Source organism: Solea senegalensis, linkage group LG20 (assembly GCF_019176455.1).
Source record: "Solea senegalensis isolate Sse05_10M linkage group LG20, IFAPA_SoseM_1, whole genome shotgun sequence".
NCBI classification, from domain to species: domain Eukaryota; kingdom Metazoa; phylum Chordata; class Actinopteri; order Pleuronectiformes; family Soleidae; genus Solea; species Solea senegalensis.
Genome location: NC_058039.1, coordinates 1,800,998 through 1,871,774, shown reverse-complemented (window position 1 = coordinate 1,871,774; position 70,777 = coordinate 1,800,998). Strand labels below are relative to the sequence as shown.

Sequence of the window (70,777 nt, the reverse complement as noted above, 5' to 3'; positions counted from 1 at the left end):
ATTACAGTAAGTGAATGCAGGTGAGAGCAAATCAATCATCTATCTCCTATCAATCGGAGGCCCTAACCCTTGTTACATCAAAAGAATGATGATCTTTTTAAATTTCCTTTTATTATATTTTTTTGCTAATTAGTTTAATTTTGTATTTATTTGTGTCAAGTTATGTGCTGTTTTAGTGTGTATTTGTTGGCCACAGCTCTGCCCAAACTTGAAAAACGGCTGATCAACTGTTGAAGGACGACGATGGACAACTCAGTTCTGTTCAATCTTCAGTTTTTTATTTTGGGGCAGAATGGGATGAACAGGACCTAACAGAACAGGTTAATAACCTAGGATAAACAGAAAACAAAGCCATTAATAGCATATCATTTCAGTTCATAATTCTTAGTATAAATAATAAATGATAATAATAATGTTAATTTTACTTGATAAATGAAGACTTATTCAGATGAATGAACTCAAATCACTCCAAAAAGGTTAATTATTAAAGTAACAAAGCTACACCAAAGGTTATGATTAAAGTACCAGTAACAAAAGCACAAGTAACAAAGTACTTCAAATCAATATCTCTATCATCATAAATCATATAAAGAAGTTTCCAAATTACTCAACTTATATTAAACACTGCATCCACAAACACAGAATCAAAGGCACTTGGGAAGCATCGCCTCCACACTTAAAGTTCAACACTACTATACCAGTGGTGTCTTCAATTGTTGATCAGGAGCTATGGCTGTGAGGTGTCTCCAGGAGAAAGCAAGCTGACTGAACCAATTACAAACATTTCACACCATGCTTCCTGTATTTCTCAGGCACTTCCTTCCTGTTACCTGGGGCTCCACCACTGATGTGGTTGCCCCCTGCAGGTTTGGAGTGTCAGGGGTCTGTTAGTTGGTGGGATTGTGGCTCTTTGCTGAGTGAACCAGGTTTTGACACAACACCTCCCACTTGACCTCCTGGTTGTTCAACCCAAGGAGGTCACACCAGCTCTGTGATGCATTGGATTCAGTTGTTCCCTTGTTGCTGCTCTTCAACTGGAAGCAGGACGACTATCCGTCTGACATCTCTGTGAAGAACTGTTGCAGGTATTTTGGTTGATGGATTTCTCAACTTTTGAGTGGGCTTCACAGTTGAGACTGGGTAGCTGGGAAAGGTTCTGACATGCACATCCCTTACGATGCCAAATTGTCAGCATTGACATCAACGACTCTGGCAAGTCTGAACTGACCTCGCAGAGTGTTTTGGTCAGCAAGCCATCCCCCATGGCCACGTTCCTGTGTGCTGTGTGCTGTGTGCCACTTGGTCCTGACAAAGAGGTTTGGTCCTGCTAACTGGCTCCATTTCCTCCAGAACCGATCAACTTCTGTTTGGATAGCTCTTAATCTCTTGTAGCTGTAGCCTTCAAAGTTAAAGGTCCCTGGGTCTCCACTGGGTCCAGCTCTTCCAAGTAGAAGTGAATTTGGGCTGATGTACTCTACACAGTCCTCCCGGCTCTGAGTCTTGGCATCAATAGGTATTTCATTGGCGAGGTTGGAGGCCATATAAAGGAAGGTTTGAAACTCACCCCATGTGAAGACTCCATTTCCTCCCAGATTGTGCAAAGCCTGCTTCACGGTGCGGACAGCAGCTTCAGCGGCTTCAGCGGCTCTGTTCCGGTGAGGCGAATCTGCTGGATGGATTTTCCAGCTCCACTCTGTGCCATGTTTGGAGGCTTCATTTTCAAGCTTTGACTTTTCCAGCCCGTTCAAATACATGTAGAGTTCCTTGAGGCCAGGTCTGGCTCCGACAAAGTTTTTTCCAGGATCTGACCACAGTTTCCTCGGATGTCCTCTCAATGCTGTGAATCGTTGGTAAGCCAACAGGAAGCCTTCAGCTGAATGGTCACTGACAAGGTCAGTGTGCATAGCTCTGGACTCCATGCAGCAGAAGACAACTCCCCACACTTTGAGCTTCACTTTTTTCCTCACTTCATCCTTCACTTCAAAAGGTCCAAATAAGTCCACTGTTGTGTACTCAAATGGATTGGCTGGTGTTATGCGCTCTGACGGAAGGTCGCTCATGATCTGCTGGCATCTTCTGGCCTTGGCTTTTCTGCATGTCACACAGTTGTCGGCCATCTTCTGAGCTAGTTTCCGGCCTCTTACCACCCATGGTTTCCTTCTCATCCGGAGGAGTGTGCCTGTGATTTCTTCATGATTTGCTTTGTGAGCTTCTTGAGCTAGAAGAGTGGATACCCATGATGTGCAGGGCAAGATTGGTACTGCAGTTTTTTCATCATTAAAGATTTGGAATCTTCCTCCACAGAGCAAAAGTCCAGTGTTTTCATCTGACAATAGCAAGTATGCTGAGAGTGGTGTCTGGAAAAGTTACCTCCTCTTGAGCCTCCAGGAAGAGATCCCTGAGTGCATCTTCACACTCCCTGACGGTAAGTGTTGCTTCTTTGGCTCTAGATTTGATCTGAGCTGAAGAAGTTCTCTCCTTCTTTGGCTCCTTTGTAACTGAAGTTCAAGGATGCCTTGCTCGGTCTCCCACCTGAAGTACACAACAGCGCCATAGCTCTGGTCACATCCGTCAGAGAATGTTACTCCCCAGGGTCCTCCAATCCTTTCGACTGGTGTGAGGCTTCTGTGGATGGTGATTTGGTTGAGCCGTGTGTATTCCTCAAACAGGTGGATAGCTTCTTCTCTAAGTCTTCCAGACAGAGGTTTGCCCCATGTGTCTGGTGTTAGAGCTTTGCCTCCAGCTTCCTGAAAAGCTTTTCTGATGAGGATGGCTCCCTTTTGTTTGGTAGGTGTAGCAAGGCCATGGGATCATACAGGCTAGCCACTTGGCTAAGAAGTTGTCTTCTGGTCAGTGGGTTTGGAGTTTTTTCTCTTACCTCTTCTCCAAGAAGATTTTGGCTCTTTCTCATCTTCTTTTTTCTCTTTGAGAAAATGATTGAAGTCATGAGATACAGTTTGTCAGATTCGACCAGGTACCCAACTCCAAGGGCTCTGTTGTCTCCTTCTCTCCTTTGGTTGGGAAGAATGAAGACTTGATCTGACGATTCTGGATGTTCTGATGCATTTGTCTGCCTCCCACATTTGGCCTGACCGGACCCACGGCTTGAGGAAGAATCCGCCTGCTTTCAGGATTTCTTCGACTGTTTTGGTGGTTTTGTCTAGCTTGTCCAGGTCATTATGGGATCTCAGGATGTCATCCACATAGGCATCCTCTTCAATGATCCTACACTCCTCCTCCAGGAGAGTGAACATAGGTAGTTTTGCTGTCTCTCTCATGGCCAGTTGTGTGATGCACCCTGCTGGTCGATCACCAATGTTAACTCTGGTGATGGCATATTCCTCAATTTCTCCATCTTCACTCTCTCTTCAGAGAAATCTGTGGAGATGCATCTCCAGGTCTTCAAGCCACACAGAATTGTACATTTTCCTGATGTCACCTAGAGCAGCATGGACTCCTCTTCTGAATCTCAATAACACTGCTCGGAAGGGGTTGAGGACATCAGGCCCTTTCAGAAGGAGGTCGTTCATGCTGAGCCCTCCAAACTTCTGGCTGCTGTTCCATACCAGTCTCACAGGTGTTGTAATGGAGTGTGGGTTTGGCGCCACTAAGTGGCTGACATACCATACTGGGCCTTTCCAGTCAGCAATGGTTTCCTTGGTGAGTTTCTTTGCTGCTCTCCTCTCTACCATCTCATGGACTTGAGTTGTGTATGCCACCCGCCACTCTGGTTCTTTCTTGAGCTGTCTCTCTGTCCGTAGAAAAGTGGCCTCCACTGCATTTCTGTTCTTGGGCAGGGAACTTGGATCCTCAATCCAGGGGTATTTTGTGTCCCAGTGAGCCTCCTGACTGTGCGCATCCTTTTCCACATAGGTGAGGCCTTGTCTGATAATCTCTAGTTCTTTCTCCTCACTCAGAGTCATGTCTTTACCTCCCGGTTGACAGTTTCCACATCTGCATCCTCCACACATGGGTTCCAATGCTGTCCCATTTCCACCAGTCTAAGAACTCTTTGCCAGCGACTGTGCTTTTGATTTCAGCAATTTCCTGATACTTCACTGCCGTGGTCCTCATTGATCGTGCAAAGTGAGTCTCAGAGTTGTGTAGGGCCATGTCCCCTTCGAAGAGGTCTGGATGCACTCCGCCGGCTTCCTAAAGGGCTCTCCCAAAGGACAAGATCTCCTACTACCTTTACTCTTTGTGGGGCGAGTCTTCCTTCACGGTGGCTGATGAGAAGCTCTACTCACTCTGGTCTGTGAAGGTCTTCTAGACTGGTGTCAGGGAAAACTTCTTAAGTTGTTGCAGTTTGATGACTCTGTGCACTCTTGCAATTTCATCCAAGCCATAACAGATCAGCTCATGAGCTCTCTCCATGCCTCTAGGTGTCTTGACTCTTACCTTGAGTAAGTATCTTTTGGTCTTTACCTTCATGGCCATGCCTCCGACTCCATGGACAACAAGTGTGATGTTTTCACTTCGTAGTTCCAGTCTTCTGGCAGCTCTATGAGTGATGTAGTTGGTGTCTGATGCTAAGTCAATGAGTGTTCCAATCTTCTGCCCCGCATTGGTGGTTACCTAAAGAACCATAAGCATAAATGGTTAGGTTTTTTCCAGTGCAGTGTGATTTTGCAGCCATGTTGGTGAAAGCTTTCCTGAATTTTTCTGCCATGTCTGGGTGGAGCTCAGATATTAATTTCTCTTGCTCCTCTGTGAGTGTTTGCCTTCTGGTGCTGGGTTTTCCCACTTTTTCAGATTCTTTCCCCTTGAATCCTCCTTTCAGGCAGAGAAAGAAATGGTGGTCTGAAGAGCTTCCTCTCTTGCAGTCTCTGTTCCTGCACAGGTAAGTGTCTGTACATTCCTCATCCTCTTCATGACACATGAGGCATCTTCTGCATGCTCCTAGCTTTTCAACAGCATTTAGCTTTTCACCAGGCTTTAATTCTTTGAACTGCTTGCAAAAGAAAATCTTCTCACAGTGCCTTTCATCTCCACAGACAACACATCATCCTCTCCTTGTGGATTTTGTGGAGGCATACTTCTTCTCCAAGTAGGTAGGTTTCTTCTCCGGTCTTTCACTTACACCCAGTTGGTCTAGTTTCTCTAGAATGTCTTCCTGAGTCTTTAAGAATGTGAGAAGGCTATCAAAGTGATTGTCGGGGGTGACTCCATTTCTTGGATTGACCATGAATGACAGCCAGTCCCTCTTCATATTGTCAGGCAGTTAAGTCTCTATGGATCTGATCACCAGGGGATTCTTGATGGCTCCAGTGCTTTCAAGCTCAGTTAGGTCATTCAGGGCTTTTTCCACAGTTTGAATCAGTTTGGTCAATTACCTTCCTCGGCTGGTATGACTTCAGGAGAAGGATCCTCTCCAGGTCCTCAATTATTTCCAAGGCAATTGCTGGCTTGTTTCCATACCTGTTTTGAAGCACTCTGAATATGTCTTCAGCACTGTTGTATGTAGACAGCCACAGATCTAAGCATATCTTCTCGTCCACACTGTCAAGGAGTTGGAACTTCTTTACCTCCACTGAGCCAGTTGGCTCTCCCTGCTTTTGCAGGCTTTCCCAGTCTTTCCTCCATCTGTGGAAATTCCTCTTGAACCCAGAGAATTTCGGTAGACTGGTTGGCTTTATTCTCACCACTGCTTGTGGAACCGGCTGTGGAACTGCCATCAGTTGACCAGGCCATCTGCAGCTTTGCAAGTTAATATATGTAAGTAGACCTCCGTAACTAACATATATGTGACCATGAAAACAAGTTCATATATGTAAGTAGACCTCCGTAACTAACATATATGTGTGACCGTGAAAACAAGTTCATATATGTAAGTAGACCTCCATAACTAACATATATGTGTGACCATGAAAACAAGTTAATATATGTAAGTAGACCTCCATAACTAACATATATGTGTGACCATGAAAACAAGTTAATATATGTAAGTAGACCTCCATAACTAACATATATGTGACCGTGAAAACAAGTTAATATATGTAAGTAGACCTCCATAACTAACATATATATGTGACCATGAAAACAAGTTAATATATGTAAGTAGACCTCCATAACTAACATATATATGTGACCATGAAAACAAGTTAATATATGTAAGTAGACCTCCATAACTAACATATATGTGACCATGAAAACAAGTTAATATATGTAAGTAGCATAACTAACATATATATGTGACCATGAAAACAAGTTAATATATGTAAGTAGACCTCCATAACTAACATATATATGTGACCATGAAAACAAGTTAATATATGTAAGTAGACCTCCATAACTAACATATATGTGACCGTGAAAACAAGTTAATATATGTAAGTAGACCTCCATAACTAACATATATATGTGACCATGAAAACAAGTTAATATATGTAAGTAGACCTCCATAACTAACATATATATGTGACCATGAAAACAAGTTAATATATGTAAGTAGACCTCCATACTATCATATATATGTGACCATATATGTAAGTAGACCTCCAACATATGTGACCATGAAAACAAGTAAGTAGACCTCCATAACTAACATATATATGTGTGTGAAAAACAAGTTAATATATGTAAGTAGACCTCCATAACTAACATATATGTGACCATGAAAACAAGTTAATATATATATAGTAGCCTCATAACATATATGTGTAACAAGTTATATATGTAAGTAGACCTAACTAACATATATGTGACCATGAAAACAAGTTAATATATGTAAGTAGACTAACATATATGTGTGACCATGAAAACAATATATGTAAGTAGACCTCCATAACCATGAAAACAAGTTAATATATGTAAGTAGACCATAACTAACATATGTGTGACCATGAAAACAAGTTAATATATGTAAGTAGACTCCATAACTAACATATATGTGACCATGAAAACAAGTTAATATATGTAAGTAGACCTCCATAACTAACATATATATGTGACCATGAAAACAAGTTAATATATGTAAGTAGACCTCCAACTAACATATATGTGACCATGAAAACAAGTTAATATATGTAAGTAGACCTCCATAACTACATATATATGTGACCATGAAAACAAGTTATATATATGTAAGTAGACCTCCATAACTACATATATATGTGACCATGAAAACAAGTTAATATATGTAAGTAGTTATATGTGACCTGTATATGTAGACATAACTAACATATATGTGACCATGAAACAGTGATATGTGACCATGAAAACAAGTTAATATATGTAAGTAGACCTCCATAACTAACATATATGTGAGAAAACAAGTTAATATATGTAAGTAGACCTCCATAACTAACATATATATATATGACCATGAAAACAAGTTAATATATGTAAGTAGACCTCCATAACTAACATATATGTGACACTGAAAACAAGTTAATATATGTAAGTAGACCTCCATAACTAAATATATGTGACCGTGAAAACAAGTTAATATATGTAAGTAGACCTCCATAACTAACATATATGTGACCATGAAAACAAGTTAATATATGTAAGTAGACCTCATAACTAACATATATATGTGACCATGAAAACAAGTTAATATATGTAAGTAGACCTCCATAACTAACATATATGTGACCATGAAAACAAGTTAATATATGTAAGTAGACCTCATAACTAACATATATGTGACCATGAAAACAAGTCAATATATGTAAGTAGACCGTAACTAACATATATGTGACCATGAAAACAAGTTAATATATGTAAGTAGACCATAACTAACATATATATGTGACCATGAAAACAAGTTAATATATGTAAGTAGACCTCCATAACTAACATATATGTGACCGTGAAAACAAGTTAATATATGTAAGTAGACCTCCATAACTAACATATATGTGTGACCATGAAAACAAGTTAATATATGTAAGTAGACCTCCATAACTAACATATATGTGACCATGAAAACAAGTTAATATATGTAAGTAGACCTCCATAACTAACATATATGTGTGATACAAGCATTAGATGTCACCTTTAACTTCATTAATTTCATGACGACGTGAAACGAACGCATTTGTTTTGTTTTTTCTGGTTTTGACGATGACTTTACGACGTTTATGAGAAAACGCGTAAAAACGAGTTGGCGGAGAAGAAAACTTTTTCTCTGACGACGTGGAAAACGCTTAAGAATTCATCGCATTTTCATGATCAGAATTTTTAGCGTCTTTGAATAAGTTTTCCTCCCGATTATGACTTTTTCTGCCTTTGCTCTTTAAAATGTTCGTTTGTCTTTAAAGAAAAAACAGAAAAAAAACTGACAACATAAATGAAAGTGTAAAATCCTGACCCTCTGCTGGTCTTTGAACGCATCATCACTGTTGGAAACCAGGAGCACGAAAAAAAACAGCAAAATCTCAACATGAGAAAAAGTGAAACTCGAGCACAGAAGCATGAATTCATTCATTCACAAACTGTGACACTGGCATTTACAACCTCTGTTCTGCTGCGACATTTTATTGTTTTTTAACGTTGGAGTTAGTGAAAAAAGACGATTTATCGTCATTACAGTGCAGCCACGTTAAAGGGACAGTACAGGATTTTTTACTGAACTGAGACCAGGTTTTAGTCACTTCAACAAAAGCCTTGTGTCATAACATCTACGTCAGTTTAAGTCTCTGATATCACATGATGTCACATGATCACGTCTTTAACTCACTGTGAGACAGAAACTGACGTTTGTAAAGCACTCACTCTCCCACACACACACAGAGGAGCTGCTGCCTCCATCACTATGTTCAAATGTCTGATTTTAGTGATTTTCTTTTAAAATCCTTAGTTCAGATTAACCTCAGTGACACAAAGTGACCACACGAGGCAGCAGAGGAGCAGCAGCTAAAATCACTGATTTTCTCTCTGAGGTTTGGTGTCTCACAGTGAGATAAAGACGTGAACGCATTCTTAAAGTCATCGCAGACGTGAAGTGATGAAAATATTGTCCTTCTTTTCTGTTGAAAAATCCCGACTGTGTCTTTAAATGTCTCGTGTGCTCGACTCAAACATTCAGATCGTAAAAAAAAACCTTCACGAAGCAAAAATACATTCAATCATTCGGCAGAAATATAATCCGAACTTTTACACTTGCAAAAATAAAAGTTTCTGAAGCAGAAAACAGACTGTTGTTGTGTTGCTGCTGTGTTGTTGTGTGTTACTGTTGTGTTGCTGGGTTGCTGTTGTGTTGCTCTTGTGGTTGTTGTTGTGTTGTGATGTTGTTGTGTTGCTGTTGTGTTGCTGCTGTGTTGTTGTGTGTTACTGTTGTGTTGCTGTTGTTGTTTGCTGCTGTGTTGTTGTTGTGTTGCTGTTGTGATGTTGTTGTTGCTGTGTTGCTGCTGTGTTGTTGTTGTATTGCTGTTGTTTTGTTGCTGCTGTGTTTGTTGTTGTGTTGCTGTTGTATTGTTGTTATTTGTTGTATTGTTGTGTTGCTGTTGTGTTGTTGCTGTTGCTGTTGTTGCTGTGTTGCTGCTGTATTGTTGTTGTGTTGTTGTTGTTGTTGTTGTGTGTTGCTGTGTTGCTTGCTATTGCGTTGTAGTGTTGCTGTTGTGTTGTTGCTGCTGTATTGTTGCTGCGTTGTTGTGTTGCTGTTGTGTTGTTGTTGCTGTATTGTTGCTGCGTTGTTGTGTTGCTGCTGTATTGTTGCGCTTGTAGCGTTGCTGTTATTGTGTTGCTGTTGTGTTGTTGTTTGCTGTTGCCGCTGTTGTGTTGCTGTGTATTGTGTTGCTGCTGTATTGCTGTTGTTGTGTTGTTATTGTGTTGCTGCTGTATTGCTGTTGAGTTGTTGGTGTGTTGCTGTTGTATTGTTGCTGCGTTGTGGTGTTGTTGCTGTGTTGCTGTTGTATTGTTGCTGCGTTGTTGTGTTGCTGTTGTATTGTTGTTGTGTTGCTGCTGTATTACTGTTGTATTGTTGTTGTGTTGCTGCTGTGTTGCTGTTGTATTGTTGTTGTGTTGCTGCTGTATTGTTGTTGTGTTGCTGCTGTATTGTTGCTGCGTTGTTGTGTTGCTGTTGTGTTGTTGCTGCTGTATTGTTGCTGCGTTGTTGTGTTGCTGTTGTATTGTTGCTGCGTTGTTGTGTTGCCGTTATTGTGTTGCTGTTGTGTTGCTGTTGTATTGTTATTGTGTTGCTGCTGTATTGTTGTTGCTAGCGCTGTTGTATTGCTGTTGTTGTTGTGCTGTTGTTTGTGTTGTTGCTGTTGTATTGTTGCTGCGTTGTTGTGTTGCTGTTATTGTTGTTGCTGTATTGCTGTTGTTGTGTTGTTATTGCTGTTATTGCTGTTGGTTGTTGGTTGCTGTTGTATTGTTGCTGCGTTGTTGTGGTGTTGCTGCTGTGTTGCTGTTGTATTGTTGCTCGTTGTTGTGTTGCTGTTGTATTGTTGATGTTGCTGCTGTATTACTGTTGTATTGTTGTTGTGTTGCTGCTGTGTGCTGCTGTATTGTTGTTGTGTTGCTGCTGTATTGTTGCTGCGTTGTTGTGTTGCTGCTGTTGTGTTGTTGCTGCTGTATTGTTGCTGCGTTGTTGTGTTGCTGTTGTATTGTTGCTGCGTTGTTGTGTTGCGTTATTGTGTTGCTGTATTGTTATTGTGTTGCTGCTGTATTGTTGCTGCGTTGTAAGCGCTGCTGTTATTGTGTTGCTGTTGTGTTGTTGTTGCTGCTGCTGTATTTGTTGCTGGCTTGTTGCTTGTTGTGTTGTTGCTTGTGTTGCTGCTGTATTGCTGTTGTTGTGTTGTTATTGTGTTGCTGCTGTATTGCTGTTGAGTTGTTGGTGTGTTGCTGTTGTATTGTTGCTGCGTGTTGCTGCTGTGTTGCTGTTGTATTGTTGCTGCGTTGTTGTGTTGCTGTTGTATTGTTGATGTGTTGCTGCTGTATTACTGTTGTATTGTTGTTGTGTTGCTGCTGTGTTGCTGTTGTATTGTTGTTGTGTTGCTGCTGTATTGTTGTTGTTGCTGCTGTATTGTTGCTGCGCTGTTGTGTTGCTGTTGTGTTGTTGCTGCTGTATTGTTGCTGCGTTGTTGTGTTGCTGTTGTATTGTTGCTGCGTTGTTGTGTTGCCGTTATTGTGTTGCTGTTGTATTGTTATTGTGTTGCTGCTGTATTGTTGTATGCGTTGTAAGCGCTTTATTGTTATTGTGTTGTGTTGTGTTGTTGTTGCTGCTGTTGTATTGTTGCTGCGTTGTTGTGTTGCTGTTATTGTGTTGCTGCTGTATTGCTGTTGTTGTGTTGTTATTGTGTTGCTGCTGTATTGCTGTTGAGTTGTTGGTGTGTTGCTGTTGTATTGTTGCTGCGTTTTGGTGTTGCTGCTGTGTTGCTGTTGTATTGTTGCGCGTTGTTGTGTTGCTGTTGTATTGTTGATGTGTTGCTGCTGTATTACTGTTGTATTGTTGTTGTGTTGCTGCTGTGTTGCTGTTGTATTGTTGTTGTGTTGCTGCTGTGTTGTTGTTGTGATGTTGCAGACACACGTGCGTCACCTTCACTTCAACATTTACGCGACTCATTCAGTGGACGACGCTTCTGTGTGTGTGTGCGTGTGTGTGTGTGTGTACTTCAGATACAATGTTTTCTTGTTTTGTGTAAATGAGACCAGACGACGACGACAGCAGCAGAACAAAGACGAGAAGAAGCTTCTTGTTTTCTTTTGTTTTTGCTGGTTTCAGACTAAAGCTACAACATGTGTGTGTGTGTGTGTGTGTGTGTGTGTGTGTGTGTGTGTGTGTGTGCGTGCGTGACGGAGAAAAGAAAAACGACAGACGGAGAGAGAGTATGATTCTGCAAGTTTTTGTTTTGTCGGCGTTTTAAACACAAACATTCACAGACGCAGCGTCTTAAAGGGACAGTTCAGGTCGTTTAAAGTGACGACTCATTGCTGTGAGCGCCCCCTGCTGCTGAAGACCTGAGGAAAATAACACTTTAGCTGCTTAAACACAAGACTCACGTCATAAAATCTACGTTCTCTACGTCACATGCTCACGTCTTTATCTCACACACACACACACACACACACACACACCTGCGTGCTGCTGCTCCTCTGCTGCCTCGTGTGGTCACTTTGTGTCACTGAGGTCAATCTGAGGGAAGGATTTTAAAAACGCGATTAAAGTAATAAGACATTTGACTTTAGTGATGGAGGCAGCACTGTGTGTGTGTGTGTGTGTTCCCTCGTGTCTCAGCAGCAGGGGGCGCTCACAGCTGCGTATCACTTCACGTCACCTGAACTCGTCATTTTAAGTTTCTTCATTTTTTTTTGCTCAACAGAGCGGCTATGATCATCATCTTCATCATCATCTTCATCGTCATAATAATAGCACTTGACTTCACTTCAGCAGTAAAAAAAAGAGAGAAAAGGTCCAAAGGTGCTTTTTTTTATTTGCTTTTTAAATCTGATTTGATGTGAAGTGAAGTCTCCTCCTCCTCCTCCTCCTCCTCCTCCTCCTCTCAGCAGGGGGCAGTGAAGTCCAGCCCAGGTGAGATGAAGGAGAAGTGACTGAAGTGTTTTCTCTGATTCTGTTTCTGTAGTGGTTTCACTCAGGTTCAGCACAAGAGGAGAACGAGACGTGGAGGAAAGAAAGTGAGGTGTGGCCACACACACACACACACACACACACACACACACACACACACACACACGTGCACCTGTGTGTGTGTGTGTGTGTGTGCGGCTGGTATCGTTTGCAAAAACTCTGATGAGAAACAAAGAGGACGATAAAAAAAGAAAGAAAACTCCAGGAGGATTTCAGATGGACGATCTTCTCCCAGTTTACAAAATGTAAAATTTTACAAATCTGTAGCAGAACAGGAAAAACAAACAAACAAACAAATATATTCTATTTACAAGAAGAAGAAGAGAAGAACCCTTTTGTTTAAAGTGTCGTGAGAATGCAGCAGATCCAGCTTTGGCACTCGGCATTTGTCTTTATTTACGTTGTTGTTGTTGTTGTTGTTGTTTTGAATCCAGTCTGCTGCAGGCACACATTCAGTGCTGCGGTTCACCCTCCTCCTCCTCCTCCTCCTCCTCACGTCTCCGCACAACACAGGTCACACACACATCGTCCTCTTCATAAAGGGACAGTCGGGGTTTTCTGACGCACTGACGAGCGTTTCTGCGCACGCACGCACGCACGCCTTAAAAAAACCTGAACTGTCTCTTTAAAGAGTCCAAATCTGATAAATCAATAATCGATCAATATGTCATGTGATCAGTCCTGGTCATACGACCTGGGATTTTGTAACCGTTTTTTTTTTTTCCTTTTGACCCCCCGCCAAAATAAAAGCCCTCGTGAGTTTTTATTAAACTAGCGACGACGACGAAGATGACGACGTTGTGTAACCTGAGCTGCGACAAAAAAAATCTTCTGTTCCTTCTGCAGTTTTCCAGCAGCGACGGCGGAGAATCGTCCTCGCACCTGAGACAGAGAGACAGACAGAGAGAGAGAGAGACAGACAGAGAGAGAAACAAACATTTAGTTTCACATGAACTCAAAAACAAAGAGGATTAACGGAGACAACGACATTCCCGCTCACAACACCGGAATCTGGGACATCTCAGAGAGAGAGACATATAGTGAGAGAGAGAGACAGAGAGGGAGAGACAAAGAGAGATGGAGAGAGACACAGAGAGAGAGAGAGAGAGAGAGGGGGCCAAGAGGTGAGAGAGGGAGCAGTGAGACAGAGAGACAGAGAGTGGGACAGAGGGGCGAGGCGAGGGAGGTGGGGAGACACAGCCACAGAGAGAGACAGAGAGGGAGAGAGAGACAGAGGAGGGAGGTGGGGCAGCAGGAGAGAACAGAGAGCTCTCTCTCCACACACCTTGCTTGTCTGTAGCACTTTTTGCTCTCTCACTGCGCACACACTCTCTCACCTGCGGCACCTGCACTCCTCTCACCCACTTTCCCCACCCCACCCCACCCCTCCTCTCTCCACTACGCCCACACACACACACACACACTCTCTCTCTCTCTCTCACCTGCCTTACCCACACCCACACACTCTCTCTCCCACACCCCTTACCTACACACACACACCTCTCTGCACACACACACACCCCTCCTCTCTCCCCTGCCCTTACCACACACTCTCTCTCCCCACCCCCACCACACACCACCTCTCTCTCTCACCCCACCTCCTCTCTCACACACCCACCCACCACACATGCCTGCCCACCCACACTCTCTCTCTCACACCCACCTGCACTCTCTCCTCTCTCCCCACACCTGCCCTTGCCTTTTTACCCCACCTCACCTCTCACAGGACTCTCTCTCACACACACACCCTCCCTTTTTGCCTCTCTCTCTCCACACACACCACCCCACCCCCCACCTCTCTCTCTCCCTCACACACTGCCTTGCCTTGCACACTCCCTCTCCCGCACACCTCTCTCTCACACTCTCCTCTCCACACACACTCGCACCTCTCTCTCCTCACACACCCCACACCCACACTCTCCTCTCCCACACCTGCCTTGCCTTTTACACACACACTCTCTCTCACACACACACACACACACACTCTCTCTCCTCTCTCACCCACTTTGTGCCTTTTACACACACTCTCTCTCACACACACACCCACCACCTGCGCCTGCCTCTCTCTCACACACACACACACACACACACACAGATATGTGTGTGTGTGTGTGTGTGTGTGTGTGTGATGTCATCATTGTAACATGAATGTTGTGTTTTTGAGTTGCCGGGTAAATCAAAGAGCAGATTCTGTGCACATGAACTTTTTGGCTCAAACTAATGAAATGATTGAGGTTTTTTTTACTTGAGAAAAAAAACAAAAAACAAATGTGTCGTCAAAGTAAAAAAATTAATATTTTTTTTACTCTTCCAGCTGTTTTTATTTTTGATTTAAATGTGTGTGTGTGTGCAGGTATTTCTAATGTTGTGGGGACCTCACACACTCACATTATGGGGTCTTCCTTGTGTGGACAAAAATCGAGTCACTATAACGTAAATGACGACATTTTAAGGTGACGATATGTTTTAAGGTTAGGTTAAGGTGAGGATTAGGATTAGGATTAGGCCAGGCGTAATTGTGGTTAAGGGTGAGAGTAAGTCTCCAGGAAATGAATGTAAGTCAATGCAATGTCCCCTCAAGTCATGAATGTCCAACATGTGTGTGTGAGAGAGTGTGTGTGTGTGTGTGTGTGCGTGACAGTGAGATAAAGACGTGATCATGTGACACAGAATTGTCTGATATTTTTGTGCTACACAGAAGATAATAACTTTATAATAACGTTTGATTTCATTTGAAGTGAATGTTATTGTGTTGTTTGTGGTGAAAGTGTCACAGTTTTATTTAGAACATCATATTGATTATTGATTCTCTCTGTGTTTGATCTTTGTTTTTATACGATGACACGTGGAGACTCGTCTTCATCACAGCATGACGTCTTATTCTATTTCTGCTCCAATCTCTGATTCTTCACTGAATTTGACTGAAGTTAGTCTGAGTTTGTGAGTCAATACACACGCACGCGCACACACACACACACACAGAAACATACACACTAACACACACAGAAACATACACCATCGCCACACACACACAGAAACATACACGACACACACAGAAACATACACACGCACACACACACACACAGAAACATACGCACACACACAGAAACATACCGCTACACACATGCAGACACACGCACACACAGAACAAAACATACACACACACACACAAACATACACACACACATACATCGCCGCACACACACACATACACACATACACACACACAGAAACATACACACGCACACACACAGAAACATACACACACACATACACACACACACACACACACAGAAACATCACACCAGCACACACACAGAAACATACACACACATACACACGAAACACACACACACAAACATACGCCGCACACACACAGAAACATACACACACGCCATACACACACACAGAAACATACACACACACAGAACACATACAGAACACACAGAAACATACACGCTACACACACACACACAGAAACATACACACACACAGAAACATACACCTTACACACACACACACACAGAAACATACACACAGCATACTACACACACAGCACACACACACACAAAACATACACACGACAGCGCACACACACACACAAACATACACACACACACACACAGAAACATACACACTACACAGAAACATACATGCACACACACACACACAGAAACATACACACTGCATACACACACACAAACACACACACACAGAAACACATACTGAAATATACACAAAACACACACAATACACATGCACACAGAAACATACACACAGCACACACACACAGAAACATACACACACACCACATACACACACAGAAACATACACACACATACACACACACACACAGAAACACACACACACACACAGAAACACACACACTACACACACACACACACACACACACGAAACATACACACCATACACACACAGAAACACACAAACACACACACAAACACACACACACAGAAACATACACACAGCACACACACACAGAAACACACACACACAGAAACATACACACACAGCATACACACACACAGAAACACACACACACACACACGAAACACACACACACGCACACACACACACATACAACCACACACACACACAGAAACACACACACACACACACACATATACGCACACACAGAAACACACGCACACACACACACAGAAACATACACCGCACACAACACACACACACACACACACAGAAACATACCCTGTAGTAAAATGATGTTGATGGGGGGAGGAGGGGGAGGAGGGGGAGGAGGAGTAGACTCCCTGAAGTACTGTGTCGTTATCGCTGGTGCTTCACCAGTGAACCTTTGTAGCGTTGTTAGCAGCTAATGTAGCGTCATTAGCAGCTAAAGCAGCGTCGTCATGGCGATCATGTTGGTGTTTCCTGTATAAACCTGTTACACTCACCGTCTTATCCAGTCAGTCTCCCAGACGCGTCCTCCACCATCGTCCTCTCTCTGTCCAGCAGCAGCTCCGGTCCTGTCCTCGAGCGTCCGTCCTCCAGCCAGCTACCAAACACGTCCCGTGCTGCTCCTCCTCCTCCTCTCCTCCTCCTCCCCTCCTCCCCCGCCGTTCTTCAGCTCCACCACACTCTGCTGCCTCAGCCTGGAGGAAAAATATGTCCGTCAGATTCAGTCTGTGAAATCATGATCGATCACACACACACACACACACACACACACACTGCTGCCTCCATCACTGAGTTCAAATGTCTGATTATTTAAATTCAGTATTAAAAATCATCTGCTCAGATTTACGTCAGTGACACAAAGTGACCACACGAGGCAGCAGAGGAGCAGCAGCTAAAATCACTCATTTTCTCTGTGGGCTTTGGTGTGAGAGAGTGAGTGCTTTACAGACATGTGTCTCACAGTGAGACAAAGACGTGGACACTTTCTTAAAGACATCATAGACTTACACTGAGTGGAGTGTTTTTTCTGGCGACCTCTGAAAAGTCACTTTAAAGTGCTTCAATCTTCTCAGATAAAGAAACGACACTAACCTGCAGCACAAGGACAAATGATTTGAATGTGTGTATTCGTGCAGTGAAGAAGGAGCTGTCAGTCACTGTGATGTTGACGTGAGTGAGACGCGGTGATGGTGATGGTTGGCGTCTGTGAGCTGTTCTATTTGTCGTGTTTACGGCGTTCGCTGCAGCGCGAGCCTGAACCTCTCATCTGACTCGTGGGGAAAATAAAGCTCCGGCCCAAATTATAGCAGAGATATTGGTTTCCGAACTAACGGCTCTGTTATCGGACCAAAGGTGTCCCGAGTGTGGTTCATTTATTTATTTATTTCTTCTGAATCAGGTTAATGTCCTGAAAAAAGAAAGTTAGCGTAGCAACAAGAAAACAACACGGCGATTCCACTGAGACGTCGCAGAAACTGCTTTAGTGAAAGATCCCTGGATTTATCAAACTGACTCCACACCTTCATGTACGACAATAACACAACAGCGATTTGTTGCTTGCCAAATAGTGAGCCCATGTGTGTGTAGGTGTGCTGTAGACCCTCACACCCTAACCCTAACCACACTTTGATCTTGTTTTTTGTCACATGTAAACTGTCCTACCTCCTTAGATTTATGTGTAAACAGAGGATTTTTGGAAATAGTGAGACTGTGTGTATTAATGTGTGAAAACTGTGTTTGATCATTTGTGTTTTAAACTTTATATTCATAATTATTTCATAGTAACTGTGCTACGCAAAACAAATACCGTCAATTTCGGCCTATTGAGCACACCTGACTGCAAGCTGCTCCAGCAAAATTTAAAAAATCACTTAAAGTAAAATAAATGTAAATAGTCAGTAAGATTCGTACCTTCCGACAAAGCGGTCATGGACATCATCGTACGGTTGATTGTTGTTGACGCTCTGCTCCATCAGCCAGCCTGACTCCACCTCCAGCACTTTACTGCTGCTGCTGTTTGTTATGGCTCCTTCCTGACAGCACTGGATGATGCTGGAGGGAGTGTTTTCAGGGGAGCCCACCGGCGCCCCCTGTCCTCCATTTATTCCGTTACTGTTAAATAGTTCTGTCAGCTCCATGCTGTCGCTCTGCAGCCGACTGTCTGTGAACCAGCGGGCGAGGTCGGTGCGGGCCAGTCCGATCCGACCCTCCAGCTGGATGAGCTCCTCAGGGGAAGGCCACCGCGTTTGAGCAAAATCGTCCTTGAAGAGCACCAGCGATCGGGCGTCTGGAGGCACTGAGCAGGAGTTGGGGACGGGGGGTGTGATAGTGGGGCTTTTGAGGTTCCCCACGATGCTTGGTTTGTGTATCCCATTCAGCTTAACAGTCTGGTGCTGTTGTAGTTGTTTCTCGGTGACACCAGTGCGCTTGGTGCCCATGGAGTTGAGGAGTGCTTGTTCCAGGTTGTCTCGTAGAGCTCGGCGCTCCACAAACCAGCTGTTGATTTCCTGGTGAGACAGGCGGGTGATGGCGGAGAGACTGTCCACTTCGCTGTGTGTCGGGAAGCTGTTCCTCAGGAAGTTCTCCTCCAAAACCTTCAGCTGCTCCGCCGTCTTTCCCTTCATCCTCTCCAGAAGGGGGAACTGGGTCAGCACCGAGGACTTCTGCTGGAAATCTGGTTTTAGTCCACCACTGCCATCACTGCCATCCAAATGCAGAACTCTGTTGTTGTGAACAGCGGAGACCTGATTGTGGGACCATTTACCGTTGGCCTCAGCCAGAGGAGTCATGACCTTGTCTCCTCTGGGGTAACAGGCTTTCAGATCCACTCCATGCTGCTCCTTTGCTTTTTTGCAATCCACAGGGAATCCCAGAATCTGGGTTGGGGCTTTAGCTGGAGCGCGGATGGACTGGATGATCGGTGGCCTCCTGATCTGTGGGGTAATGAGCGGAGGGGAATTTGGCAGCTTTGAATCAGATGCTGGCAAATTGAGGGCGTTGGGATGCTTTTCTTTGGGCGAAAGGCGAGGAACAAGTATTGAGTTTTTGAACGGAGGAGCAAAGATGGGTGGTGGAGCGATCATTGGCCTTGTTAGGGATTCTGGAAAGACTATGGAAGGAAGTGACACCACTGGTTTTGTTTTGGGGCTTCCTAATGTCAAAAGAGTCTTTCCTTTGGACAACAAAGATGGAGACGATGATGACGGTGGTGGCAGCATTAAAGGCACAGCCGCAGAAGACCTCCTCATATCTGCAGGGACCAGTGTAACTGCTACAGGTCTCTTCATCTCCATGGGAACAGGAAGTAGGGCCTTTGTGAAGCGGTCTTTCTGAGGTGGAGGTGGTGGGGGAGGAGCCATTAGAATCTTATCTTTAGGCTCGCCAGAATGAGGAGCGACTGCCATGACGGGTCGCTTGGACTCCGGGCAAAATGCTGCCATTATGTGAGCTGGTAATGATCGTTTAAGGTTGTGGGTGGAGCCAACGGCTGCTTCAGCTGGAGAGACTGCGGTGGGCAAGGTCGTCCGGACGTGGCCGGGATGCTCGACTGTGGTGTGAACGACAGGCTGCTGGGAGGCTTTGGCAGACGGCGTGGAGACCAGACTGGTGGGCTGGCTGGTGAACATGTGATGGGTGGGAGGGATGGAACCATTGAACATTTTCTTTCTGGCCTCCTCCACCTCCTCCGGGGACCAGGTGATGCCTTGCTTCAGCCTCTGTGTGGTGAACCAGACTTTGATCTGTTCCTCCGGATGCTTGGAGGCTGCCGTGAGCCACGACAGCTCAGCATGCGTCGGGTAAGGAAACTTGTTAAAGGACGTGATCAATGTCAGGTTGTTGTCCAGCGAAGGGTTGTATTTGGTGGTGTTCAAAGGAACAGCTATTTTTGGTACAGAGTTGAAGTTGGGCGGGAGCTGCAGCACCGGGGTGACATGGGAAAGCCCTTGAAGGATGGCAGGTTCAGGGATGATGACCGTTCCATTGATGTTCAGTGCTGTGATCTGATCCTTCTGGATCAGAGTGTCCAGCTGGCTCTTCAAGTTGCCTCCTTGATGGAGCGGCAGGATTTTGTCCGGGGTTTTCACCGTGGTGGACTCAAACACAGAACTGCTGGTGCTTTCGCCCCGATCACTCTCGGCTGATTTGTCCTTGCCTTCGATTGTCTGCTCTAAGATCGTCTGATTGTTCGTCTTTATCCTCTTGAACTTGAAGTTGGTCTCGCCCGGGTGCTGGCTGTCGTTGTGCTCAGTGAGAGAGTCAAACTTCTTGGTGTTGAAGTTGCAGGCGGCACAGAGGTACAGCGGGTTGAGGATCACGTTCGGGTGGCTTGAGTCCACATGCTCTTTGAAGTCGTTCAGGTTCTGTGTTGAAAACGGACAGTATTTGCACTCGTAACGTCTGGACTGCTTCTTCTGGGACGCGGGTTCAGATTCCCCCTCCTTCTCTTCTGTAGTTTCTATGTCTTCAACAACAGGAGAGTCTTCTTCAGATGAGCTCTCCTCTTTTTCTAATGGCTCAGGATTTTGGTTTTCCTCCGGCGGTTCCAGAACTGACTGCTGGTCGGGACTCTGTAGCGTCTCGTCTTTCTGGACAACTCGACTCTCTTCTGTAGATTCAGAAGATTCTGACTTGTCCATCACCTCCTTGGGTTGCTCTTGTTCCTCAGGCCATTCATTGATGACCTGGACCATGCAGGGGGTGGAGGACTTTCTACGACTGGACATGGCGATGATTGCTGCTGGTGGCGGGAGAGGTGGTGCTGGTGCTGCTGATTGCGCTGAAGATATTGTGGTTTTTGACTGCTGCTGCTGCTGGTGCTTACAAAGGGCGTCAGCGTGTCAGTGAGTGGGGGGGTGGTTGTGGTTGCTGATGGTTGTGGATAGTGGTGGGTGGACGGAGGTGGAGTCTCCAGTGTGAGAACTGGCCGGTGGCGCCGGCCCAGGTCTGGTGGAGCAGTGGCGTCTCCTGCTCACGGGCAGTGTCAGCTGCCGACCTGGGCGTCATGAGAGGACATCACAGACGCTGAGGCTGCGTGGACACAAAACACAAACCCCGCGTTAATAAGATCAGACAAGACAAAGACGATGGAAATGCATGATGGGTACAGCTGTGGAGAAACACGTTATTTATTTAAGAGCAGCAGAAGCAACTGGAAGCTGCGCGAGGTCCTGTTCTTTTTTCAGATCAAAGACGGCGCGTCACAGGTGACACGCAACAAAAACCCCACGACGTCAGAATCATTTTCACAAACACAAATGACTTTGAAAGGCTTTGTTTCCTGAATCTGTTCAAGGCTGAAACATCACTCTCACATTCTCTCCCTCTTCCTTTCAGAGCTGGTAACATTTGATCTAGCTCTTCTCTGTCCATCCTCCTCAGATCCAGGTTTTAGGTTGACCTTTAGGTCTCTTTTAACAGACTCACTGGTGGAAAAACTGCGACAAACGCTGTGGATGTTAAAAGCACGACGAGCTTTACCAGGTCAGTCACATGATGACAATGAGATAATTACTGTGTAATCATGTGATCATGTTCATGTGAGAGAGAGAGAGAGAGAGAGCAGGTGAAAAGAAGAAAGAAAAACATCCACACTGAAGAAAGAGACACAAAGAAGAAGAAAAGGAGGTTTTAACTGGGACACGTCCTGAAAGACAGAGACAAGAGAGAGAGAGAGAGAGAGAGAGAGAGAGATTGGTTTCAATGGTTCACAGAAGAACGACAAAAATAAAGACCTGGAAAAGTGACTGAATAAAAATGTGTGTATGTATTACGCAGTTATCTGTCCCCAGTGTCACTTCCTGTCGGACGTCTCTCGTCTGAACCGTCGCTCTGTGCAAAATCGTCCACTTTTATTTTACGCGTCTGTTAATGAGATTCTATCATTAACCATGTTAACGATTCTCCAGCCGAGAGGAAACTCATCAACACACACACACACACACGCACACACACACACACACAGATGTTAGCTGCTGGTCCTCTGCTGCCTCGTGTGGTCACTCTGTGTCACTGAGGTAAATCTGAACAAAAGATTTCAAACACTGAAGTGACAAAATAAGACATTTGAACTTAGTGATGGAGGCAGCAGTGTGTGTGTGTGTGTGTGTGTGTGTGTGAAAGAGACAAACATATTTTTATCCACTTAAACAAAAGTAAAAATAAAAGTCTACGATGTTATTATGAGTCTTTATCTCACTGTGAGACAAACTTTTCCAACAGGAAACTTAAGTCTCTAAACCACTCACTCTCCTACACCTAAGTCCAGAGAGTAAAAAACAAGAACATTTTTCTTGTTTTTCATCTTAGTTTTAAATACAATAAATAAAATTCACTCTCACAGTTTGGTGTGTGTGTGTGTAAATGTAAGAAATTCTAAAGATATTAATTCTTAAATTCAGCTGAGAGAGAGAGAGAGAGAGATGATGCTCATGTGTTCATATTATTATTATTATTGTTATTTAATTTTAATCTTAATTAAATCTTAATTTCTTTTTTAATTTTGAATTTTTAACTTGTGTGCTCTTTCTGGTACTTACTGAGTCTGATATGGAGCAACTGTAACAAAACAATTTCCTTCGGGATAATAAAAGTATTCTGATTCTGATAAATCATCCAGTCACTGCACCAATCCAGCAGTTTGGTGCAGTGGCTTTAAAGATGCGGCCCGCGGGCCACATGTGGCTCAACTCTGAAAATCAGATTATTGGATTTCAGACTTTTACTTTGAAAAAACAAACAAACAACTTATTATTTCACCTAAATCTTACAGACTGGACCTTTAAAGTCTGTAGAGCGTTCACACAGAGACAAATGTCCACACAGGAAGTGAGACACATGGCCGTGGGCTCACTTCACAAAAGATCGCACGATTTCAACGAGGGAAGAAGAAGAAAAAGACAGTGAAGGAACCAGCCACGTTTATTTAAGGACAAAGTTGTTTAGGAAGTGTCCTGGATTCAGAGTCTGTGTGTGTGTGTGTGTGTGTGTGTGTGTGTGTGTGAAATGATTGATCAAAGCACGTCTTTGTGTGTGAGCACCTCGTGGTGCTAATGCATCATTAACACAGCTGGCAGTTTGACCCAGCTCCTCTGAGTGCTGCTCTATTTGCAGCACTTTTCTCTGCTTTGTGTTACATAATCTCATCATGAGTCTTTCACCTCAGGACGTTTGAGCTGTGAAACGAGGACGAAGTCTGCAGGAATTACTGACGTGACGCTGGAATATAATCTGTCCTCTCAAACTCAATCTGACCATTTAAGTCTTGTTAATGTAACAAAAACATCAGCTGATTTTACATTCTTTGCATCTTTGTGTTCCAGTTCACACCCTCATTATGACACGATGAGCACATGATGCCGACTGGATTCACTGAGTCATTTGCAGCAGCTAAAGTGTTTCATTATCCACGCTGCCAAAAAATGTTCTTACAAAACATGACAAACTTAAAAGGTTAAACACAGAAGATCTCAGAAACTTCTTAAAACATCATATATGTAAAAGAGGTTCTAAAAACACGTACGGAACAACAAAGTTCTAAAAACACATACCTAACAACAACGTTCTAAAAAAACACGTACGAAACAACAAAGTTCTAAAAACATGTACGAAACAACAAAGTAAAAACAAGGAAACAACAAATAAAACAACAAAGTTCTAAAAACACGTACAAAACAACAAAGTTCTAAAAACACAAACCTAACAACAAAGTTCTAAAAACACATACCTAACAACAACGTTCTAAAAAAACAAACAACAAGTTCTAAAAAAAACAACAAAGTTCTAAAGTAGAAACAACAAAGTTCTAAAAAACAAAGTTTCTAAAAACAAAAAAAACAAACAAAAAAAAAAAAAACAACAACAAAGTTCTAAAAACAAGTTCTAAACAAACAACAAAGTTCTAAAAACAAACAACAAAGTTCTAACACATACCTAACAACAAAGTTCTAAAACAAAAACAACAAAGTTCTAAAAACGCTTCTAAAAAACAAACAACAAGTTCTAGTTCTAAAAACACGTCGAAACAACAAAGTTCTAAAAAAAACAACAAAGTTCTAAAACACGCAAAAAACAACAAAGTTCTAAAAACACATACCTAACAACAAAGTTCTAAAAACACGTACAAAACAACAAAGTTCTAAAAACTCATACCTAACAACAAAGTTCTAAAAACACATCCTAAACAACAAAGTTCTACAAAAACACGTTCTATGAAACAACAAAGTTCTAAAAACACATACCTAAACAACAAAAGTTCTAAAACAAAACAAAAAAACAACAAAAGTTCTAAAACACAAGCAACAAAGTTCTAAAAACACATAAACAACAAAGTTCTAAAACACGCAACAACAAAGTTCTAAAAACAGCAAAACAACAAGTTCTAAAAACTCATACCTAACAACAAAGTTCTAAAAACACGTAAAACAACAAAGTTCTAAAAACTCATACCTAACAACAAAGTTCTAAAAAAACAACAAAGTTCTAAAAACACGTACGAAACAACAAAGTTCTAAAAACAAAACAAAAGTTCAAAAAAAAACAAAGTTCTAAAACACGTACGAAACAACAAAGTTCTAAAAACTCATACCTAACAACAAAGTTCTAAAAAACACGTACGAAACAACAAAGTTCTAAAAACTCATACCTAACAACAAGTTCTAAAAACAGAAACAACAAAGTTCTAAAAACACGTACGAAACAACAAAGTTCTAAAACACGTAAACAACAAAGTTCTAAAACATACCTAACAACAAAGTTCTAAAAACACAAAACAACAAAGTTCTAAAAACTCATAACAACAAAGTTCTAAAAAACAAACAACAAAGTTCTAAAAACACGTATGAAACAACAAAGTTCTAAAAACACATACCTAACAACAAAGTTCTAAAAAACTGCTGAAACAACAAAGTTCTAAAAAACGTGCGAAACAACAAAGTTCTAAAACCAAAGCAAAGTTCTAAAAAACGCAAACAACAAAAGTTCTAAAACGCTAAAAACGCAAAACAACAAAGTTCTAAAAATACCTAACAACAAAGTTCTAAAAACGCTGAAACAACAAAGTTCTTTTCTAAAAACGTCAAAACAAATTTCTAAAAAGCGAAACAACAAAGTTCTAAAAACACGTACGAAACAACAAAGTTCTAAATTTAGATTCTTCACCTCAGACAGAACTTCCTCATTTTTTCTTTTTCTGTTTAAACTTTATAAACTCAAGCACCTCGTAAATGTCACAACGTCCACAGAAACGCACGTCATTTTAACACAAATGCTTGAAGCTGCTGCTGCCCCCTTGTGGAAATGGATCCACGTTCACTTACAAAGTTATTTAAAAATTGTTTTTCAAAAACTGTTTTAAAATCAATAAAAATATGGATCACGTGTGTACACACACACACACACACCAGTATCAGTGACAGTGTCCTCTGATTTCACTCCTCCCCCTCATTCCCTCCTTCTTTTATTTCCCCCTCAGTCTTCGTCCCTGGCTCCTCCTCTTTTCAGTTTAACCTCTGACCTCCTGCTGCTCCTGCTCTCCCCACCTCTTCCCAACCTTCTTCTTCTTCACTTCTCCTCTCTCCCTCGTATTCCCTCCTTCCTATTTTACCTCTGACCTCCTAACCTCGTACCCTCTCCTGCCCTCATCTTACTCCTTGTGCCACTTGTTCCTCTTTCCTTTGCTCCATTTGCTCCTCCCTCTCTCCCTCTCTTCTTCTCATTAGCACCTGAGCGTGGAACTTCCTGGTTAATATTCGGCAGTGAGACACTGCGACGGCAGAAGGGCACCTCAGTGTGTCTCTCGCTGCTGTTGCCATGGTAACGCCTTGGAAGTGAAGCAACGCCGTTCCCTCTCTCTATTGCTTTCCTCATTTTTGGGGAACGCCTCCTCCTCCACCCTTCACTTTTTAAAGAGTCACTGCATCCATTAAATGTGTGGATGAAAGGATGGAGGAGGAAGTGTTACTGGTGTAGTTACACTTCCACCTTAAATATTCTGGATGATTTCTCAGAATCAGAATACTTTTAGAATCATGAAGGAAATAGTTTTGTTACAGTTGCTCCATATCAGACTCAGTAAGCACCAGAAAGAGCACACAAGTTAAACATTTAAAATTAAAAAAGAAATTAAGATTAAAATTAAATAATAATAATATGAACACATGAACAGCATCATGTCTCTCTCTCAGCTGAATTTAAGAATTAAGGAGGAATTCTTTAAAGTGTCATGCCACGCGCACACGCTCGTCTCAATGTACAAAGAATTATTTATTTTATGACGATGAATTTTGAGTTTAACAGCTGCTTGTCTCCATTCAGAGTGCACCTCAGTGCTGTATCTGCTCAACTTAATAATAATAATGATAACAATAATGATGATAATGATAATAATAATAATGCTGATAATAATAATACGAATAATAATAATACTACTAATAATGATGATAAAATAATACTAATAATAATGATGATACTAACAACACTAATAATAATGTTAATAATAATGATAATGATAACAATAATAATGATAATAATAATCATGATAATAATAATAATGATGATAAAAATAATTTTAAGAAAAACATCTTTTAAAAAAACACTACGTTTAATAAACATATTGCTCTGTGGCCAAACCAAAACTGAGACTACAGTACCTTGTTTTAAAGCCTGTATCTGCTCAAGCTTATTATAATATAATATGTGACGACTGCCCATTGAAAGTTCATTAATTAATTTACACGTTAGAGGTTTGATGTCATCGCAGAGACGCTGTACACATGTTTTTACTATAGTGTGCTGTAAATGCCCCTGATAGTGTATCTGTATGTTTGTCTGTGTGTGTGTCTGTATGTGTCTATGTATGTGTATTGAAGACATAGAAGATGCTGAAAATGTTGAAGATGTAGAAGATGCAGAAGGTGTAGAAGATGTTGAAGATGTAGAAGATGCTGAAGATGTAGAAGATGTTGAAGACGTTGAAGATGTAGGAGATGTAGAAGATGTAGAAGATGTGAAGATGTGAAGATGCTGAAGATGTGAAGATGCTGAAGATGCAGAAGATGTTGAAGATGTAGAAGATGTTGAAGATGAAGATGTTGATGAAGATGCAGAAGATGTTGAAGATGCTGAAGATGTTGAAGATGTTGAAGATGTAGAAGATGCTGAAGATGTAGAAGATGCTGAAGATGTTGAAGATGTAGAAGATGCTGAAGATGTGAAGATGATGAAGATGCTGATGCTGAAGATGAGAGATGAAGATGTGAAGAGATGAAGATGATGAAGATGCTGAAGAAGATGTGAAGATGCTGAAGATGTAGAAGATGTGAAGATGAGCTGAAGATGATAGAAGATGTTGAAGATGCTGAAGATGTAGATGTGAAGATGTTGAAGATGTAGAAGATGTAGAAGATGCTGAAGATGTTGAAGATGTTGAAGATGTAGAAGATGTTGAAGATGGAAGATGTAGAGATGAAGATGCAGAAGATGTAGAAGATGCTGAAGATGTTGAAGATGTGAAGATGAAGATGAGAAGATTGAAGATGTTGAAGATGTTGAAGATGCTGAAGATGTTGAAGATGTAGATGCTGAAGATGTTGAAGATGCTGAAGAAGATGATGAAGAGGCTGAAGATGTTGAAGATGATGAAGATGCTGAGGGTGTTGAAGATGTTGAAGATGTAGAATATGTTGAAGATGCAGAAGATGTTGAAGATGCTGAAGATGTTGAAGATGTAGAAGATGTTGAAGATGCAGAAGATGTTGAAGATGCAGAAGATGTTGAAGATGTAGAAGATGTAGAAGATGTTGAAGATGTTGAAGATGCAGAAGATGCTGAAGATGTAGAAGATGCTGAAGATGTTGAAGATGCAGAAGATGTAGAAGATGTTGAAGATGTTGAAGATGTGAAGATGCTGAAGATGTTGAAGAGAAGATGTAGACGATGCTGAAGATGCAGAAGATGTAGAAGATGTTGAAGATGTTGAAGATGTAGAAGATGCTGAAGATGCAGAAGATGTAGAAGATGCTGAAGATGTAGAAGATGTTAAAGATGTAGAAGATGTAGAAGATGCAGAAGATGTTGAAGATGTAGAAGATGTAGAAGATGTAGAAGGTGGAGGAACTCCTCCTTCTTCTGCCTAATAATGAAGACCACTGTTCCTCTGTTTGATTCCAGGTGTTTTTTTCTGATGAGCTCCTTCACGTCTGTGTGTGTGTGTGTGTGTGTGTGTGTGTGCGCGCTACATGTCTGTCAATCAAAATAAAGTGATTATGAAAATGCAAATTGAGTCATTTACTAATTGTCGCAGCCAATCCCTCCTAATGTGTGTGTGTGTGTGTATTAAGCTGAATAGTTTTTTGGGTGAAAATTAATTTCAGGAACAGAATGACAGCAGTCTTTTCACACTGATGGGCGGGGTCAAAGGGCACAAGACACATTTGAAATGTTTTCATTTAAAAACTGAACTTTCAAACAAAAACAGTCTTATTTTATGCTAAAATATCTTCCTGTTATGACTCAGTCTTAGACTCCTCCCACTTTGTATTTGTATATATTTATGTATAAAAACTACAAAAAGTAAATATATATACCTATATAGATATATATACTATATACATAAGAAAAAAGAGGGAGAAAATAAAGAAGTGTATTTCAAGGGTTAGGGAAGGAAGGAAGGAAGGAGATGACGAAATGAAATCATTTAGGAATAATTATAGAAAAGAAGGGAGAGAAGAGGAAGGTAGGAAAGGAGAAAAAGAAGACAGGAAAACATGAGAAAGGAGGGATGAAAAGTTGATAGTGGAGGAGGAGTGAGAGGAGGAAATAAGGAAGGAAGCAGAAAAGTGCTGAAAGAGGGGAGGAAAGGAAGGGATTAATGGAATGGAGGAGGGAGAAAAAAGACGAGTGAGAGAAAAACAAAACGGGAGGAAGGAGACGAGGATGGAGGGAGGGAGGGAGGGGAGAAGACGGCTCAGAAGGAGACGAGTAAGGAGGGGTTTAATGAGACGAGAGTAAACGGGGTGAGGAAGGGAGGGAGGAGGAGAGATAACAGAGCAGCTCATGAGCTGCTGAATTAATTTAAATCTCATCAAGGCTCCGCCCACTAATATCTTATCAGTTCTGCACGGAGACAAGGGACGTAATCACATTAGACACACACACACACACACACACGACTGTACCTGTGCTGCCTTTTCTAACACACACACTGTGTTCATACGTGTGTGTGTGTGACTTTGTGCTGTGTGTGTGTGTGTGACTTTGTGCTGTGTGTGTGTGTGACTTTGTGCTGTGTGTGTGTGTGTGTGTGACTTTGTGCTGTGTGTGCACATTCATTCAGATGAAAACATACACACACACACACACACACAGTGTGATGAAATTCTCCCATGAGTACAAAGCAGCGAGAAAACAGCGTGTAAAGACACACACACACTCACACACACACACACACAGGGAGTCTTCCCTTCTAGGGGAAAAGGCTCATGGGAAGTTATGCGCTCGACTGTTGACATTGGCTGCGGCGAAACAAGCAGCTCCGCACACGCACACGCACACACACACACACACACACACACACGTATTGTTTTCACTGACAGTGAATGTGACAAAATAAAGTGAGGATATTTTTGAAGAGGCGCGCGGCGTGTCACAACCAGGTTAGTTTGGTTTGTCGTCATGACTCAGCGATTCACCTCGAGGTCACTCGTCACAAACTTATCAGACACCAGACTTTATTTGACTTTAGAAATGTGATGTCATGTGAAGAAATGAAAAGTCGACCCTGAAACAAATTCATTTAAAAGTTATTTCATTAATGATCATAAAAAACACGGTTTGATGGTTTTTGTTTGCTCGAGGTCGAGTTTTTAAAAAACAACAAAAAAACTTTCATTTCTTTCTTCTGCAGAGGAGACGGAAGATTCTGGAACGCCGGCCAGATTCCTCGAAGGAGCAACGGTGAAGGGGCGGAGTCACAGAAGGTTTACATTTTCACAAGGTCCACAAAAAAATTTACACACACACAGTGCAGTTTGGGCTGTTTCCACGGCAACGCACCAAGTCCCATGGTCACAGTGTTACTCTGCTCGTCCTGTGAGTGTGTGTGTGTGTGTGTGTGTGTGTGTGTGTGTGTGTGTGTTAAATGTGTATGTGCAGAGGCTGATCCACACGTGTCTGGATTTGAATGCGTGTTCCACAAATAAAAAAATCCCATTTGTAACTTACATCACATCACATGTCATGTCATTTAGCAGACGCTTTTATCCAAAGCGACTTACAATGGAATTGAGTACAATCCGCCAGGGCTGGAGTTGAACTTGCAACCATTGCGACCATGATGTCTTTCACACACAGGGTACCGGTTTTAACCACTGAGCCACTCCACCCCTTGTTTAACTTGTTTACTTTACAAATATAGATGTGTATTTGTAAATAATATGACATTTGTAAAACTGAAAATTCAGTGGATCGCCAGCACACGCATTCCTCTCTGTCCACAGTGAGGGATTTTTGAGACGTTATATTTGTCTCAGTAATGCCTCCATTCATCAGCAGGTGGCACTGTTTTACAAGTACAATCTAGCTAAAGTGACAACGCACTCCATGGCATGGACGTATTATGAGAACGGGATAGAGCTCCGCCCCTTTCTTTTTTCTTATGACATTTTGACAAAAACATGTTTCAGCGTCAGGTAGCACTCAGAGACGCAGTCTAGCTCGAGACAGTCAATCAGACGCCATGTGTGTCAGCTGTTGTTTGGTTACATTTGCTTCCACTGCCGTCTCCACACGGTGTCTACAGATTTCTGTCTCTGACCTTTGTCTTACTTTCCTCCTGGGTCATTCTGTATCGATTAATGGTCGTCTCTACATACTTAAAAGGATAAGTATGTAGAGATTTGTAAAGCATTTGATGATGATAATCATATCACAGTCATGCAGGCGTAGTATGATACACACTGGTATCGGTATTGGTACTCTGTATCGGCCGACACCCACAGCACAAGTATCGGAATCGGTATCGGGAGGGAAAAAATGGAACATCTCTAATTATTAGGAACAATAACGTGTTAAACGTAGTTTTAAAACTCCAGATTATTTCACTCTAATACATGTGTTCATCACATTTATTAGTAACTTATATAGCACATATAGATAAAAACATCTATACGTGCCTGTGTCCATGTCTCCAGGTGTCCTGTGGACACTTTTACACTCGTCTCTTTTGCTATTGTGGTCAACGGGAAAATTGCTTTTACTATTTTTTGTTGCAGTACCACAAGTGGCCAACATGACAAAATTGCCGTTTCTCAATATCCATACTTGTGCGTACTTGTGCGTACTTGTGCGTACTTGCGTACTGCCGTACTTGTGAAAACGTCATCAGCCTCAGTCCAAGTGCTGTTCCAATTCTCAAGTAAGCGAACAGCGAGGACGGTTCTCAAACCCGGAAGTGTTCTCGCTCCGCCCATGTTTACCAAGTATGCATCGGAGGTGACTTAAGCGTACTTGGGATGGCCATGTATCCCAGAATACATTTCGGCGGAGCATAGCAGCAGATAATAGAAATATAAATTTGAAATAAATATTTTTCTGTGTCCCTGAACAAAGTTTTAAGATCATTTGAGGCGAGAAATGAGTCTTTTAGAATTCAAATATGTGGTTTGTGTATGAAGATATGAAGATATGACGTATTTATAGTTTGGCAGCGACGTTTGTCGGAGGTGATCAGCTCCGCCTCTGTGGGCGCTCGGCGCTCACTGTGCCCGGCACAGAGCAGCGTTACCTCGGGCTGTCCTGATGAAATGATCCGCTGTCTCAGACGTCGCTGTCTTACATGCTCGGTGTGATCCATAGATTTGTTGTTTTTGTTATTGACGTGTTATTTTGATTTTAATGGAACGTTTTGACCTGAAGTTTGAAAATTTGTATATCATTAATTTTTTTTAAATTTCAACTTTCAAAGTTAGATTTATATTAAAGTCGCACGGTCATTGTATCTGTACTTAAATATAATATGTAAATATTAGCTATGTAGAGTAGTATATATTTGTACACGTCATATATATATGTATATATATATATATATGTATATAAATACTACTCTACAATGCTGTAATATATCTATTTTCCACATTGTATTATTTGTATTGTATATTTTAATAGAAATAAATTAATAAATGAAGTTAAATATTTAAAATGTAAAAATAATAACAACATATATATGCATTTATTAAAAGTATTTCATATGTTCATTGATCAACACCGTAGGTGGCGGTAATGAGGCTGCAGCACTTGGCGCCAGCCACCATTCAAACAGCAGAACAATACATACATACTTGCATACTTGAGTATTGAGAAACAACCACATACTTGTGTACTCCCGTACTTGGCAAGTATATACTCCCAGCTTACTTCTCAAGTATATACTTCCCAAGTAAGCAAGTACATACTTGCTAACTTGAGTATTGAGAAACGGCCAATGTCTTCTAGGCAGAGGGGGCGGAGCTCTATCCAGTTCTCATAACATGCCATGGAGTGCGTTGTCACTTTAGCTAGATTGTACTTGTAAAACAGTGCCACCTGCTGATGAAGGGAGGCATTACTGAGACAAATATAACGTCTCAAAAATCCCTCACTGGACAGAGAGGAATGCGTGTGCTGGCGATCCACTGAATTTTCAGTTTTACAAATGTCATATTATTTACAAATACACATCTATATTTGTAAAGTAAACAAGTTACAAATGGGATTTTTTTATATGTGGAACACGCACATTTAACACTATGCATCTTAATATGATGTAATTATGAATCAATGGATCATGTGAGCAAGTCCATAGATTGTGTGTGTGTATAAATATATACAGACAGTATGATGCAAAGCAGCTGCTACACACACACACACACACACACAAAACTAAAAACCACTCACTCTCCCGCACCAAAGTCCACAGAGACCTAGATCTGGACCTGAACCTTTAACCATGATCTTTCTGCTCAAACCTCTTTCTGTTCAGAACAATGGATCATGTCGTCGTTTGTGAACGCCCCTCCATGACTCCTCCCACCTGACTCCCCCAGGGAAGAATTAGTTAAAGGAATCAAGATGTCAGAGAGCGAATGCTGCGGCGTGTAATCCTGCACAGATGTCGGACTCACTCTGTGCTCACTGATCAACCGCGGTGAACAAGAAGATCATGTGACTCTGGGTTTGACTCTTCGTCACACGTAAATGTGTCGCCCTTAGCTGCTCACACTTCTCCACATTTCCCAGAATCCTCTGCGATCAAACGCAGTGCGTGAACAAAGTGACCTTTTCTGTAACAACTACATTACCCATGGTGCTCGGCGGCTGCTGACATGGAGACAATACTGCATTACACTTAAATCAGAAGTGGGCCCAGTGGTGGATTCTGAAGTGCCACAAGGGGGAGCTGTGTTTTTCAGGACCTCATGATTTATAACCATATTTTATAATAATAGTTATCTTAAAGGTGACATAGAATGCTTGTATCACACATATATGTTAGTTATGGAGGTCTACTTACATATATTAACTTGTTTTCACGGTCACATATATATGTTAGTTATGGAGGTCTACTTACATATATTAACTTGTTTTCATGGTCACATATATGTTAGTTATGGAGGTCTACTTACATATATTAACTTGTTTTCACGGTCACATATATATGTTAGTTATAGGTCTACTTACATATTACTTGGTAAGTCTACTTACATATATTAACTTGTTTTCATGGTCACATATATATGTTAGTTATGGAGGTCTACTTACATATATTAACTTGTTTTCACGGTCACATATATGTTAGTTATGGAGGTCTACTTACATATATTAACTTGTTTTCATGGTCACATATATATGTTAGTTATGGAGGTCTACTTACATATATAACTTGTTTTCTATGTTAGTTATGGAGGTCTACTTACATATATTGACTTGTTTTCATGGTCACATACATATGTTAGTTACGGTCTACTTACATATATTGACTTGTTTTCATGGTCACATATATGTTAGTTATGAGGTCTACTTACATATATTAACTTGTTTTCATGGTCACATATATGTTAGTTATGGAGGTCTACTTACATATATTAACTTGTTTTCATGGTCACATATATGTTAGTTATGGAGGTCTACTTACATATATTAACTTGTTTTCACGGTCACATATATATGTTAGTTATGGAGGTCTACTTACATATATTAACTTGTTTTCATGGTCACATATATGTTAGTTATGGAGGTCTACTTACATATATTAACTTGTTTTCATGGTTAAAAACCTCCTAATCGCTGCAAACGAGCCGATCAAAATATCTCCTCACTGACGCTCTCGTCAGCCGCGCTGTTTCAGACCAAAACCACACCCCCAGAACGTGGACTGTGTTGTGATTGGCCAGCCAACGAGAGCTTTCCCACTGTCCTGTGATTGGCCAGGTACCTGGAAGTGACGTAATAGATAGGCCAGCTCTCAGATACACAGCTCCCCCTCTGGCACGGTGGATGCTCTGCATCTCAGCAGCTACAACAAGAGTAGTTCTTCTTCTTCTGTGGTTGAATGTACGCAACCGGATGTGCCCGGACTAGTGCCCGCACCAGGAGGCGCTACGGTGGTGAGAGGAGTGGTGAGGATTTTTGATGACGACATCAAATTAAGGAAGTGCCGATCCGCTTCGCAGAGCCCAGGAAAACAATACAACACTATTTTCTCAGCAGTGGCTGAAATGTTTGTTCTGAAACTTAAGGGTTTCATAAACGAGGTAATGACGCAGATACACACACAAACGCAGCGTTAATTGGAGCTTCCGGTCTATGTGGGCTTTAATATTTCACATTAAACTTCATATTTAACAAAGTGATTTGTAATAATGGTTTGCACTTCCAGGCCACCGTACACCTGCATCCCACTTCATAGCGAAAGAAAACACAGGCCCTTTCGCAATACTCAAGTATGCAAGGATGTACTTGAGAAGTACGCCTGGAGTACAGAGTACACAAGTCTGATTCTTCAGTTAGAACAGCAGCTACTTCCTTGTTCTACTGTTTGAATGGCGGGTGGCTTAAGCCTCATTAGCACCACCTACTGTGTGGATAAATGAACATATGAAATACATTAATAAATGCAGATATATAGTTATTATTTTCACATTTTAAAGGGGTCATATTATGCAAAATCCACTTTTTAACCATTTCAATACTTTTGGGACTCTGGAGGCCCTACCAGTCGCCAAAGTGTGGAAAACGAATACTCAGTCATGTTTTCGTGGTCCCCCTTAGTGTAAGTATAGGCCATAAAACACTCCATGTTGAATTCCCTGCGCTTATGACGGCAGCATGCACATTTCACCGCGAATATTACCGCCCACCAGTAAGTTTACTTGGAGAGCTCCACCTTAGCTCCACCTTAGCTTTGACCAAAGCATGTCACTGACATGTTCATTAGGACACCAGGGAACTATTTTAATGGGGGAAATAGGGTATAATATGTCTCCTTTAAATATTTAACCTCATTTATTAATTTATTTTTATTAAAATATACAGAACCATGTGGAAAAGAGATATATTACAGCATTGTAGAGTAGTTTGTGTGTGTCTGTGTATATTTATGTAAATATTATATTTAAATATAGATACAATGACCGTGCGACTTTAATATACATCTAAAATTCAAAGTTCAAATAAATAAAACATTAATAACATACAAACTTCCAAACTGTCAGGTCAAAACGTTTACGTTAAAAACAAAATACCACGTCCATGGATCACACCAAGCATGTAATGACAGAGACGTCATGATGTCATCAGGACAGGCCGAGGTAACGCTGCTCTGTGTCGGGAGTCTGCAGACGGCCAAGTACAGGCAAGTACTAACAAGTACAGGCAAGTACGAACAAGTACGAGCAAGTACGAACAAGTACGAACAAGTACGGACAAGTACGGACAAGTACAAGTACTAATAAGTACGTAATAAGTATGGATAAATACAGGTAAGTACAAACAAGTACAGGAACAAGTAATGGATAAGTACAGAACAAGTACGATAAGTACAGGTAAAAGAACAAGTACTAATGATGGACAAATATGGTACAAACAAGTACAGGCAAGTACGTAAGACAAGTACAGTAAACAAGTAATGACAAGTACAGGAGTACCGAATAAGTACTTACAAGTACAGACAAGTACGGACAAGTACGGACAAGTACAGGCAAGTACGGACAAGTACGGTCAAGTACAGGCAAGTACGAACAAGTACGGGCAAGTACGGTCAAGTACAGACAAGTACGGTCAAGTACGGACAAGTACAGGCAAGTACGAATAAGTACAGGCAAGTACGAATAAGTACAGGCAAGTACGGTCAAGTACAGACAAGTACGGTCATGATCAGTGTTTGTCAAACCTGGAAATGATGAGGTTTCTCAAAAGACTCAGACTGAAGAGCTCGACACGTAACATGAACATGGAGAAACAACGAGGAGCAGGAAGAGGAGGAGGAGGAGGAGGCGAAGAAGAAGAGATTCATTGTTTTTTTTCCTCCTGATAGTCGACACTGACGTCAGAGTCAGAACAGTTACTGTATCAGAGCTCCATCAAACATCTGTGCAGCGTTAGCTCGTCTCTGTCCCTCTGTGTGTGTGTGTGTGTGTGTGTGTGTGTGTTTGATAATGACCTGTGACTGTCAGTTCTCACACACACACACATTTATTCCTGGTCTGTGTAAAGTTAAAGTCTGATATCGACCAGATTAAGACGATAATCTGAATAAGAGAATCATTCAGGATTATCTGGACTAACATCTTCAGATTAATAATAATATGAAGCTCAGTTTGTTCTGTGTTGTATAATCATGGTGAGGTTGACAGCAGTGGGACATGATTCCATCTGTACAATATTACACAAAAATCCTCCCGAAGGCTTCAAACAGCACAAACAGTCGCACACGTGGACAAAGACTTTGTGTTTTTACCTGAAGGACAAACGTGTTACACAACAGTTGGCGCATGTTTGAGTTCCTCTTCGACGCACTTTTATTCTCAGCGTGACGAATCAACGATCGACCGAGAGAATCAAGCGCTCCTTCTCTGCTCTCACCAGTGTTTATATGTTTATGTGTAACTACACCGAACACATGTTTCAAGATATAGACCACTCACTCTCTCACTCACACACACACACACACACACACACACACACACACACACACACACCAGCCCACTGCCGAGAAAATCAGTGATTTCAACATCACACACACACGAGTTGTTGATCCACTGCTGCCTCCATCACTGAGTTCAAATGTCTTCGTTCAGATTAACGTCAGTGACACAAAGTGTCCACATGAGGCAGCAGAGGATCAGCAGCTCCTGTGTGTGTGATGTTAAGATCACTGATTTTCTCTGTTACAGACCTGGCAGATCACACACACACACACACACACACACACACACACACACACACACACACACACACACAATCTCTCTCTCTCTCTCTCTCTGTATATACATGTGTGAGGTCAGGTTGAGTCACTCTCTCTCTTTTTCTCCCACACACAGTTGATTCCTCTGCCAGAGGCTGTGGATTTCCCATCATCCCTCACTCCTGATTCTCCTCAACAAGCAACTACAACAGTATACAACAGACTACAACAATGACAATAGCGACTACAACAGACTACAGCAATGACAATACTACAACGCGACTACAACAACTACAACAGACAACAACTACAACAATGACAACAATGACTACAACAGACTACAGCAGACTACAACAATGACAACAAGACAACAGACTACAACAATGACAACAACTACAACAATGACAACAAGCGACTACAACTGATGACAATAGCGACTACAACAGACTACAACAATGACAACAGACTACAACAATGACAAACTACAACAGACTACAACAATGACAATAGACTACAACAATGAATACGACTACAACAATGACAACTACAACAACACAACAATGACAACAAGCTACAACAACTACAACAATGACAATAGCGACTACAACAATGACAACAATTACAACAGACTATAACAATGACAATAAGCGACTACAGACTACAACAATGACAACAAACACTACAACAACTATAACGACTACAACAGCTACAACAATGACAACAACCGACTACAACGATGACAATAGCAGCAATGACAACAAGCGACTACAACAATGACAATAAGCAACTACAACAACTACAACAATGACAACAAGCTTAATAACAGACTACAACAATGACAATAAGCAACTACAACAGACTACAACAATGACAACAAGCGACTACAACAGACTACAACAATGACAATGCGACTACAACAGACTACAACAATGACAATAAGCGACTACAACAATGACAATACAACAACAGACTATAACAATGACAATGCGACTACAACAGACTATAACAATGACAATAGCAGACTACAGGCACTACAACAATGGCAACAACACAACAGACTACAACAATGACAACAAGCGACTACAACAGACTACAACAATGACAACAGCGACTACAACGGATACACATGACAACAATGACAACAAACAACAGACTACAACAATGACAACAAGCGACACCTGAGGTTCAGGAGTAAAGAACTGATTCACATTCTTTGAAAATTTGTCGTTAGAAGAGGAAAAAAAGGTGCTACTCACTGCACTTCCGCAGAGGGGAGGGACCTCACTGGATGGGGAGGGGATTTTCCGTCCAAAAGCTCCACCCCCTCCTCTGGTCACTGCTCGTCCTCCTCGATCTCTCGCTGCGTCTCTCTCTCTCCTCTGTGATGGGCGATCCACAGGCCAGCGGCACTCTGGGTAATCTCCGGTGTGATCTGAAAGCAGACAAGGACGCCAGTGAGTGAGTGTGTGTGTGTGTGTGTCTGGTTTGAACCCTTAAAAAAAACACACAAAAAAAACACTGCACTACTACAACTTGGCCCAAAAAACAAGGCAGTTGTTACCGTGGCAACATGTGCCAACACAGAGGAAGCAACACAGAGACAGACAGACAGACAGATCTTCACCTCCTCTGCTCTCTGATTGGTTCAACACCAGAGCCAATCAGAGAAGAGCCTGTGACGTTGTTCTGGAAACTGACCAGCGACGTCACGGTCACGTGACTCAAACATCCTGTGATGTGATTGGTCACTGACGGACGAGTAAAGAACATGACAACGAACAGCACGGTGGCGTTTGACGTCCACGAACAACCTGAACGTCGCCACCTGACGATGCGTGAGTCTGAGATCAAGTTTAAGATTAATATTGGGATTGAGTTAGGATTTGAGATTTGGGTTTGAGTTTAAATTTAAATTTGGATTTGGGGTTGAGGTTTAGATTCAGTTTAAATTTGACACTGGGTTTATGATTAAGATTGGGTCTGAGTGTGGGATTAGCGAGGGTTAAATCACATCACAACAATGAGATTTCTGAAAAGGTTAGATTTAGACTTGGGTTAGAGTTTGAAAGAGTTAGGTTTAAGGTCTATATATGTATATACACAGATATATACACGCATATATATGATATACAGTATTATAATAGTGTATAACTATGTCAGTGTTTAGCCAATCATGATTTCCTCTGTGTCTGTGTGTGTCAGACAAACAAAAAAAAAAACAAAAGTAGTTTTAATTCTGGGATTATGCATGGAAACTTCAGGATTAAACCAGAGAACGTAGATTATTTGTTCAAAACCAGAATCAACGTTTTCAACGTGAAAAAGACCCAGGAAACGAAAGGGTCGATGAAAGTCGTTAATCTTGTCGCAGAAATGGCGTTCGCGCTGCGACGCTGCAAGGTTTTCATCATCGCCGCGGACGACAGCGTAATCTGACTCGTCAACAGAGCGAAGAACAGGGCAGAACAAAGAGACGGCGTGTGAGGCACGCGTGTGTGTGTGTGTGTGTGGGCCGTACCTGCTGAGGAAAAGCAATAAAAGACACAAGAGCTGTGACTGAGGTGGAAACACAGATTTACAAGAGAGAGACATCTAATAATGAAAGACTGTGTGTGTGTGTGAGTGATCTCTGCATTGTTTCTTGAGTCCTTCACAAAAATCTCACACTGTCCTAAAAACTGAAGTTTGTAAAGCACTCACTCTCCCACACACACACACACACACACACACACCAAAGCTCACAGAGAAAACCAGTGATTTTAGCTGCTGCTCCTCCGCTGCCTCGTGTGGGCACTCTGTGTCACCGAACAATTTTAAATGCTGAATTTTACAAAATCAAACATTTGAACTTAGTGATGGAGGCAGCAGTGTGTGTGTGTGAGTGACGTGATCATGTGACGTAGATGTTTATTAGATAAGTCTCTTTAGCTATAATCTGTTTCGTCGTGTTCTCGCCGTTTATGTGTCAGCATTTCATGTCGAACAAAAACAACAAACCCCTGAACTAATCTTGTTAAATCTACATTCCCACAGTGTCTCAGTGCAGATTATACACCGACGAGACACATGACACACACAGTGATGAATTTATTGAATCTATTAAAGATTATAATCGTGTGTGTGTGTGAGAATGTCTCGGCCTGCAGCTCAGAGACGACTTTAAAAAGCTTCTCCACCCAGGATTTAAATACACACAATAATCCCAGAGCAAACTGTGCCACACACACACACACACACACACACAAACTGGTTCTACTGTGGTTAATTCTAAGTCTGTGGTGAGTTCAAACTCCAGCTCCGGTTCATTAGCGTGTCAACAAACAGCCTCTAATAAGGTCGTGAACATTTAAACAGGTTCACGTCTGCCTGCTGCTGCCAAGCCAGGCCGTCGCCGACCAATCAGAGCCGAGCCAGGCCGTCGCCGACCAATCAGAGCCAAGCAAAATAAATAATAATAATAATAAAGATAAAGATGATGAATTTTTAAAACATCAAAGGTCGTCTGATCAGGCAGAGTTAATCGACCACAGAGCGATAAAACCATAAACACAAGTTAATAAATGTTTGCCGTCACCATGGCGACGTACATGTGAAAAACCAGATTTTAATTTCATTTTCAAATCACAAAAATTTACAAAAAAGTTTCTAAAATTCACTTTTTTTTCAAATAAAAATTACAAAAATGTGTTTGTAATTTTAAGAAAGTTGAAAAAAAATATGTTTAAAAAAACATTTACTACGAAAAACACAACATCTGCGTTTAGTGGGCGGAGCTTTGACCAAAGGTGACATTCAGTGAGTCGCGTGATGACAATTTTACCACAGAAACGTGAACGTGGTTTACAGAGAGAGCAGCGCCCTCTGGTGGATCTTTGAAATACATCAGGACGACTTTATTTACAAATATTAATGATTTTCACCAGACGACCATTTAAGGTTTGATTGTCTCAAGGTTTTGACTCCTCCTCCTCATTGTTGGTACTGTACTTTTTTACCAGATGACTTGCAGATTATTTTCCCTTTTCAAACAGTCTCCTCCTGTCTCCTCCTGTCTCCTCCTCCTTTGTGCCAGGCAGGAAAGTTAAAACAGCTGTTGATGCCGAGCTCTTCTCCATGAACCAGGGAATTATGCAAGCAGGAAATTCAAATAAGATGCAGATGAGCCGGAGGAGCCGGTCTCAAAGCAAATACCAGAAATTAGAGGAGGAGAGGAGGAGAGGAGGAGAGGAGGAGAGAGCTGCAGAGCCAACAAGTCCGACAACTTCCAGACTTTTCAAAAATCCCACTGACGGAGCTGTTTAAAGACAACATGTCAACATGTTTTCACTCATCAACACGTTTGTCACGAGACATTAATGAGCTAACATGAAACATGAGTGTGTGAGCGGCGGAGCTGTTCTACTGTGAGCGCCCCCTGCTGCTGAGAATCAGCCTAAGACAAACTCACAGGAGCTGCTGCTGTCTTTACATTTAAAGACTTTAGAACTTAGTGATGGAGGCAGAAGTGTGTGCGTGTCTGTGCGTGCGTGAGTGAGTGTGTGCGTGTGTGTGCGATGGCAATGCGTGTAATGCGTGAGTGCGTGTGAAGTGAGTGTGCGTGGTAATGCTGAATGGTGAGTGTGTAATGCGTGAGTGAGTGTGCGTGCGATGCGTCGCGTGAGTGTGTGTAGTGAAGGCGTGTGTGAGTCTGTGTGCGTGTGTAGTGAGTGGTGTGTGCTTGAGTGAAGTGAGTGTGTGTGAATGTGTGAGGAGTGGCATAGTTGTGTCGCGTGAGTGTGTGTGCGCGTGAGCAAGTGAGTATGCGGGTGTGTGTGTGTGCGTGTGTGTGTGTGTATTGCGTGAGTAGGCTGCGGTGTGTGTAGTGTGTGTGTGTGTGTGTGTGCAATGCGTGAGTGTGTAGTGCGTGTGTGTGTGTGTGTAGTGGTGTGTAAGTGTGTGTGTGTGTGTGTATTGTGAGTGTGTGCGTGAGTGTGTGTGAGTAGTGTGCGTGTGCAATGCGTGAGTGAGTGTGCATGTGTGTGCGTGTGTGTGTGAGTGTGTGTGTGGTGTGAGTGCGTGTGAGTGGTGAGTGTGTGTGTGTGTGTGTGTGTGAGTGTGTGTGAGTGTGTGGCGCGTGTGTCTGGGTGTCTGTGTGTGTGTGTGAGTGAGTGTGCGTGTCGCGTGCCCGTGTGTGTGTGTGCGCGTGAGTGTCGTGAGCATTGAGTGTGCATGTGTGTGCGTGTGTGTGTGAGTGCGTGTGAGTGAGTGTGCGTGAGTGTGTGTGTGTGTGCGTGAGTAGTGATTGAGTGTGAGTGTGTCGTGAAGTGTCGCGTGAGTGTGCGTGAGTGTGGCGAATGCGTGTGAGTGTGTGTGTGTGAAATGGGTGCGTGAGCTAACGCTGAGTATGCGTGGTGGAGTGTGTGCGTATGTGAGTGTGTGTGCGTGGTGTGTGTGTGCATGCATGAGTGTGCATGCGTGTGTGATGAGTCGCGGTGAGGTGAGTGAGTCGTGTCGTGGTGAGTGAGTGAGTGTGTGTGTAGTGGTGGTGCTTGTGGAGTGTGTGTGCGAGTATGTGGTATGCGTGTGTGTGTGTGTGTGCTTATGGTGGTGATAAAGCGTGTGTGTGTGTGGCAACAGTATGACTACTTGAGCTAATGTGGAGCGGCGTCCATGAGCTGTGGAATAATTATCCTGTGACACACACACACACACACACACAGAGGAGAGCAGCAGCCAATGACAGCAGAGTATCTGTGGTCAGCCTACAGCGCTCAGCCAATCACGGAGCTCCGCCTTCCTTGTTTTGTGTTGTTGGCTCAGACTCAGAGACGCATTCCTGCTCGACTCCTGGGCAGGCGGCTGAGTTCAAGAGGTGAAGCAGGGAACTGTGGGAAAATAAGGAGGGGGTGAGGAGGGGTGGGGTGTGAGGGTGGGGGGTGAGGGGTGAGGAGGGGCGGGGGTTGCGTGGTGAGCTGGCAGCAGCAGCACCAACATGAGAGTTTGGAAACCTCAGAGAAAAGTGGCCGAGCAGCAGAGAGGAGTTTGTTCTTCTTTATTTAAAAAGGGTCAGTTCCAAGTTTTACCCCTTCATCATCATCGTCATCATCACGCTCAGTGACAACATGCCTGCTAAAAACAACAACTACAACAACTGTGAGACACACTCTCCCACACACACACTCATCACTAAGTTCAAACGTCTGATTTCAGTGAATTCAGCTTTTAAAGTCGTTCCTTCAGATTTCTGTCAGTGACACAAAATGACCACACGAGGCAGCAGAGGAGGAGCAGGTCCTGAGTGTGTGATGTTTCTCGTTTTGCCTCCATTCTCTGTGAACTCATATAAACACCCTTCATAAAAACGTCAACATGAACGTAGAAGAAACAGATTAAACGTTGGAGCTTTAATCGAACAAAAGTGTCGGCTGAAGGTCACGACACAGCAAAAGTGAACGAGAAGAAGAAATAAGAAACATCACCATGAGCGAGTGAAGGTTGTTTTTTCCCTGCAGGACGGAGGAAGAGGAAACTGGAGAAGAAGGGAGGAAGACGAGGATGTGACGATGAGCAGACGAGTGACTCCAGATTAATAAAAGTCCTCACTCTTTACTGCAACACTCCCGCATGGCTAATGTTAGCTTAGCACTAATACAGTGGGGAGTAAATGACCCGATATCAGCCAAAAGACGAGTGGGATTATATGGGATTATATGGGACTACCTCTATCACGGATGATCAAGGAGAGAACTTTCTCCAAGAGATTCAGACAGAAAAAGAGATAAAGGCGCGGCTCACTGACGGTCACCACACGCCTGCACCTGTCCGACTGGTTCAGTCTGGTTTCGTACTCGCGCTGATTTTTATCACTTTGGCAAAACACCAAACACTCAGTGAACGATCAGAGGAAAAACAGCAGCAGTTGCTGCTGTTACTGCTGCTGCTGCTGTTGTTACTGCTGCTGCTGTTACTGCTGCTGCTGCTGTTACTGCTGCTGTTACTGCTGCTGCTGTTACTGCTGCTGCTGCTGCTGTTACTGCTGCTGCTGCTGCTGCTGCTGCTGCTGCTGCTGTTACTGCTGCTGCTGTTACTGCTGCTGCTGCTGTTAATGCTGCTGCTGCTGTTACTGCTGCTGTTACTGCTGCTGCTGCTACTGTTACTGCTGCTGCTGTTACTGCTGCTGCTGTTACTGCTGCCCTGCTGCTGCTGCTGCCTGCTGCACTGCTGCTGCTGTTACTGCTGCTGCTGTTACTGCTGCTGCTGCTGTTACTGCTGCTGCTGTTACTGCTGCTGCTGTTACTGCTGCTGCTGCTGTTACTGCTGCTGCTGCTGCTGCTGCTGTTACTGCTGCTGCTGTTACTGCTGCTGCTGTTACTGCTGCTGCTGTTACGGCTGCTGTTGTTAGTACTGCTGCTGCTGCTGCTGCTGTTACTGCTGCTGCTGTTGTTACTACTGCTGCTGCGACCAGAGGAGAATAAGTTCCCTTCCTGTCACGGTGATGAGTCAGGCAGAGAAGTGGCAGGATGGTGTAAGGCTGCATGCCTCTGTGCTGCCAAAGCCAACGCCTAAAAATAGTCCCGGCGGTTCACGCCTTGTCTGCACCTTCACCAAAACGTGGAATTTTCTGCCACATTAAAAAGTAAAAAGGAGGATTATAACGAGCTGGAGTTTGGCTGTGTGTGTGTGTGTGTGTGTTTGCTCCAGGTTTACACCTCGTCATGTTCACACACACACACACACACACACACACTTTAATGAAGCTGTTACAGAACAAAAACACGTCAGTGAGAAACACACAGCGGTAACAACGTGTCACTTCAAAATAAAACTCATTTTTAAGGAAAAAAAATCCGACGGCACTTTTTTGTTTAAAGTGAAACTTTCTTTTTTTCTCCTCACTCCATTTTCACGTTAGACGATAACATTTAACGACGCAATTATCCCGATAAAAAGCACGAGAGGACTTTAATATTATCGAGTTCACGTAGAGCGAGGATTGTGCCCTGAAGATTGTTGAAGATTAAAATAACAAAAACTGTTCCACTCCACAATCCAGGCTGAAACTAAGACTAATATATGATTAATATATGAACTGAAATTGAGGGTGAATTGTGTTTATTTAAGTAAGTCAAGCTGTAGTTTGAGGAGGAAACCAAAGTTATTTTCATATCATTTGTTTTCATTTAACCGTTTTATTTTATCACATGGAGGAAAAAAAGAAAGAAAACTAATAAAATAATTCAGATTGGACGTCTCTAACTTGAATGTTTACTTCCTTAAATCATCATTTCTTGTATTTTCTCCCTTTCTGTGACTTTTACAGGGGGCGGAGCCGTGAGCGCCTGTTTGATGATGGACAGCTGCTACTGTGTCACGTGACTTTGTGTAACAACGTGTCAGAGATTAGAGAACGCGCTCATGACTCGTCACCTTTATCAATGTTTCACCTCCAAACTCGTCCCACAGCTTTGAAATGATCAGGAATGGTGTGCTCAGACTTCTCGAAGCGTTTCAAGTCACCATGGCGACAAAAATCGCAAAAAAACTGTGAAAATGTTCCACATACACATGAATGTAAAACAGTGGAAGAACCCAGCCCACTGCGTCACAGTGTGGTCAAAGACTTGAGACTTTCTCACCTAAATCAAAGTTTTGACAAATATGACGTTTTTTAAACAATCGCAGTTTAACTTTTGTACTTTGTGTTCAGATTTTATAATGAGTGTGTATTGCGTCGCTAGAGTGGCACATGAAAACTGCCCACAGTTTCTAACCCACACAAACACGTTGCTGTGGTTGTCGTCTAACTCTCATGTTCATATGACTTGTAGTTTTTCTTAGTTCTGCTCAAACCTCTCATTCACTCCCATGTTAAAACTTTTAAAAAAGTGTCCTTTCTCTGTCAGTTCTCAGCTGTTTGTCACAGATGTGACAAACAGCGGCTCAGTGGTTAAGACCGGTACCCTGTGTGCGAAAGACATCATGGTCGCAAGTTCGAATCCACCCCTGGCTGATGTACTCAATTCCATTGTAAGTCGCTTTGGTTAAATGACATGTAATGTAATGTAAATGTGGGAGTGGCTTAAAGCCTCCTGATGCTCACACCCCAAACATTTACTCTCTGTCATCAACCGTTCTGGAAATATGAGGGGGGAGGGGCTTGTGAGTCAGTCTCTCTCTTTTATAGGTCTATTCCACAAAAATACCATTTTGTCTAAATACTTCAGGTTTTCAAATCAGCAGCAAGAAGCAGACACCATCAAAGTTTATTATTATCATTGTTATTATTATCATATATATCTATATACACACATATATATATTTATATGTGTATATATATTTATATACATGCGTATATGTATATACACATATACATAGACACACACACACACACACACATACATACGTACACATGGTTGTTACTCGTGCTAGCGTCGCACTAGAAAATGGTCATAGCGCTGGATCTTTGTGCAATCCCATAATACATTTTAAAGCCGACGACCCTCGTTACGATGTTTGATCGTGAAACGGTGAATGAGTGAAAAGTCATGTGACTGCCACACTGTTCACGAGCAGCAGCTGAGCTTTTCCCTCGATCTCCACGGACACAGAGCTGTACACACACACACACACACGCACGTACACACACACATGCATACGCACACACACACGCAAACATGCAAACACACACGCACACATTAAACAACACACCGCATGCATACGCACGCATTACCACACGCAAACTTGCAAACACACACAGGCACGCACACACATGCAAACACACATGCACACATGCATGCATACGCACACACACACACCTGCAAACATACAAGCAAACACACATGCACGCATGCATACACAAGCACACACAAACATGCAAACACACACAGGCACGCGCGCACAAATGCATGCATACGCGACGACGCACGCACATACACACGCAAACATGCACGCACACATGCATGCCTACGCACGCACACACATCCACGCAAACATGCAAACACACACGCACACGTGCATGCATACACACACGCGCAAACACACACAAGAGAAAACACCAGTGTGTGTGTGTGTGTATGTGTGTGGGGGGTGCCCCCCAGGTGTGAAAGACGATGATGATGAAGGAGGAGATGAGGTTTGTAATGATTCAAATTAACGATCATGACATGGGTGGGGGGGCAAGGGGAAGGGGTCTACAGCCAATCAGAGGAGGAGGGGGCGGGGTTTACCTGATGAACCCGACGGTGCTGCTGGTCACTCATGTGTTGAGTAATTGAGAAACACACACTGCAGGCGTTAATGAGAAAATAAGCATTCTTTCCTTTTCCTCTGTTCATGAATAAAACACACACAGACACTCAGACTTACACACACACTGACTCGCGCATGCACGCACACACACACGCACACACAATGATTGACAGCATGAAACAAGCACCGTTTTCTCCCTTCATTAAAAAAATGACAGTTTTCAAAGTCGTCAAATATTTAGATTGTTTTTAAATCGTTATTTTATTTCACTATGTCACGATTATTAAGTGTGTCACTAACTCATGGTTGTGATGTCAGTGCTCAGGTGTGTGTGTGTGTGTGTAGGCGTTAAGTTACACAGAGATGTGTGTTTACCTTTTATTATCACACCTCAGACGTTTAATAATGTAATGAAAAGTTAAATGAGTTTCATTTCATTTGTCCTGTGTAAACTTTTATTTATTTTAACACTTACTGTTAACCAAACAACTAATAAATATTTTTAAAAAATGCATTTTTTTCCTGACAAAATCTAACCTCCACCCCCTGCTGCTGTGGGCGGAGCTAAACCTCTGCTTAAACACAGAGTGACATATCTCATCTACAGCTGCAGTGATTAATCACTAACTCCATTACTAAAGAAATCACCAACTATTTTGATAATTGATTCAAATTGGGTTGTGTGAGAGGTGAACATCGCTGACTTTAACCGATTCTCTCACTCTCTCACACACACACACACACACACACACACACACACACACACACACACTGCTGCCTCCATCATTAAGTTCAAATGTCTGATTTTGTCACTTTGCTTTTAAAATTCTTCATTCCAATTCATTTTAATGACACAAAGTGACCACACGAGGCAGCCAAAATCACCGATTTTCTCTACGGACTTTGGTGTGTGAGAATGAGTGGTTTACAAACTTCTGTTTCCTGTTGGAAAAGTCTAACAGTCGCAGCGGCGCGTCAGTCACTCGTGCAGCGGCGCGTCAGTCACTCGTGCAGCGGCGCATCAGTCACTCGTGCAGCGGCGCGTCAGTCACTCGTGCAGCGACGCTGTCCCTTTAAACGAAAGTCACGTGACGTGAGGGAATCACAGGAGGGCAGGTTACAGTCGGGCTCACATTAGCAGGTGTGTAAACTGTGTTGGCTCTGAGAAATGTGCCGAGGTTCTGCGTTTGGCGGCTGAACCTCCTCCTCTTTTCTATACTGCCCGGTGACAGCGTTGACATCGACATCCTCCTCCTCCTCCTCCTCCTCCTCTTCGTGGCTGCACCACATGGCTCCAGTTCAAAGTGTGTCAGATTTTTTTATTCTCTCTTTAATATTATCTCATCAGTTCTGGTTCATAATCACTTCTCTTTCCCCATTGACCGACTTTCTTTTTTTTCTTCGTCTCATATTTTACTGCCATTGTGTCGCTGTCATGTCAGGCTTTTTAATCCTATGATATGGAAGCAGGGATCAGTCAGTCATGCTGCCAAATCTCTCTCTCTCTCTCTCTCTCTCTCTCTCTCTCTCTCTCTCTCATTCACTCACTCACCACTGGCTGCTATGTATTTGTCACAAACGCCGACACACACACACCTCACACACTCACACGCTCACACGCCGGCATCACACAGCTCTCGTGTGCTTTCCCTTCCTCACTTCATGTCTTTGACACTCACACACACACACACACACACACACACTCACACTCACACACACTCACACACACGCACACACACTTTCTCTTCCTGCTCTGACACGCTGATATTTCTTTGTCACACACACTCTTTCTCACTGAATTCCAGCTGTGATTTGATGTTGCCACCTGACCTTTCAGCGCACGCACGCACACACACACACACACACACACACACACACACGCACACACACACAACACTGAATCTGCATGACTGCTTTTGGGCCAAACCCAAATCCATGTCGTTGTCTGGGAGGTTTGAAATGTTAATATGATTTTAACGTGTGTCACGATAAAAAAGAAAAGAAAAACGCGTTATTACTGTTTACTAAAGACGTAACAAACAATACCACAAAAGTCCGTAAATTTAATCGTACAAAAACGCGTTATTACCATTAACGAAGGATGTAACAAACATTACCACAAAAGTTTGTAAATGTAATCTTACAAAAACGCGTTACTACTGTTAACTAAAGACGTAACAATACCACAAAAGTATGTGAATTTAAATCATATAAAACACGTTACTAACGTTAGGAAAATATGTAACAAATTTGACCAAGAAATTGTATAAAAACATGTCACTAACATTAACAAAAAGAAAAAATGTAACAAACATTACGACAAATAGTTTGGAAAATACCCAAAAAAAGGGGGAAAGGAGGAAATACATAAATGAATAAATAAATGAATCAGCTGACGATATGGATCAATTAATTCTGCCTCAATGATCAATGATTTCTAAACGTCAACGACATCTGGTTTCAAAGTGCAGTTTCTTTTCGTTTTCCTCCTCTGTCACAGATGTTTATTAAGATTAAGATTATTATTCAGGATCTTTACATAACTACAAACAGGTCAGTGGACACAGCGTGAACTCCACAAACTAGTCAGATAAAATGATTGTTAGAATTGTAATTCTAATAATTATTTTCCTGATTTCTCATATCGATGGCTCGTGTGTTCTCCTGAAATGTCAGAACATGTTTCCCGTGTACAAACCACAGCTTTCAGCTTTTTCTTACAAACTCACGTTTCCAAATGAAACCGTTAAATGTGTTAAGAATAAAGCGAGAAGCTGCAGACAGAACGATGGAACACACCCTGACACCAACACATTTCTGTCTGTGCTCCAGTAAAATCTCACCGCGCTTTGTTTTAACTAGAAATAAATGAGGTTTCCCTTAAATGTGTCTTTTTTCCTGTCGTTTCTGTGGGAATGAGCAAAGAAAGAAGAATAAACTGGGGGAAAACACACAGATTAGATGTTTTTGAAAATCGTTATAATCCCAAATAATTTCAATTACACAACGAATCGACTGACAATTAAGTGACAGTCAATGTGCGACAACTTGTGATTATTGTCATTATTTCTTTATATGTTTATTTCGGTCATATCAGTTAGATCAATCATCATCACACATCATCTCAGTGTAGTTCACACAATACACATAACCGAGAGGGAAAGCGGGAGAAGCAAAAGCTTATCTAGTCCCGCCCCCATTATCAAATATTTGTTCAATTATTTTCCCCAGTATTCAATTAAGATTGTGAAAAACCTCAGTGTTTTCCTGTTGCAGGAGCAAAGAATATTCACACATATTCACATTTACAGAAAAATAACGATTCAAATAAATGGGGACTGATTTAAAGATTGAATGATTCACAATCCGTCGCTGGTGTAACAAACACTGACAGGAACATTATATAAGTGCACTGATATTTTTATCAACATTTCATAATTTCATTACATAAGACACACAGCTTGCTGTGGCTTGGTATAAATAATTATAGCTAATCAGTTTTTTGCAGCATTACACTGATTAATCATTGCACTAAAGTGTATTTAAATTTAATTGTAAATGTTTTACTTGGATTGTTTTTTGCTGTAAATAACCAGCCTGTCACATCAAATCAACGCTAAACTGAATAAATAACACAATTACAACGTAATTAACGCTCACTGACATTAAACTGTGAAACGTGTCAAAAAGGATCAACTTCTACAGTTTCGTGTGAAGCTAACAGTGAGTTTTAGCCGCAGAAGGTGCAGTCAAGCACCGACACCAACGCGCTGTTTCCGCACAAAAACACCTTTCAAAGCGGCTCTAACGTTCACGACAGTGGCTGAAAACGGATAAAAGTGTGAAATCGATTTTTAAAAGTGAGTGGTTGTCCGTGTGGACGCGGGAGAGGCGGCTCCGTGTGTTCACGGCGCCTCACCTCAGATGACCCGGGCAGCCAGACGGGCTGTCTGCTAGCTTAGCCCCGTTTGAACCGCGACAACGGCGGCGACACGACGACACCGGGACCGCCGTAACCAACACAGCCGGAGCTCCGGTCGCCGTCACGGAGACATCGGGGGCAGAGAGGCAGGAGGAGCGGGAGGGGAGTTGATTAAAAACACCGAGAAGTGACGCTAACTAAATATAGGAGAGGAGACGAGAGGCAGCCAAAACAAACGCCGACATGGAAGCACCACATCCAGGGGGAGGGTTGCCGCGCTCCCCGCTGAAGCTTAAAGCGAAAGCGCGTTAGCTTCGCCGCTGCTGTCCGTCATTAGCAGCGCGGGGGCTAACTGGCTAACAGGCTAGCTCCGCTGGCTAGTGTGTTTGTTAGGAGTACTTTCACCGGGGGTGGAGGAGGCGGAGGAGGAGAGCACGGGAAAAGTTAGCTTCCCGTTAAATTAAAATAAATAAATAAATAAACAAACAACCGGGTGACAATCAAGTCAAACAGAGCGACAACAAAGTTCCCTGACAGCCAGGTGTTTCACCGTGATCCCCCCGCAGTCTGTGATGGAGGCACTGAGCCTCGTTAGCAGCGGCAGCGCAGGCAGGACTCACACGCACGCATGCAGCCGGGGCAGCGGAGCTCTGCCGCGGCCACAACTTCACTTTTTACGCCGCTCCACGTTTGCGTGTAGGAGTTGTAAATAAGAGGAAGTTTCCCCCCCCCTCCCCGTGTCCTACCTGAGTGTGAGCTGCGGCTGCAGCGGCGACGACGACGCGCTGGAAGTTATTCCCAGAGATCCAGCGGCGGAGCGGCAGAGCGGCGCGGGGCGCATCCGTGCAGCGGCAGCGCCGAGTACAGTAAAGAAGAAGGAGAAGAAGAAGAAGAAGAAGAGGAGTGTAGCATAGCCTAACCTAAAGACGAGAGACAGGGAGAGAGAGAGAGAGAGACAGGGAGAGAGAGAGAGAGAGACAGAGAGAGAGAGGAAAAAAGAAAAAGAAAGCTCGTTGCTCATAGGGGGGAAAGACGACAAAAACCACATGATCTTTTACGTCAGCATACATTTGCATAGGATCCCAAATTTATGTTTGGAGTCCAGGTGACGTGGAAATGTCCAGAAGGTTTGTGTGTGTGTGTGTGTGTGTGTGTGAGCACCATTTACTCCATGTCAAAGTTTCTCTGTGAAGGACCTTTACTTTAAAAAATAATATACTGTATATATGTACATATATATATATATTATATAGTATGTATATCATGCTATCATTTAAAGGGACAGTTCAGTTTTTTTATCATTACTATTCAATCACAAAACACTCTAACATATAAAATCTCTACATTCACGTCTTTATCTCACAGGAAACTGAAGTCTGTAAATCACTCACTCTCACTCTCTCACTCTCTCACTCTCTCACACACACACACACGCAGGAGTTGTTGATCCACTGCTGCCTCCATCACTAAGTTGAAATGTCTTATTTTAAAAAACTTACTTCAGTTTTAAAGTAAAGAACATATTCTTACAATAGTGTAGACTTAAAGGGATATAGATTTTTAGATTTTGTTAAAATCTGTTTCTCTTCACTCTCCCACACCAAAGTCCATAGAGAAAACCAGTGATTTTAGCTGCAGGGACACAGGAGCTGCTGGTCCTGTGCTGCCTCGTGTGGTCACTTTGTGTCACTGAGTTAAGCCTAAATTAAATATTTTAAAAGCCGAATTTTACAAATAAGACATTTGAACTTAGTGATGGAGGCAGCAGTGTGTGTGTGTGTGATGTTAAAATCACTGATTTTCTCTGTGGTCTTTGGTGTGTGTGTGTGTGTGTGGGAGCGTGAGTGGTTTACACACTTCAGTTTCCTGTTGGAAACGTGTGTCTCACAGCGAGATAAAGACGTGAACGTGTTCTTAAACATAAATCATTTCTTTCTTCTGCACCACACTAGTCCATACTGAGCTGTTTCACGTTGCAATATTGAGTTTTGACATTTTTATTTGACTTTTACGATACAGTAGAATTCATTATTTGAATCTCTTAATAGCTGTAATGCAGATCTTTTGAATGGCAGTGAGCGTCGCCTCACTTCTCTGATCCTCAGACAAAAACACTGGTTTGATCCTGGAGCTGCTCAGATCATCTTCATCATCATCATCATCATCATGTCTGTGTGTGTGTGTGTGTCATGTACTGTGATAAATGTTGAATTGTTGTTGATTGTGTTGAACAAGCTGCAGCTTCACTGTGCTGCAGACTCAAAACATGTCAAAGAGCGACACCCACAGGTGGAAGTCAGAGCTGCAGTCTGCGCCTCACTCATGACTCCTTTTTTTTTTTAAACAAAACCCTGAAGGAGAAGTGACCTTTAACCCCTGCAGTAACACAAACACATGTTTTTGTGCCTTTTATTCTTCACTTCCCTGACGTGACGTCTGTCTTCTGTTCATCAGACGCTGAAGTGTTTTCCAAAAACCTCAAAATGACAATGTCCACATGCAGAGGAGCAAAAAAACTGAGAAGATATTCACATTTAAAGGGATAGTTCAGGTTTTTTTTTTAAATGCATTTGTATGAGGCACTGACTCATCGTCAGACCTGGCTGTGCTGTGAGCGCCCCCTGCTGCTGAGACGCAGCCGGAGACACAGAGGCTCACGCATCAGTTTAAGTGTGTGATATCTACGTCACATGTTCACGTTTTTAATCGCTCTGTTAGACAGGAAAGTGAAGTTTGTAAAGCACTCGCTCTCACACACCAAACCCCAGAGAGAAAATCAGTGATTTTAGCTGCTGGTCCTCTGCTGCCTCGTGTGGTCACTTTGTGTCACTGAGGTCAATCTGAGTGAAGGATTTTTCACTAAAATAAGACATGTGAACTTAGTGATGAGGCAGCAGTGGATCAACAACTCCTGTGTGTGTGATGTTAAAATCACTGATTTTCTCTGTGGACTTTGGTGTGGGAGAGTGAGTGCTTTACAAACTTCACTTTCCTGTCTCACAGTGAGGTAAAGACGTGAAACATGTTGTCACTGAGAGTGAGACTGTGTGTCTGAGGCTTGTTCTCAGCAGTAGGGGGCGCTCTGTCAGCTCTCTTTATATTCTGTATTTCCTTCTCTTCACTGCCATTTGCATATTTGTGCACCTTTGTTGCAGCTCTGCAGGTGTGAATGCATCACATTGTGACACAGCTTTGATGACCATGACTTTCAACAGCGGTTAAAACCCGCAGACGAGCTGCCAATCAGCACTTCAGTGTGTTTGTTAAGTAAACTGCAAACTAAATGAAACACTTCTTTATTCTCAGATGTGATGCGTTCATGGTCTGAAGCAAAGCCTTTCAAAAATCCGGTTTGACGGCACAGCCTGAGCCATCTTTGCAGAAGAGTGTTCTTGTTTATTTATATATTTATTTTTTTTATTGCAACTGGAAGTGCTTGCCAGTGTCTCCAGAATACACAATCAGGTGATGTTGCCAGGCAAACGTGCCGGCTCCAGCCAATCGGCAGAGTTTTGGCCAACATTGCTTAGCAACAAAAGTTAAAAACTGATCCACTCAAGGCTCAAAATAGTCTTTAAAATAGTGATCAAGAGCCGTCAGTGTCACAGCAACCAGAGGCCACGCCCCCTCGCCAAACACATGCGCGTGTCAACAAAAAAGAAACAAAGTGTTTGTTTATGAAAAAGTTTGAGACACACACACACAAACACACAGAGACAGACACACAAACACACAGACACATTACATGTCATTTAGCAGACGCTAAATGACTCAATAGAATTGAGTACAACCTGCCAGGGGTGGAGTTGAACTTGTGACCATGATGTGGGGTACCGGTCTGAACCACTGAACTACACACACACACACACTCTTAACATTAACACACTGTTTCTGAGAGACATCTGTCCTGCTGGTTTATTTCAAGATAGAAACTGGTTTAATCTGAGGTTTAAACTGCTTTAATCCCAGATTTAGATCGGTTTAATCCAATATTTAGACCAATATAATCCCAGATTTAAACTGCTTCGATCACAGATTGAAACCGCTATAATCCCAGATTTAAACCGGTTTAATCCGATATTTAGACCAGTATAATCCCAGATTCAAACCGGTTTAATCCCATTTTAATTTAATAAAAAGTGTGAAGACTCATTCTTTCTTCTTTTACTTCCTTTTCACCATGAATATTTTAGACTTTGCTTTTTTGTTACAGTGCTCAGTATGTTTTGTTTCATATTAATTTCATGAGTGATTTTAAGGTGACATGAATGCTCGTATCACACATATATGTTAGTTATGGAGGTCTACTTACATATATTAACTTGTTTTCATGGTCACATATATATGTTAGTTATGGAGGTCTACTTTGTTGGCCACAGCTCTGCCCAAACTTGAAAAACGGCTGATCAACTGTTGAAGGACAACGATGGAAAACTCAGTTCTGTTCAAGCTTCAGTTTTTTATTTTAGGGCAGAATGGAATGACAGCAAAGGTTATGATTAAAATACCAAAAGCACAAGAAACATTAAGTTACTAAGTTAAGTACTTCAAATCAATATCTCTATCATCATAAATCATATAAAGAAGTTTCCAAATTACTCAACTTATATTAAACACTGCATCCACAAACACAGAATCAAAGGCACTTGGGAAGCATCGCCTCCACACTTAAAGTTCAACACTACTATACCAGTGGTGTCTTCAATTGTTGATCAGGAGCTATGGCTGTGAGGTGTCTCCAGGAGAAAGCAAGCTGACTGAACCAATTACAAACATTTCACACCATGCTTCCTGTATTTCTCAGGCACTTCCTTCCTGTTACCTGGGGCTCCACCACTGATGTGGTTGCCCCCTGCAGGTTTGGAGTGTCAGGGGTCTGTTAGTTGGTGGGATTGTGGCTCTTTGCTGAGTGAACCAGGTTTTGACACAACATATATACATATATATATGTATATATATATATATATATATATATATATATATATATATATATATATATATATATATATATATATATATATATATAGATAGATATGTATATACAAACTGTTTGGTTTGTTATAAATGTCAGATATGTAGTTATTATGACACTGCATATTTATGAATAATTATAACCATGGGCTTCATAAAACATTAAACAGAACAGAAAGGTGCAAATGGCATGAGATATATGTATACTTTTATAATAGGAATATTACTAATATAATGCAATAATTTGAATGTGGTGAGGTTTCCTGATGACATCATCAACAAACAGAAGTGCCTTTCCACTCTGCAGAGCCCAGGAAAACAATAAAGCAGCTGAACTGTTTGTTGTGAAACTTTTCATAAACATCTGTCTCACAGTGAGATAAAGACGTCGGGACATAGACTTTATTACCTGAGTCTTTTGTTAAAGAGGCTAAAATCTGTGTTTTCCCGCGTATCACCACTGACTTTCAGGTTGTCTCTTTAATCCGGTTAAATTGTGTAGATTATCTTCTCGTTTTATTGGTTGCAAAATATAAAGATTGACTCGACTACATGATGTCATGACGGTGTCATTCCTACATTAGTTTTACATCTACATAAAGTTTAGGTTGTTTATTATTGTCCAGTGAAAAAACAACATTAACAAAAACAAATAAATCCTATTCATGTGTTCACAACCCTAACCCTAACCTGACACGTCAAACAAATCTGAAACTACAGTCATTTATGATGAATTAACGCTGACATCAAGAATAACAACAATAACACTAACGCCGGTGTTTATCATTAATATAAAATAAAAAGCAGGTTATACACCTCCTCCACCACAGGGGGGCAGCAGTCAGTCAGTATAGATGCTCAGATGAGCTCCTCTTTCTTTCCTTCCTTCTTTTTTCGATGGTCTTTCTCTTTTTTCTTTCATTTTTTTCTGTTTTCTGGCTTTTATTTTTTGTTCATTCGCTCCAGCTTGCTTTCTTTTTCTCCTTCCTTCCTTCAACGATCTTTAAATCATAAAAATACATATTTTAATTTCAGTTTTTTTTATGACATCACTGTAGCTGTTTTTTTTCAATCATAAGCAACTTCGATACGGTTGCCACGGAGACAAACACACAAACACATGACAGCAAAGGTCACACTTCAGTTTTATTGTTCTGACAAAATCAATCAAGTAAAAAATAAATTACTTTTACTAGATTTTTTTATATCTATTGAAAATCAACTTGGTTGGAGGTGAAGAAGGAAACATGGAAACACCACATTCAGTTCCTCATGAACCTGAACGCCTCACGAACATCACACTGACAATAAACCCAACACACATGTTATACCACGTATCTCCAGCAGGTGGACAGACAGAACAAGTCATACTTGAGTTATCTTGGGTAAATGGTTAAAATCTGAAGGTTCTTTAATAAAAAATGAGTCAGTGGTAAAGATTCTCCTCAAAACATCATCTTCATCTTCATCATCCATGAAACAAAAACACTTTGAAAAAGAAATGATTTCCATATTAGTTTGTTTTTGGACTTTAATACTGAGACATTTAACATCTCACCAAACTTATAGATGTGTTCAAATAAACATTTTTATGACTTTAATAGTTTTGAAGAAATGATGAAAGAAAAAAAAACTCCAAAATTACAGCACAGGTTAGAATATTTTGTACTTACTGCAAATTGATTCCTTTAATTTTGTTAAACATGTTTACGTGATTTGTGTTTCAGAGTCAGCTGAGACGTCTGTTTGTTTGTCTGTCTGTCTGTCTGATTGTCTGTTTGTTTGTTTGTCTGTCTGTCTGATTGTCTGTTTGTTTGTTTGTCTGTCTGTCTGTTTGTTTGTCTGTCTCTGTCTGTTTGTTTGTTTGTCTGTCTGTCTGTCTCTGTCTGTCTGTCTGTCTGTCTCTGTCTGTCTGTTTGTCTGTTTTGTTTGTTGTCTGTCTGTTTGTTTGTTTGTTTGTTTGTCTGTCTGTTTGTTTGTTTGTCTGTCTGTCTGTCTGTCTGTCTGTTTGTTTCTTTGTTGTCTGTGTTTGTTTGTCTGTCTGTCTGTTTGTTTCTTTGTCTGTCTGTTTGTTTGTTTGTTTGTCTGTCTGTCTGTTTGTTTGTCTGTCTGTTTTTTTGTTTGTCTGTCTGTCTTTTGTTTGTTTGTCTGTCTGTCTGTTTGTTTGTCTGTCTGTCTGTCTGATTGTCTGTTTGTTTGTTTGTCTGTCTGTTTGTTTGTCTGTCTGATTGTTTGTCTGTCTGTTTGTTTGTCTGTTTGTTTGTGTCTGTCTGTCTGTGTTTGTTTCTTTCTGTCTGTTTGTTTCTTTTTGTCTGTTTGTTTGTTGTCTGTCTGTCTGTTTGTTTCTTTGTCTGTCTGTTTTGTTTGTTTGTTTGTTTGTCTGTCTGTCTGTTTGTTTGTTGTCTGTTTTTGTTTGTTTGTCTGTCTGTCTGTTTGTTTGTCTGTCTGTCTGTTTGTTTGTCTGTCTGTCTGTTTGTTTGTCTGTCTGTCTGTTTGTTTGTTTATCGTCAGTAATTATTCGTTAACGAGGCACTTAACTAACCAGGTACAAAAAAAACAATTTAAAAATGACATGTATGAGAAAATGAACATGACGACACAAACAGCTGATCCTGTTGCCATAGAGACCAGTTGAACAAAATAAAAAAGTTGTGTTTTCTCGAGGTTAATTCAATGGCAGAGATGATAGCCCCGCCCCCTCGCCAAAGTCCTTATGAAAACCCTCCACATCAGGCACTTGTTGATTTGTCCATGAGCTCAAAACATCCAATCAGAGGACGGCAAAAGGCCCGTCATCCTCCAATCAGTTAGTTAGTCACTCCTCTCTTTAGTCGCCTCTTTGGGCCGGCCCTTTGCTCCTCCCCCTCCAGGCTCCGTGAGCTGCGGTGTACGCCGGGGGACATCAGCTCGGTGTGGTCCAGTGCGGGGTCATCGGGCGCCACGGGCCGCGGTGCCGGGTAGTTGGGTTGGTAGTACCGGTAGAGGTCGTCGTCCTCGACCTCGCCATAGTTCTGGAAGACGTTTTGCGGCAGTTGCACTGCAGGGACAGCGCCGCCGTCAGTCACTTCCTCATCCTCTGTGTTACCAGCCAATCAGGCAGTGAGTCCGCCAGAGTGCCAAACCATTGGCACCATTAGTCAGAGCCCAAAACAAATATGGCCGACCCGCCACCACAGGAAGCAATGATGGATTATGATTGGGTTAGCAAGACAAAGAGAGAGGGGGGCGGGGCAAGATGGAAGGAGCAAAAGACACAAGGGGGAGGACAAGGGTTACCAAGGATTAATATGGATTACCAAGCGTTAACGAGGGTTGCTATTGGTTACCTAAAGTATCACAGCTTTGTCAGAGTTACCACGTGTTACCGAAGGTTAGAGGGAAGTTTACGACAAAAAGCAGCAAACTAAAAGTTACAACAAGCAACAATGTTTGACTTTAATGTGACAAATTGTATGTTTTTAATGTTAGATTTGTTCAAATTTAACTCACAAACAAAATATCTGGCTAATTTAAAGGTTTTCTGGATGTAATCTGCCATTTTTCTTTCAGGTTACAGTAAAGTGCAAAGCGGATGCAGTTTGTTTTGTGAAACCTGTGGTTTCAAACAGAGGCACCGGATGATTGTAATCTAGAAGGAAAAGTCAGGAGAGGACGATCGTGTCAGTGCAAGTCCACGCAAACACGAGAACGGGAAACCTTCGCAGTTCAAAGACTGCGCTTGGAAAACACTTCCAAAGAGTTTGAGAGAAGAATCTGAACGAGCCTCAGTCAACATGCAGACCTTACTCACATCAGCATCCCCTGCAGGCTGCAAGCTGCATAGCACCGCTTAGGCCGCTGCACGACCTTTAACCTCAACACACACACAGACATTAAGGCAATCATGCAGTTAAGAGACAGAGATGAGTCACGGACAGTTGGAAACAAACTCTCACGTTCACATCGAGGGAAAACGCAGTTTCATTTGCACCACATGACTTGCACAACTATGGATCCACAAATACTAGCATGGAGCTAATGATGGCGCTAACTGCTCACAGCTGCTGTCCCTTCACTTTTACACTTTTTAAGATGGTCAACACAAATTGATCATTTACACAATTCGTTTTTGTGACTCGAGTCACCGGACATGAATGAATATGTGTTTTATCTAATCTAAACTAATCTAAACTACTCTACACTAAACTAATCTAATCTAATCTAATCTAAACTAATCTAACCTACTCTACTCTACTCTACTCTACTCTACTCTACTCTAAACTAAACTAATCTAATCTAATCTAATCTAATCTAACCTACTCTACTCTAAACTAATCTAACCTAAACTAATCTAAACTACTCTACACTAAACTAATCTAATCTAACCTACTCTACTCTACTCTACTCTCTCTACTCTACTCTAAACTAATCTAATCTAATCTAAACTAATCTAAACTACTCTACTCTACTCTACTCTAATCTAATCTAATCTAATCTAACCTACTATACTCTACTCTACTCTACTCTACTCTACTCTAAACTAATCTAATCTAATCTAATCTAATCTAACCTAACCTAACCTAATCTAATCTAATCTAATCTAATCTAATTCTAGTCATGTATGATCTCGTTTGGGGAGATTCCTTTTGGTTTTTGAATGCACCATAAAAGCCTCAGACACACACACACACACACACACACACAGTATCTGAAGGTGAAACCACTTCAGATACGGTGATGCGTTCAGGGACAAACTTCAGCATGCAGCTGATTTCATTCATTCATACATTATTTCTTATTTAATTCCACTTCTATTGTTTGCAATAACTGTTTTGTGATGTTACCTGTTACCTGTTTTACCATGGTAAAATAGTTGTTGGATAAATGTATCGCTCTATTTAACATGCTCCAAGTATTCCACTAGAGGGAGACATTTTCAGCTGCTAAAGTCATGAGGAGGATCCAGGTCTTTTCTTTGAGGAGAGTTGTTGGCAACTAATGGACTAGATTAGTGTCAGTATTTTCAAACACTTTATGAATTGAGCAAAAAATAAAATAAAATAACAAAATCGAAATACACAAATTGCAATTTAATCATTAAAAAAAATGTTCTAATATTTTTCGCGACTTCGGAAGCAGCCTGCTGATTGGCTACTGAGTTTTGAAGCGACAGCTCCATGGACTGGAAGAAGTCGCAGGCCAGTAACTGTCCTTCTGAAACTTGTTCCCAAAGTTTTCCCCGCTGACATCCAACAAAGTGTCTAACGTTTATAATCCGACAAACATTAGATACTTAGTATTATTTTGTCGGAGTTCCAGACGGACAGAAAACTCATCAATCAGCAGCCAATCAGCAGGCAGCTTCCTATGGACGCAAACAATAAGCTTATTTTCAAACAAATAAAACAAATATTTATCATACAAATATTTTTCAGTGATTAAATTTATAATTTATTTGCAATTTGTGCAATTTTGATTTTTTGTTTCATTTTTGTTTTTGCTCGATTCATAAAGTGTTTGAAAATATTGACACAAATCTAATTCACACAATAGCTGCTAATATCAAGCGATTCCACCATGTCCGGCTACCGTAGCATAGCTGTTAGATGCTAACAGTTCTCCTCAAAGGAAAGACAAAGATGAACAACCAACAAAGTTCAAAGCACAAAGATCTCATGATTTTCTCAGCAGAAAACAGCTGCCTCTAGCGGCAGAAGTGAAACACAAGTATGGGTGTTTTGCTAAATGTATCCATCAATTTATTTTAAGAGTGAGTCACACTGAGATAAGGAAGTTGTGCAGCATTAAATGTGCATCTGTGCGATCAAGTCAAAAACAAATAACATCGGGAATCATTTAGTAGCAGCTAGCAACCGCAGTAACTGCTGGCTGCGGTATAGCACCCTCTGTTGTCCAGTAAAATCCATTCAAACGTCCAGGATCCACTGAAACCTCGCCACAAAACATCTATTTATCCAAATGACGTTAGCAACTTCTACCAGTAAACAAACACACAACAGAGATGTGGGCATCACCAGTTTAAATGGCTGACCCCTACTGGTGAAAATAAGAGGTGCTAATGGTGTTCAGTGCATCATCTCCACTTTTAAGTTTCTTAGTTTCTCTGCATTTGTTGTTGGAACGTCCTCAGCCTAAAGTCTCGTGCTGAATTCAGGGCCTTCCTACGTACCTCCAACATTGTAGCCCACACAGGAGTTCGGGTCACAGTATCCCGGTGGCCCTGCAGGGCCAACAGGTCCAGGGATACCAGGCCGACCGGGGGTTCCAGGATTCCCTGGTCGGCCTGATGGACCCTGGTTCCCGGGTCTGCCCTGTCCCTGTGCACCTGGGAGGAGAAGATTTCAATGGTAAAAAAAAACTACAAATCAAACAAGAAAAATTTATCACCTCTTTTCACCACATTATTATGATTATATGAAGGAGTGAAACTGTTCCGGAGGCCTTCATTTACCAGGTGGTCCTGTTGGTCCTCTGGGACCTTGGATTCCAGTCCCTGGGGATCCCTTATCGCCCTTTTCTCCTGGTTGACCTGGTTAATGAAACAACATTTTCAGCAACAAACAAAACATCCGACAACTCAGAGTCAGAGCAGGTCCGGCTACAATTCCTCTGTCAGAACATTGAGCTTCTTATTCTTAAGCTACATTATTCTTATATTGGGTTTCCCAAGAACGAGGTAGTCCAGAAGAACATGAACAAGAAAGTTCTTCCCTGTCACTGGAACACAACAACACATTTGTTTGTATGACTGTATCCGCTCTAACCTTGTCCCTCCTCTGATGGTCTTGTTGAATGTCTTACCTCTTTCTCCAGGTTGCCCGTTCTGCCCGTTCTGTCCTGGGAATCCAGGTCTTCCTGATGGTCCCTGCTCTCCCTGAGGCCCTGGGGATCCCTGACGACCAGGTTCTCCGGGGGGTCCTGGCACGGTGCGGATGGACACTGGTGGACTGGGTGCGTGGTTCAGGATGGAGTTGTAGCGCGCCATGTGACCTTGAAAAAAGAGGTCGGGAACATGAAGGCCAGGAACAAGTGGAGAACCTGAGTCCACTGGTTGGACACAGGATTTCTTATTCTACCACGTTTGCTTCTAGCTGGAGCCTCGATTACCTTCAAACAAACACTGGTGACTGAATTCACAAGTATCTGTGCGTCATTGTAATGGGAATCAGGTGACTGTTGATCGGTCTCTCCTGGATTAGATCCAGGCCACGGGATGTGCAGCAGAGGAAATATGAAGCAGACCAATCGCAGCTCTGCATTCCCTGATGCTGTGACGCATACTTACATTTACCAGGGTTCCCACTGGCCCTTCAAGGTCCTTGAAAGTTTTTGAAAATGGCCCTAAATAGACATGGGTCATTGAAAATGCTTGAATTTTGTGCCATAAAGAAGGGAAGTTGATATTCAGGTAAATATCTCGCTTGTTTGTGACAACGCCACCTACTGTTTCATCTAGGCCTACGCAGGACAAACGTGGAGTCTAGCAGTGTTGTGGACACTGTCCACTGTCTCTGACGTTGACGTGAGAGTTTGTGCAGAACAATGAGTGAGTAAAATCAAGAGAGAGAAAATGACAACGTGATGTCTGGGATATGAAAATTCCAAGATCTCTGTCTCACCAAAGACAAAATGACAAAGACTAACTTTGACCAAGATCCCAAGGACAATCACTTGTCTATATGCAGAGTGTGCTGCAAATCAATAATAATAATAATAATAATAATAATAATAATGCTTACAAGTTGTTCTCCCGTCTTAAGCTGACTCAGCACACTCAGTCCACATCCACACGGAAACGGCACAAAACAAAAAACAATCTTTTTCTTTGCCCTTTCGAAAACGTTCCCCATAAAGACGGCGTCGTTTCAGGAAATACCTCCGCACGGACACAAAACGCTGTAGTACATACGCCAGGCCTGTAAGTGGCTCTGTCACGCTGTTAATGAAGAGTACCAACTCTTAACACGAAGATGGCGACGGCAAATGCAAATGCAAGATGAGAGTCTCTAGTTTTGGTTTTGAACTTGTCCGTGTGGATGGGCCACAGTCCCTGAATTTGAGGTCAACCAAAGTGTGGGAACCCTGATTTAGACACAACGCTCTGTGAACGTAGCATGGAGACATAAATCAAACAGGACTCACTCTGGATCAGCTGCTCGCACACTTGTCTGGCGATGGCCTGAACGGACGATGTGGACTGCAGGTCGCCCTGGAAACACACAAGCAGATGAGATGGTGACATGTCTTTTTTTTGTTAGCGTCTAAAGACATTGGCGGTTTCATAGCAACAACAAATTGAGACAAATTGACCCAGATTCTTCCTTCTTACCCGTTCACCTTTCTCACCCTTGCCCCCTGCAGGACCCTGCAACAGAGAAGAGCTGAAATATCAACAACTGTATATAGACGATCAACGACTGTATATATAGACAATCAACGACTGTGTATGTAGACGATCAACGACTGGATAGATGATCATCGACTGTATATATAGACGATCATCGACTGTATATATAGACAATCAGCGACTGTGTATGTAGGCGATCTGTATCAACCACTGTGTATATAGGCGATCCAGCGACTGTATAGGCGATCAAGCGACTGTATAGATAGATGATCAACAACTGTGTATATAGGCGATCAGCGACTGTATAGATGATCAACGACTGTATAGACGATCGTCTGTATATAGATATATAACGACTGTATATATAGACGATCAAAGACTGTATATATAGACGATCAACAACTGCATAGACGATCAACAACTGTATAGGCGATCCGCGACTGTATATATGGTCGATCACTGTATAGACAATCAACAACTGCATAGACGATCAACAACTGTATAGACGATCAACAGCCGTGTATGTAGATGATCAACGACTGTATAGATGATCAACGACTGTGTATATAGTCGATCAAAGACTGTATATACAGACGATCAACGACTGTATAGGCGATCGCGACGTGTATGTAGATGATCAACAACTGAATAGGCGATCAGCGACTGTATTGTGTAGGCGATCAGCGACTGTGTGTATAGACAATCAACGACTGTGTATATAGACGATCAATGACTGTATAGATGATCAAGACTGTATAGGCGATCAGCGACGGTATGTAGATGATCACGACTGTATAGATGATCAGCGACTGTGTATATAGGCGATCGCGACTGTGTGTGTAGGCGATCAGCGACGTGTATATAGGCGATCAATGACTGTATAGATGATCAAGACTGTATAGGCGATCCGACTGTGTATGTAGATGATCCAGCGACTGTATAGATGATCAGCGACTGTGTATATAGACGATCAACGACTGTGTGTATAGACGATCAACGACTGTGTATATAGACGATCAACGACTGTATAGATGATCAAGACTGTATAGATGATCAAGATGATCAACAACAGTGTATGTAGATGATCAACAACTGTATAGATGATCGACGATCAACGACTGTGTATATACAAGTGTGTTTTCAGTTCTTGGAGGATCCTGACATTGAGGACATGTCACTGCTCTGTATTTCTGTGTTCTCTGTGTTCAGGTGACAACATGAACTCATTACACTCAGCACCAGACGTGAGAGAGCGTGAGCCCTGGACCTTCAGACTGTTAATCATGTGTTAATCCTGACTGACGAAGGGATTCCTGTCTCTCCCGCTGCGCATTTACTCAGTGTCCAACATTAGCGCAGCAGCTTTTGTCAGAGTGGTCTGTGACTGACAGACTCACCGGAGGTCCCAGATCTCCCTGTTTGCCTGAAGGACCCGTGTTTCCTGGAGCTCCGGGGGCTCCTGGTGTTCCCTGAAGACATGAAGACAGCTCAGCCACAGTTAAAGGGACAGCTCTGGACATACAGTATGATCAGCACTGACTAAACTCCTCAAACATGCATCATTACTTACGATGTTTCCTGTGGTGCCCTGTCTGCCCTGCAGGCCGTCTTTACCCGGCAGACCCTGTGAAGCACAAGCTCGACATGAATAAATAACTGCCGATCATCGGGATACTACACGTCTACGATGTGTAACAAGTGTTAGTGTAGTAGTTTTTAGTCCAAGTAATGTTGGCCATGTTAGTGTTGTCGTAGTAACAGAGTGTTTAATGTTGCCACTCACTCTGGGTCCCGGTGGTCCCTCTCTGCCCGGGGCTCCAGGTCGACCAGGAACTCCCTAAAACACCAGGAATAGGTCAGAGGTCAGACCAGGTCTGAGCACCTGTTCACACCCTGGTAATCTGATCACAGGTCAGCTCACATGGTAGCCCTTTAACATGTCTTCAAGCTGTTTTCAGGCATTAATCGTGCTGCTGCTGTTTCCAGAAGGCTCAGCACAAGTTCATTCATTTGTACGTTTTGTCCACACTGACTGTGTGACCGTGTGAACCATGTGACCATGGAAGGTGATTCTTTCCCCTGAAATCGTTTGGTTTTGTTTCTTTAGTTTTTTCATGGCTGACTCTTTCACTCTCATGGTTTCTTTCTTACCTGCGTTCCTTGTTGTCCAACATCACCTTTCTGTCCTTTCTCTCCAGGTGATCCCTGCAGGTAAAAACAATCACAAAATAATCATCCACCAGGGGGAGCCCTGCCTAAGGATGGTATCTACAAACATTGAAACGGAACTGATTTACTGTGAAATAAATACCACAGACGTTCGTATGTGAGCTTGATCCAAGTTTTTCAATCATGGATCTTTAAATATATTTATGTATCATTAAGTCTTTCCGGGGGGGTCTGATTTCTTACTGGTGGCCCAATGATGGAGCGTCCACTGGGTCCTTGTGGTCCTGGAGGTCCCTGAGGTCCTGGAACACCGTTATCACCAACTGGACCAGTGGGGCCCTGAAGAGAGACAGAGAGAGAGTGAGAGACAGAGAGAGACAGAGAGAGAGTGAGAGAGACAGAGAGAGAGACAGAGAGAGGCCAGAGAGAGAGACAGAGAGAGAGAGAGAGACAGAGAGAGGGCCAGAGAGAGAGACAGAGAGAGAGAGACACACAGAGAGAGAGGCAGAGAGACCTAAATCTAACCTAAACTAATCTAACTTTACCTCACAGTAGTTTAAGTCAGTTAGTCACATGACACAGAAGCTGTGGAGAAAAACTTGAATCTTTGAATTGTTACTAAATATATTTTTAAATAAAATACAAAATAAAAGCTGACATTCAGTCGATGTATATTTGATGAACTCGTCTATGAAACTCTGAACTTTAACAAAGTTTAATCAGCTGCAGAAAAACGAATCCATGCGTTTACAAACGTGAAATGTCAAACATGTTAAAATGGACGAGGCTGTGTTGAGACTTCCTGTCACCACTTCCTTTGAAAGTGTGGACTGAGATTCTGAGAAATCACTGATGAAAATCAGACAAAAAAAAGGAAAAGAAAGATCTCCAGCATTTAAAGCAGACGGACGAGGAGTCACAACAACTCTGCTGAAAAATGTCCATTTATGAAGATCCAGACGCGACGCTCGCGAATATGAGATACATCAAAGGAGTCGGTGAGGACGGAGGCGAGCGTGTGGAGCGGATCATCGACATATACGAGAGCGTGGGGGATCAGGACCAAGGTTTGTCAGTGGTGAACACACTGTAAAAAAACTCAGGTTTAAGTCACTGATTCCACACTCTGTTGTTTATGTTGTTGTTTATGTTCAGTTACTTTTTTCATAAATCTAAAAAATACAATGCATGAATTCCTGACTTTTACATTACATTACATTACATTACATGGACATTTAGTCGTAGGCGCCGTGCTAGCGGCAGCTTGATACAGCAGCTCCCTTAGTGTATTAGCGTTTTCTTTTAATTTAAGTACTTTTTTCTAACTTATTATTTTCGCATCTGGAGTGGCACTTTCCAGAACAGTTGCGCCATGTACTCCGCTAATTTTGTGCGGTTTCTGTGGCTCTTCAGTTACTTTTTTTTACTGTTTGGTGTCGAGACGGACGCACAGTGCAGCGGGGACATTGTTCACACACGCGACCAGCTAATCGTGCTGAGGGAGCCGGCACTCCTGATCAAAACACGGCCCGAACTTCCAAAGGAACTGAAGCGGAAGCGTCGGGGCTGCAGAGCCGGAGCCAAAGTGAGAGCCAAAGCAAGGAGGTACAAACCAGCCGTACCTGCCATAATCACAGGGAATGTGAGATCTCTGGGGAACAAAATGGACGAGCTCTGCGCGCTTGTGAGGACCAGCTGGGGGTTCAGGGAGAGCAGCCTCATGTGTTTCACTGAGACATGGCTGCACTCGCACTTCACTGAGCACAGCGTGGCAGTATCAGGCTTTAAGACTGTGCGGGTGGACACAGATGCTGCGCTGAGCGGCAAGAAGAAAGTGGGTGGCGTTGCTGTATACGTGAATGAGAAGTGGTGTCACCCCGGACATGTTTGTGAGAAGGAGCGTCTGTGTAGCCCGGACATCAAACTTTTGGCTGTGGGAATGCACCCATACAACCTCCCCAGGGAATACACCTCCGTGATCGTTGTGGCTGTCTTCATCCCTCCCTCAGCTGATGCAGCAGCAGCAGTAGACAGTGTCCACTCTGCTGTGTCCAGATTACAGACACAGCATCCCACTGCATATGTCACCATAACTGGAGACTTTAACCACACCAACCTGGACTCTGTTTTACCAACCTTCCACCAATATGTCGACTGCCCCACCAGAGAAAATAAAACAATTGACCTTTTGTATGCAAATGCTAGGGATGCATAAACAGCCATGGCCCTTCCCCCCATTGGCTTGTCTGATCACAATTTGGTCCGGCTGACTCCCAGGTATGTCCCTGTAGTGAAGAGGCTCTGCAGGACTGCTTTGAGTCTACTGATTGGGATGCGCTCTGCTTGCCACATGGGGAGGACATCAACTCCATGACAGACTGCATCACAGATTACATCAGGTTCTGTGAACACACGGTTCTCCCTGCCCGGACGGTCCATTGCTTTCCCAACAACAAACCTTGGATTACCAGAGATCTGAAGACTCTCCTCAACAAAAAGAAAGAGGCCTTCAGACATGGGGACCAAGAGGAGCTGAGGAAGGTACAGCGTGACCTTAAGGAGAAGCTGAGGCAGAGCAAAGACACCTACAGGAGGAAGCTGGAGTCCAAACTCCGTGTGGTCCGGAATGAAGACCATCACTGGATTTAACGTGAAGGAGAAACCGACAGAGGGCTCTGTCGAGAGGGCTAATCAGCTGAACCTCTTCTTCAACCGGTTTAGCTCACAGTCTTCAACTGAGCCCCCTGCTGCTTCCCCCACACATCACACAACCTCCCCCGACCCCCCCGCCTCTACCCCAAGAACAGCTTGGACAATGTATCACCTCCCCCCCACCCTCTCCCCTCGTGACAACCGCCCAGTTCAGAAGACAGCTGGAGAGACTGCAGCAGAACAAGGCTGCAGGCCTGGACGGTCTTAGCCCCAGGTTACCGAGGGCTTGTGCTACCCAGCTGGCTGTGATCCTGCAGCACCTCTTCAACCTGAGCCTCCATCAGGGGATGGTCCCAGCGCTGTGGGATGACTCTGCGGTGGTGGGGTGTATAAGGGATGGACAGGAGGGGGAGTACAGGACAGTGGTAGCTGACTTTGTGAAGTGGGCCAGTGAGAACCACCTGATTCTGAATGTGACCAAGACTAAGGAGATGGTGATGGACTTCAGGAGGAAGAGGACAGCGCCACAACCTTTGAGGGTACTGGGGGAGGACATTGAGATGGTGGAGGAATACAAATTCCTAG

General features: G+C 42.5%; 3 protein-coding genes across 5 annotated transcripts in view; 1 reads left to right on the top strand and 2 right to left on the bottom strand.

Moving 5' to 3' along the window:
- Positions 1–12,737: 12,737 nt before the first annotated feature.
- Positions 12,738–53,029, bottom strand: LOC122786160 (zinc fingers and homeoboxes protein 2-like). Its single transcript, XM_044052222.1, is given in 6 exon segments — positions 12,738–13,414; positions 16,969–17,116; positions 17,118–17,166; positions 18,383–21,499; positions 39,161–39,336; positions 52,800–53,029. Coding segments are annotated over 3 exon segments (3,006 nt in total). The 5' UTR covers positions 21,196–21,499; positions 39,161–39,336; positions 52,800–53,029; the 3' UTR covers positions 12,738–13,414; positions 16,969–16,972.
- A 6,467-nt stretch (positions 53,030–59,496) lies between these two features.
- LOC122786159 (collagen alpha-1(XIV) chain-like) overlaps positions 59,497–70,777 on the bottom strand; it is a 63,942-nt gene continuing 52,661 nt past the window's right edge. For 2 of the 3 annotated variants that reach the window (XM_044052218.1, XM_044052221.1), the window contains 11 exons: positions 67,784–67,879; positions 67,523–67,576; positions 67,155–67,208; positions 66,942–66,995; positions 66,769–66,840; positions 65,354–65,389; positions 65,167–65,233; positions 63,826–64,014; positions 63,476–63,553; positions 63,194–63,349; positions 59,497–60,100 (listed from right to left, as the gene is read on the bottom strand). In XM_044052218.1, the coding sequence (XP_043908153.1) occupies positions 59,832–60,100; positions 63,194–63,349; positions 63,476–63,553; positions 63,826–64,014; positions 65,167–65,233; positions 65,354–65,389; positions 66,769–66,840; positions 66,942–66,995; positions 67,155–67,208; positions 67,523–67,576; positions 67,784–67,879 (1,125 nt within the window). In that variant the 3' untranslated portion in view covers positions 59,497–59,831. The remainder of the gene's footprint in view (positions 60,101–63,193; positions 63,350–63,475; positions 63,554–63,825; positions 64,015–65,166; positions 65,234–65,353; positions 65,390–66,768; positions 66,841–66,941; positions 66,996–67,154; positions 67,209–67,522; positions 67,577–67,783; positions 67,880–70,777) is intronic. The other variant, XM_044052220.1, reaches the window with a different exon arrangement.
- The window catches only part of LOC122786161 (natural killer cells antigen CD94-like), a 6,028-nt gene continuing 3,706 nt past the window's right edge, over positions 68,456–70,777 (top strand). The window contains exon 1 of the mRNA XM_044052223.1: positions 68,456–68,607. Coding sequence (XP_043908158.1) covers positions 68,478–68,607 — 130 coding nt within the window. The 5' untranslated portion in view covers positions 68,456–68,477. The remainder of the gene's footprint in view (positions 68,608–70,777) is intronic.